Below are 72089 nucleotides of genomic sequence, written 5' to 3'. Positions count from 1 at the left end.
CGGGGCGACCCAGCAAGGGCGGTGCAATGACAGCACAGCATGTTGGGTAATGGAGTCCACTTGGATGAAGTAAAAAAAAAAAAAGGACTATCTATAAGGTTAGGGTGTGTTCTTGAAGGAATTGTTCACTTAAAAATAAATTCACCGTTTCGTCACCATTCACCGATTCAGCTTTCTTTGATACATCCATGAGAGTTAAAGTAAATCAAAATTGACCATTTAAAAATATTGCAGTATTTATTATAAATGATTTATCCATGTAAAACAATTTTTTTATTCATGTGCCCTCATAATCTTTCATCAAAATAACTTCGCCTCCTCTTGCAGTGACATCTGGGCTGTGTTTAACTTCACTTTTAGACTACTATATAGTAGGCAAAAAAGAGTATGTGACAAAAGAGGTATTTCCAAATTCACAGTAGGCCTACTCATAAAAGAGTAGACAAAAAGTACCCGGATGACCTACTACTTCCAGCGAGTTTCTGAAATGTGCATATGATGGACACTTTATGAGGCCACGTGAGTTTTATGGGATTAATGAACCATGATTGGCAGTGAAGCAATGCAACTGACTAGGTCACATGATAATGACAACATGGCGAATGTAGTGCATCCAGATTACATTCATACTACAAACATTCGTACTATATAGAACATACTTTTTCAGTGTCTGTGAAGAAATTACTTATTCAAAATAACAAGACAGTAGGCCTATGTGATTTAGCAGCCATACTTCCCTAAGCACTTCCCCTCATGAGAATCCCTGCCACCATTTTGAAGTGCGTTCGACTTTGTCAAGTGGGCGAGAGAATTTTATTTGGACAGACCCTCGACCCCTTGATTTTGACAGAGGGAGCGAGTCTACTTACTTGAGGCAGATCCGTAGACAACAATGCAACAGGATTGTGACGTCACAGCAGCAACTTGCAGTGCTCACACTTAGGGAAAATCCCTATGCATCCTAAGCATCCCTATACCCTACTCACTCCGAAGGGCAAAACATGACCATACACGATTAAATTACTTCCTTGAAGTGACCATTGCATGTTCCTTTGCTAATAGACCCGTGGAAGGGCCCTTCGAAGGGATTCAGTTGTTCATTTGGATTCATTTGGAACACCCCTACAAATGGCGTCCGCTCCCAAAGTGCCCTTCTAGGGTGCAAAAACGCCGTTTGGAATTCGCCCTTAATTTACCCAGTGATCAAGGGCTTAGGGTGTTCCATTTAAACACATTGCAAGGGTTCCGCCAGTAGTGGGCACTTGTGCAATGTAAGCAATGACGTACATCCGAGTGAATGAGACGGAGGGAAGTTAGCGAGGGAAGGGCATAAAAAAGTTAAGAAAGCCCAGCAGTGAAAACCAGTTCAGGAATGAAGCATTACTTTTATCAGGTCTTTTCAATAAATAAGTTGTTCCACGTAACAATGATTTGTTCATAAATCAGGCTGATTCAGTACTTCCATAGTAGGAACAGTAGTGTAGTATGACTCATTGATCTGGTCGAAGTGAACAGATCACTAGAGGGAAGAATTATTCCATATTCCAGTTTGTTTCCCACAAAAATCCATCACATGACTTCAAAAGGGTTGAAATGGAAGTTGACCACTTTTATAGTATTTTATGGTGCTTTTACAACAGTCCTCATTAATCGTAATTGCATGGAAAAGAGTGGCCATTTTAAAATTTTCCCATTTTTATTTCACAGAAGAAAAAGAGAGAGCATACACTCACTTATAACAACATGAGTGAGTAAATAAGGACAGAATCTTCCTTTTTTTTGAGTGAATGATCCCTTTAGAAATGTCAGTTGTGAGTGTGCTTCATCGTGATTCAAAGATATGCTGTTTGGATTGTACTATCAGCAAACCTGGTTCAACAGGTTCACATATAGGCCTACACTGTTGGGGGTGCAGATATCTGTGTTTACAGGACAAGAGAAGGAGGTGCTTCAGTACGAAAAGCAGAGGATTTATACAGCCACATACTTTTATTGATTAAATCTGACTATATTCATCGGTTGTGAATTTGTCTGAATCACATACAGTCACATAACCTAAGCAGTAAAGAATAAGCTCATAATAATGAATTTAAATATTGATAAAAAATGAATTCATTCAGATATCTCAGTTAGAAGATCAAATGTTCTTGTTTGCTGCTCACAGAATGTGAATTGTTACATGCAAAGAGATCAATTAAGATGTTGCAGCAGAAAACGGATGTGCTTCCCTATCAATTCCTTTTAACTATTTTGTAACAACAAGAATGTTGGGTATGCAAGTAGCCTTAAATTATTGACAGAAATATTGACAAAAACTAAAAACCTGTGGCTGTCCAGAATGTAAATAGTTCAGAAAGTCCACTTGTTCTGAATAATTGCACAACCTTAAAGGGATAGTTCACCCAAAAATGGTTGTTCCAAACCTGTATGAGTTTCTTTCTTCAGCTGAACATAAATGAGGATATTTTCAATAATGTTGGTAACCAGGCAGTTGACGGTAGCCATCGACTTCCATGGTATTTTTTTTCCTACTATGGAAGTCAATTGCTACTGTCAACTGTTTCATTACCAACATTTAAAAAAAATATCTTTGTGTTCAACAGAAGAAAGAAACTCATATGGTTTGGAACAACTTGAGGGTGAGTGATGTCATTAGGGTTAATATACTGAAACTACACTCTTCTTGAAACTACTTACCCCCACACACACTTGGAAAAGTATTACTTTTGTAAAAGCATTATTTTTTGGACAAGAATAACAGAAATACCATGTTTTTGGACATGTGTGAATGCATTATATATATATATGCATATGGTAATTATTCAATACCATGACAATGGGGTCCAAATCTAAGAGCACTATGGAAATTGGCTCTATTTTGCTTTTTGTCATTTAAATAAATAAAACATTATATTTGCAGCATAATTTGTGTGAAAAGTTAAATTAAAAATGATTTTGACAATTACTTTGTTCTGTCCCTATTTTGCTTTCATGACAGGGTTCAAGCAGAGATGAACTTGTGCAAAACTTTATGACCCTTGTCCAGCATGATCTGAGAATATGTGTTCATCAGTGGAACAAAGCATATCTTACCTTTTGTACAAATGAATTCGCAAATTTGCGTATTTGATTGTGACCTACAAATAGTGAATAATATTAAACATTTCTTAATCATTTTATTTCCAGCTTTAAATCAGATGTTGAGTCCCAGATTTTCAATGTGGTCTCATAGTTTTGCACAGCATGATATCAAAGTGCCATTGTACTGTCATGTTACACAATCACTGTACCATTATTCTGCCACATGGGAATGCATAACCATGGCATTTAAATAGTGAAGAATAGTGAAGGCTACAGCTGTTGGGTTAACCATCATGAATCAGAAGCTGTTCCAGCTGTCTAGCAATGCATGTGAGAGTCCACCCCCTTCTCAGTGGACTCCTTATCAACACTCACTCTTTGACTACACAGATTCTTGCACAATCAGCAGTTCTTTAAATATATAACACTCAAGTCACGGCAGAGACGATCTCTTCAACCACTGCGGGTTAATACACACCACGCCACAACTGTCAACATTCAACAATCCACCATGGCCAGTGCACAGCCGATCTTCTCACAGGGCGAAAACTGCAAGCAAGTATGGCATGGCGCTAGTGCTGACTACAATGCAGCCGACACACACCTGGAGATCATGGGAAAACCCGTCATGGAGCGCTGGGAAACTCCATACATGCACTCTCTTGCAACAGTTGCTGCATCTAAAGGTAATTTCCTATTAAATTCTTGATTCAGCTGAATCAACAACAGTATGCAGTCAATGCGTGGTATGTTTTTGTTTTCAATTAAAAATGACTTAATTGCAATATTATATTTAACATCACGCAGACGTCAATATGATCTGTCGAAAACTTTTGAAACAAGACTTGTTTTCAATAACTCAATGACAGAGAATTTTACTATGGCGAAGGGAATCAGATTCTTGAACGAATCCTTCAGTTGAGTCGAATCTTTTTAACAAACCGGTTTAGACGATTCGTTCGTGAATCGGTCTCTAAGCGGTTCGCAAGTCAAAAACTCACCAAATGATTAAACATTATTCGTCCCCAAAAGTCCGAATATGCACATAATATGGTATGCAGGAAGGAGTCACTACGACAATAAAGTGATTGTACCCGCAGTATTTATGAAACAGTTGAGAACAAATAATATGGTGGATGCAGTATTTTGGAAAATCATGCTACACACTACTAAAAAGCATGTATTTCTATTAGACTACACACACTTATCACATTTAGTACATGCTCGGAGTCTCTACATGTCCACTTGATGTTGTTTAACATCTTTCACATTTACCAACAATTAACGTTAACTGTTTGAGCAAAAAGCGACAAAATAAACAAATAACTTAACCAACTTAATCGTAGAACCATAAACACCCGTATTTGCCTACATTTGGCTATATTAGAACATTTTCGAGAATGTATAGCCTACCACGCAAAGATGACAACGTGATGACGCAAAGCACCGCTAAATAGGTTTGAAACGATCTGTTTGAAAGAACCGATTCCGAAAACGAGTCTTCCCCTCACTACTATGGCGAAGAATTAGCTCATGAATATTAATTTAGAAATGCTGACGTTGCTTCTTAATCTTCCTGGAGCCCCCGGTGGCGTTACTTAATTAATATTCATCACCTACTCTTTCATCACACTGCCAGAATAGAATTAGCTGCTAGTACGTGAACAACGTTCACGTTGTATTCGTGAGATAAGAGTGCGTTATCTGTGTGAATGTGACACGAACATGTGCTTGTGTCACGACGACATGTGCAAAACTTCCCCACGCAGAATATAGAGGTAAAATACTAGTAAAAAGTTGACCGTTTACTGAATTTGATTCATATTTTCTCGCTTAACTTAACCACGCCAGGAGACGGCGCGCGAATGTGCATGTCTTTGAATGGCTGCATTAAATTGCAGTGCATTGCATTTTGCCTGAATATATTCACTTACATGCATTAAGTTAGTCCAGGCTACTACGTTTCATGGCAATAATGTATGTTCATATTTATACAGAGCACGTGTCACATGGGATCACAAACTGAATTTCTAGAAATGCCATTCATTTGAGAAGGGCTGGTCACTAGTGTCCTCTACTTTGCTCATTACATGTCTATTTTTACTCTTCCCTGAAATATCACCTCCTGCAACTCCAGGGGCAAGACCTTTCCCAGGACCACCACTCTGTCATTAATATCTGGCATAGTAAGATTTGTGTGTAAATCTTGCTATGCTAGATCTGAATGAGAAATATATATGTAATAATATAATGAAATGATATATGTAATATACTGTATATGAACCAAGCATTAATCAAAATGAATGTTTATTGGCTTACATAAGTCAGGCTTACAGTAAATATTCCATGCCAAATATTAATTTTATAACATGATGCACAATATATGCACTTAATGGACAAAAGGCAGTTGTAGTGAAGAGCAATAAACTATTAATAAAAAATCATAAGCATTACCAACGTGTCTCCTCTTGCTTGGGAACGCAGGTGGAAGGGTGCTTGAGATCGGCTTTGGAATGGCCATAGCAGCCACTAAAGTGGAGTCCTTCCCCATTGAGGAGCATTGGATCATTGAGTGTAATGATGGCGTATTCCAGAGGCTACAGGAATGGGCCAAGAGTCAGCCACATAAAGTAAAGCGAAACACATCCATGTCTGATATTTGTATATTGTGTTGAGCTATTATTACGGAGCAGTTCATGACTTATTAAACTGGTTTTACTTGCATAGATTGTTCCTCTGAAAGGCCTGTGGGAAGAGGTTGTGCCGACCCTACCTGACAATCACTTTGATGGTAAAATTATTTTAATATTTACGATAATGTAAGCAAAATATCTTTTAAGGAATGTTAAAATTGGTTGTTAGTTCAAAGGCAGTAAAAAGTGTTGTTTACCTTCCCATGACTGCACATTAAAAATAAGAAAATATTAATTACCGTTCAAAAGTTTGGGTTTTCTTAAGAGAAAATAATACATTTAATTAATAAGGAGGCATTCAATTGATCAAATGTGGCAGTAAAGACATGTATAATATTACAAAAAAAAATCTATTTCAAATAAATGCTGTTATTTTGAACTTTCTGTTCATCAAAAAATAGTTTCCCCACAAAAATATTAAGCAACACAACTGTTTTCAACATTGTTAATACTACTACTACTAATAATAGATGTTTCTTAAGCACCAAATCAGCATATTATGATGATTTCTGAAGGATCATGTGACCCTGAAGACTGTCAAATGATCAGGAATAAATTACATTTTCAAATATATTAAAATAGAAACAAGTTATTTACTCTTAATATAGTTATTTGTTGTTTTTAATAAAAAAATAAAAAGATATACAGGCTTGGTGAGCATAAGACATTTCGGTAACACTTTACAATAAGGTTCATTAGTTAATGCATTAATTAACATGAACTAACAATGAGCAATACTGTATTTGTTAATCTTTGTTAATGTTAGTTCATAAAAAATACACCCGTTCATTGTTTGTTCATGTTAGTTCACATTGCATTAAAGGGATAGTTCACCCAAAAATGAAAATTCTGTCATCGTTTACTCACCCTCAAGTTGTTCCAAACCTGTATGAGTTTCTTTGTTCTGCTGAACACAAAGGAAGATATTTGGAAGAATGTTTGTAATCAACAGATCTCGGTCCCCATTGACTTCCATAGTAGGAAAAAAATATACTATGGTAGTCAATGGGGACCGAGATCTGTTTGGTTACAAACATTCTTCCAAATATCTTTCTTTGTGTTCAGCAGAACAAAGAAACTCATACAGGTTTGGAACAACTTGAGGGTGAGTAAACAATGATAGAATTTTCATTTTTGGGTGAACTATCCCTTTAACTAATGTTAACAAGATTTTAATAAAGTATTAGTAAATGTTGAAATTAACAAAGATGAATAAATGCTGTATAAGTACAGTTCATGCTAACTAATGAACCTTATTGTAAAGAGTTACCGACACTTCTTTCAAAAACAAAAAAATCTTACCAACCCCAAACTTTTGAACGGTATTGTAAATTTGATCTAATAATATACTGTATGTAATATATTAAATTACACAGAAAAATAAATACATACTTCGAACAAATGTGTAGGCTATTTATGAGTATTATGTTAAGTTGCAATTAAGAAAGTTCTGCATATATTTGCCTTCCAATCACAGGTATTCTTTATGACACATATCCCTTGTCAGAGGAGACGTGGCACACACATCAGTTCAACTTCATCAAGGTTTGTGGACAGTTAAATTGCGGTTTAATTTCGTGTTAACTGTCGGTGATCACACTCCATTATGTTGACTGAACCGTGTTCTCAGGGTCATGCTAACAGACTGCTGAAGCCCGGCGGCGTGCTCACATACTGTAATCTCACTTCCTGGGGTGAGCTGCTGAAAAATAAATATACTGACATCGACAAAATGTTCCAAGTGAGTACCTGAACTCTGAACTGAATTTTTTAGAACTGTAATTATATCCATCCCATTGTGCTCTGGTCTTATGATGCACTTTTCTTCAGGAGACACAAGTTCCCCACCTGCTGGAAGCAGGGTTCAAGAAGGAGAAGATCAGCACCACGTTGATGGACATCAGTCCTCCCAGTGAATGCAAATACTATTCCTTTAAGAAGATGATCACACCGACTATTGTTAAAGAATAAGAAAACAAACTGCATTTAAATCATTCTATTGTTAATTTTCTCTGAAAAACTTATTTAATTTATCTACAAGGGTGAATTGCATTCAAATCTCAAAATTACCAGAAAAAGGTTTTTATAAATGACCATGCATAGTTGTGCCATTCAAAAACTTTTTTTTCTTTTTTGATTGTACTGCTCGAAAATAAACACTACATCATTTACATATTGTTAGCTGTTGCACTTCGTATACTAGATTTAATAAGGCGCTGACTGTTGTGAATGTATTCACTGATAAAGCGACAGCAGAGCCTTCAGCTGCAGTCCTCTTGAACTTTTTTGCCGAAGTCAGCTGTTCAATTTGGATTTTGCAGAATCTTTATTTATCATTGGGGAATTCACTTTTTATTTAGGTATTGTACCCATGCCATGAAGGGGTCCAGGAGTTTGTGTTTTGTTCGAAAAAGGTCATGGCATTTGTCAAGATTACAACAGGAATTTAGGGGTTAAGCAGACTGAACCACGTTTTCACAGCACGACACACTTTAGACTAGGAATTAAGCAGTTATTAAAGGGATAGTTCACCCAAAAATGAAAATGCTGTCAACATGTACTCACCCTCAGTTCTTAAAGGGTAACTCTCGGCAAAATGCAACTCAGGGTCTTTTTTGTTAATCTACCCGTTGTGGCAAAAATTCATTAAACAATCATCAACTGCGTAAGAGACACTCTGAAATTCAAATGATCATTAAAAAAGTATTTTATTCTTGCAAGAAGGCCCAGTTGCCACACAGAAGTCATTAGTACAGTCTGTGGAACAAGTGCAACGAAGGGAGGGAGGGCAGAGGAGCCTTTATAGTACCTTCAAGGTCTTCTGCTCACAGGCCCTTATCTAAACAAGGGAAGGTTTCTCTGCTAGTGACCTAATCCTGCTGAGTTTATTCCTACAAACTCAGAAGTCCCAAATGGGACCACCTCTGATCCCAAGGGGTCAGAGGTTCCCTTTTCAGCTGTCTCCCCCTTTGTCTCACAGTGTTCACATTAATCATTATATTGAAAAATCAGGAGCACACCTAGAGTGTGAAAATTAAAATTCCCATTACATACCCGAGGCAAACTTTAGTTTAAAAGCATAATTAGAATGGAAACGCCACTTTTAAGTTTGACCGTATTTTCGTTTTCGGTCAAATTGTCTACCTGAATGGGAGTGCTATTTTTAAAACACTAAGAAGTACAACAACTTTGCTCAAAGTATCACCAGGGGCTCTACACATGAACTCCAGCATTGAGAACATTGTTTGTGTACACAGAGTTTACTAAAAAGAAAGATTTTGAACAACTCCGGCATTTTGTCAGTCAAACAAACAGGGAGGTCTCCGTAACAGGGAGAAGAGTAAAGATGGAAAGCTCCTAAAGCTCAGTTCCATATAAATTCACGGATAATTTGTTGTTTTGTCGTTAGTGAAAATCAATACTGACCTTGTATTTGAAAAAGGATCCTCATAAAAGAAACAATTCAGTCAAGTTCAATTGAGAGTCAGTTCATTCGCATTCGGAGATCCACTATTTTTGACTGACAAAATGCCGGCAGCTGGAAACAACAATAGTTGTTTAAAACCTTTACTTTTAGTAAACTCTGTGTACACAAACAATGTTCTCAATGTTGGAGTTCATGTGTAGAGCCCCTGGTGATACTTTGAGCAAAGTTTCATGTTGTGTCGAGCCTTCTTAGTGTTTTAAAAATAGCGATTTTGATGCTATCATAGAAGTGCCGCAATCACTCCCATTCAAAAGGCAATTTGACCGAAAACTAAAATACGGTCAATCTTAAAAGTGGCGATTCCATTCTAATTATGCTTTTAAACGAAAGTTTGCCTCGGGTAGATTAAAGGAGAACTTCGGTCAATTTTAACATTGAGCTCATTTTTGCTGTCAGTACAGAGAACGACGACAAAAATCGGTGTTTCCTACACCGTGTTATCCTCTTTTTAAAATTTGCACCCTGTTGACTTCAATGGGGCAAGTTTTAAACCTGCTTTTAGCCTCTTAACATCCTTGATGTGTCATTACAAGTGCACAGGTCATGTGAGTACCTGTATTTACATCCTGTTTTCGGTCGAAGTCCACAGTAATCGATTGTCGAGTTCATAGTACCTATGATCACGCGCGTGAACTCGACAATCGATTACTGTGGACTTCGACCGAAAACAGGATGTAAATACAGGTATGTGCGCTGGCTGAATAAACATCATTTTTCTGATGTTTTTCATCACCCGCGTTCACTCCGAAGGAATCACTCACATGACCTGTGCACTTGTAATGACACATCAAGGATGTTAAGAGACTAAAAGCAGGTTTAAAACTTGCCCCATTGAAGTCAACAGGGTGGAAATTTTAAAAAGAGGATAACACGGTGTAGGCAACACCGATTTTTGTCGTTGTTCTCTGTACTGACAGCACTCCAAATGTACAAAAAAATGAGCTCAATGTTAAAATTGACCGGAGTTCTCATTTAACAAAAAGACCCTAGGTTGCATTTTGGCGAGAGTTACCCTTAACCTGTATGACTTTCTCTCTTCTGCTGAAAACAAAAGAAGATATTTTGAAGAATATTGGTATTTAAACAGTTGCTGGTCCCCACTGACTTCCATAGTAGAAAAAAAACTTACTATGTAAGTCAATAGGGAACAGAAACTGCTTGGTAAACCACATTCTTCAAAGTATCTTCTTCTGTGATCAGCAGAATTTAAATGATTGGGTAAACTGTCCCTTTAAAAGTGATTTTCCTCTGTACTGTGTTTTGGGAAATTTTAACCCTGCAGTCCTGAAGAGCCTAAAGACCTGCTGAGAAGAAGATATGCCAGCAAATGTATTTCTCTGACAGTGTTATTATGGTTTACTAAAACAATTTGAAAAAAAAACAAACAGTAAAACTTTAAACTAATCAAACATTTTGAAATGTTGCTTTGGTAAATAACTGAAAAAGTACTTAATTTACTAACTGAAATTAAAAAAAATAATGAAAATGACAAAGGCACTTCAAATTTGAAAACAAATAAAAATGAAAATTGAAAATAAAAAAATAAGCAAATTCAAAATAGTCCCCAAAATAAAATTAAGATTTCTTGCATTCATACATATTAGCATTTTCTCTTTTTGATATGTGCGTTTTAATTTTGAGCGGTTTTGTAATTCTCAATTACATTTATACAATTATGATGGTGACACTTTACAATAAGGTTCCATTTGTTAACATCATTTATCTACATACAAACTAACAATGTAAAGTACTTCATTCTTTTACTATCATTTTTTAAAATGACAATGCAGAAAGGTTACACCTTATTAAGGTGTCCTTGTTACAGTATAATTATACAATTAAATACTGAGTAATGTTAATTAACAGCATTACTAGAGGGTTAGTTGCATGTAATTATTATAATTATATTATATCATAATTATTCCTAATTTACTGTTATTACTACAGTAAATATCTGTAATGTACTTGTGTAAAGTATTACCCCTAAAAAAACATTTACCCAAATGAGGAGTGTCCGAGCTTATTATAAAAAGTTTGACTGAATGATTATTTGTAGAGCAAGTCTTTTCAGAATAGACAACGATAACTACTGTACCACAATGACAAAATACAAAAAATACAATCTGCATCAAACAGAACTCAATGCACTCAGCGTTGAAGCAGAAAGTCTTTTATTGTAGCTACAAAGAGGAGGAGCTTCGCTCAAACCAGAGCAGCTCCTGAGAAATCAGCCTTCTGAGCAACAAACGACCAGTGTTAAATAAACATTTCAGAACAGACACACAAACACAATCACACCTCACTTGCGATACCAAATTCTCAGTTTCTTTTCTCGCTTGATCTTCTTCTGTAACTGCAGAGTCCCATAAAGCAGAGCCTCTGCTGTGGGAGGACAACCTGGTAGGACAGACAGGCACATTACTATATGATGACATCGTTTTATTATCAGAAAATTCTGATAAAGGCTATAGGTTGATCTTCTTTCAGAATTGTAAAGTGGTTATGTAGTGTGTAATGTATCTGTTTGTGCATGTACAAGATCTGTAAAGTTACAAGCTCGTAGTGTCCCACAAAGGGATTTAACAGAGAACACTGATCCAGACCTGCCTAAAACGCCTCGATCAAGTCTACATATTGCTTCCTCAAACGTCCACGGCACAATGTGCAATATTAGCATAATGCCTGCCCAAAGGCATATGCAAAGAGAGAAGACGTGGCTTCGATGCTGTGTGGATGCGAAAGCAAAACCCCTTTGTTTGGCCATTCAAACACGGATGAAATTAGGAATCAGTGGTTAAGATTTATTTATAACGCTGTTTTTACAGAGGAAAGCTTCCTGAATCTGGAACCTGAAGAACGCTGGCTATACACACCTAAATAATTAGAAATTCATTATGTTTTTAAACTGTATTTTAATGTTGTCACCTTATGACTTAAAAGTTGTTACAGTGAAGAAGACAAATTAAACCATTATAAGATCATATCTGAAAGGTGAGAGACTTACTAAATAAACATAACTCAAGTCGGGCTTGCAAAATTGGATCTGGTCAATCTGCTTGATTATCCACATTTTCAGCATCTGATGTTGGCTTGAACTGATACGGTATCACCAACAACGTTATTAACCGTGTTTACAATCGCTTTAGAAGCTTTGGAAGCTGAAGCTCACGATTATGGTAAGGGGTGTTACACGTTTGAGGTGTTTAGCCAATCACAATGCATTGAGTGAGCTGCCCAATCAGAGCAAACTATGCCAAAGCCATTGTAAGGCAAGCCTGCAACCTTTAGCCAAAACGGCTAATGCTAACTCTTTCAGCTTGTCGTTATGCAGGGAAGGAGACAAGAGTATGGAAGTAAAATAATAACAAATGTTTTTGAGACAAAAAAGCTTGTTGAATTGCACTACTTTGCATTAACCCTGCTTGCATTTTTATGGGCTGAAATTCAACACGGTTGTATATTTAAGCTGTGAATATTTCAATTCACAACACATTTCACACACGGTTTCATTATTAAAAATGCAATAATCCATTATTAATTCAAACCACTAATTTCTTGAACGAGAACATGTGGACAACTAGACATCACAACATGCAAACTCAGAGCGAGGGTTTAAACTTTTATTTTGAAATCACGATGAACAGTTAGCATATTTCGGAAAATGTTGACGTATTCTCCTGTGTTGGCATAGGTTTATAAATGATTTACATAACAAATATGACGAAATGGCGCACACTGAGTTCCCAGATGAGTGTTAAAAGCAACCCAAACTGAGAGCTGTAAATGATAACAGTTCATGTGGAGCAGAACGGAATCGCTTCGTATCCTTCGCGCGTGTAAATAAATATTATAAACTCACAGGGCATAGATTTCTTTAATTGAATCACAGCCTTTGTGAATTCACAATGTGCAATAGTATGGTTTTTAAATACCATATTCTGATAATGCGGTTCATGGATTCTTGTCCGTGGAATGTGCCACTACCGATATTTTGTTGGTTACTCGATACGGGTAAATTGCAATCGAGGATTTTTTTATTTATTTTTTACGAGTACTCACAATTTAATTGAGAAATTGTGTACAGTATGTGAAAAATTATGTTTTTTGAGCATTAAAGCATTTTAACCAATTCTATTACACCCAATAATAAACAAAATAATGAACTTTTAAAATAGCATCGTATGACTCCTTTAAATGAAACACACCTGGGACGTAGATGTCCACTGGAACGATGCGATCACAACCTCGGACCACAGAATAAGAGTAGTGATAGTAGCCACCACCGTTAGCACAGCTAACGCAAGAAAGAAACAAATCAGATTTAGTAAAAAAAAACTAACATAATATGATAAAACAGTCTTTTTGACTCATTTATGAAAGAACGGCTATATTACCTTCCCATGGAAATGACGTATCTGGGCTCTGGCATTTGATCATACACCTGTTACCAGCAAGACATTCAAAAATTACAGTAGCAGAACAGTCATTACACTTAAGCATTAAAAGAAAATTAAACCTAGCCAAAATATATTGAATATAGGCAATAGAAGTTTATTAAAATTGTTATGGTGCAAATACCTTCCGCAATGCAGGGGCCATTTTATTGGTAAGTGTCCCTGCAACGATCATGACATCAGCCTGTCTGGGACTGGCTCTGAACACGACACCAAACCGATCCATGTCATAACGCGGGGCGGCCATGTGCATCATCTCCACAGCACAACACGCCAGGCCAAAGGTCATGGGCCATAAGGAGCTCTAAAACACAAACAGAAATTTTATGTTAATTTAACTGCTTCAGAAAGGGAATCATTTGTCTACTTTAAAACTAAAGTAATTAAATAAATAAATAAAAAGTTGAAGTATGTCGTTTCTGCAACACTAGTGCCACCTAGCAGCGGAATTACACAAATAAAGCATATTTTCAAACAACCTTGCAAGAACTCCTTTCGTGCTGAGAATCACACACACAGCTCTGGGTGCTGGTAAAGACGTGGCTCAAAAGGTCAAAGTAGGTTACTTTCAATTAAAGGTCTAACATATTAGGAATACTTTTAAGATGTGCCATGAGTAAGCAATTGAGTCAGCTATAACTGTGTAGAGCATATCTCGCTTATATGAACCCATGCAACGTATCATAGCATGTTTTGACATGACGCACCGCAACTGTTTGAGGCTTTGACTGACTACGTCAAAGTAAACATTACAAACTCATTCATTTGTCTTTCTGAATGGGTGCATGATGATGCTGTATGGTATTGAAGTGTTCATTGTAGTGCGTAGCATCGCAATTCCCCCTTCCCTTTGGCGTGTTTATGACCCGTTTAATCTTTGAAGGTCTAAATTTAGTGAATTTTGGTCTTTTCCCTTATAATGCATCAGTCCCGACTCTCGACTAAAACCCCTCTGGCAGTGTCGATGATTTCCAGCCCACAAGCACTCAAAAACCCCCCCTAATCATTCACTGCCAAAAGAATGTGATATAATTCTATTGTCATGAAAACCAAGGTGTATAAGGTCCATTTACCTCCTTAAAACTAAATAATTATGACAAAATTAAATTATAAAAATGAATCAATTCTCCTGCAAGGAGAACAATATAACAGGAAAACTGATCGAAACATGGCAAATACAGTAAAAGGAAATGAGCAAGTGACAAAATGTTTCTACCCAAACAGGAACATTTTTGTAAATGTGTAGAGTTACGTACTCTGCGTGCCCAGTTGACCAGGTCATCCAGCTTGGTGATGACGTATTCCCCCTTACTGCTGACCGCTGAAGCTGGTTTTGGAGCCAGAGCTGTGCTTTTCTCTCTGAACGGGACCAGACTGGAAAGAAGGGTGTGCTCAGTTAATAATGACAACAACTAGGCTACTCAATGCAATAGTTATTTCATAATTGGCCAGGATGGGTGACATACAACTATAACAAAACCATTAATTTCACACCTTGAGGAGTTTTCATCCTTTTTGTCTGTCAGAGGAACCTTTTTATGAACAGCAAACGATGAAATGGCCCTACATCAACACAACATCAAGAAAAAAAAGCTATTACAACATTTGTATACAATTTGTAATATATATATATATATATATATATATATATAATAAATGCTATATAAAATAAATTCTATATTTATTTATAAAATAAATATATAACATTTATATTTTATATAAATGTATATATGTAAAATGATAAACATTATTATTATTGTTATTGCCATCCATAAAGATTGAGGTTTATCTGCAGAACACCTGTCAAACCCTCATTTTAATATTTACCTTCTTTCAAACCAAAGTTAGCAGGTAATGTAGAGCAATCATAAACACACATAAGATCTAATAGACAGTTTAAAAAATACAAATCAAAACTTACCTTAGATTAAAGGAGCCAAGGGCAGGAAGACGGGGAACTGAAATAAAAACACGTTACTTAAGTCACATTATTTGCTATTACATTCAGCACAGAAATTGATCTGGCTCAATATATATATATATATATATATATATATATATATATATATATATATATATAACATCTGTCAGTCTAGTAGAGTTGAATCTCAAGAAAACGGCATAAACAAACTTGCACATACCAGCAAAAAATTTAAATAAATAACAACACAAACAAACAAACAAATAAATAAAACAATACTGTGGCTAAAACACTGCTCACTATGTGGTTAAAGATTGTTTTAACGTCAAAAATATTTCAATAATTTAATACTTGAACATTATTTATAAGTATAAACTTTGTGACAGTGATTTCTGTTAATCACTGCATATCGCCTGACCAAAGGGCATTTTTTATTTTATTATTCTGAAAGTAATATAACATATCTTTCCTAACTTTGATCTGTAAATAATGTGAGTCTGTGTTTGGTAAAGTCTCTGATCAAGACATGTTGAGTAACAAGGTCACTCAGCGAGTAAAGTCCTTCATAGCACGACATAATTCATTTACCAACCGAATATGCACTGTAATTTAGTTACACCTAATGCACTAAATCTATATGATGCAGTAATAGCAATACTGCGTTATGCAGAGGCTTAAAGTCGTCTAGAACCCAGCTCGTTTACTCACCCATCAACGCCGCCATCTTTGCATAACATCCACTTCCGGTGGTTATCCGACTTCCGCCCTGTGTCAAACGAACTCTTATTTTAAACCAAATAAATAAATAAATAAATTATAGCACTGTACTATCACTGCACTATAGTGCCATATTATTCACATTTTTAAATGCTTTATGTAAATTATAAACAAAAATGTAATTAAATAATGTAGCCTGTAATAAAAAAAGTAATAAAAATAGGTCAACATTTTGGGCCAAAAATACTAACAAATAGCACTAAAAAGTGCAACAGGAATGGCTTGCTATTCGTTTATAAATCTGTAAGTAGGCTATATATGTCATTTTTTTTATTGTATTTGGGTCATTCCTGGTATTCTGCCTTTTGTTCATCATAAAATGTAGAAAATCAGTTCTTAAACTCAGTTCCTAAAATAAATGTTTGTGCAGTCATGATAGGGGTGAAAAAAATATTCTGGTCAAGTTTGAGTAAATAAATGTCACCATTTATTAAACAAAATAAATGAAATGGAAGATAAAAAATGTCCTCCCTGTTTGGGACAGATATAGTTTGTTCACTTTTTAAAGTACTACATTATTGATACTCCATAGATTTTCATTGTCACATTAGAATGTTTTTTTTTTTTTTTTTGGTGGTGATTTTAAGGAATTATTGCAAAAAACCCTGCTTAACAGGGTGGACAAAAATGAACAGGGTGGACAAGTCGTGGATGGATGACTTCCTATCTCTCAACCAGTTACAATTTTACTTTATTTTGAACTGGATTTAGATGGGAAACAATATGTAAAACATTGCCAACGAACTTTAAATGCACTACTTCTTCGATTTTAAACATATAAAATGACTTTAACGATCACTATGTAAACTCAGTATGCACTCTGTTAGGTCCTCTGATTTAACAGTGTGGACATTCTGACCTTAAATCAGCTACTGCACCATGTCTGAGCAAAAAGAAGCTAGCATAGGTTTATTAAATGAAGAATGGCATGGTATTTAAAACTGTCATTTTTTTAACTTTTTATATTTCCCTTAACAAGGTAGATGTACTAAGGTTGACCACATCAAACTTGAAAGACAAAACTGGTAAAAATAGACAGTTAAAATAATCGAGGATCTCATTCACTCGCCCAAGTTGTTTCCCCGCCAAAGTGATGACTGCATTATGATATTATGTCATTTAACTTTTCCTACTTTCATTTAAAGGGAAAGTAATAAAAAATTACAGGGTGGACAATAAATTGAGGGATAAGCTAAAAATCAATTTAATAAAAATATATACATTAGAGAGAATAATTTCCTAAACAATGTCAAACCTGAGGGTTTGGGAACATGTTGCCATTCGTTTACAGTATCAGTGTTTGTATGGTGATTTGGTTTGCACAGCAATCCTTTAGAACATGCATGAAAAGAGTCCAACATAAGATGGTCTAGTCATGTCAGTACTGTATGATGTTTTGGAGAAGAACCATCAGGACCTCATAAAGAACTACACGAGTACCAGAAATCACTGCTTTTTTTTGCTAACAGAACATCAGATGTGACGGTAGACGTGCAGAGATTGCCACCTCTGTTAACAACTGTGAGGTTGGGTGGCAAATCGGGCCAAAATAAGAGTTAATTGCACAACTTTGCTCATTTCAGTTTGCCAAGACCATGGTTAATGGACCAAATGTTCTGGCCCAAGAGGCGTTTTTATTTTTCATGGGTATTACCTTTGTAAGTTTGAGATGCTTAGTTCAGTTTTATGCCATATTACAGACCCAATAGCTAGCTAGAATTCATTGCTAATTTTAAGAAAGACAAGGAGTGTGAGATGTTGTTTACTTTGCAGGGTCGAAATGGATTTGGTTCAGTTTGTCTGCTGAAGGGGTGGATTTAAAATCTCCTCCACTTTTACGAATCATAGTTTTCTTAAATCTATTGCATCTATCCTGGTATTAATGTTACAGGCAGTGTCTGTATTCGGTATCTGAGAAGTGACTGAGGATCTGACACATCTCAGGAATGCAGTCCCAGTGTTTTATTCATTTAGCCTGACTTCCAGAGAGTAAATAATCACTTGCTTTGTGATAAATTCATTCGATCATGCAATCAAGAGTTTGATGATTTGTTCTTATTTGTTTGTTTTGCACATATGCATACATGCCATTTGTAACTCTTTAGGTTTTACAGCAACATTGGTAACTATATGTTAAAATGTTACAATTAATCATTAGTATAAGTTTATATAAGCTCAAGTTTTACAGATGTGCATTGCAGGGAAAGGACATCTCCCATGTTTTGTCTAATGGTTTTAGGAATTTAGGAATATATGTAAGCCATACCAAAGGAACAGTCCGTCAGAGATACTGTTTTTAAACAACCACATTTGCATAAAGAACCAAACACCATGTTTAGAAATGGCTAGAACGATCTGTACGGTGAACCTATCAGAACCTGTAGAAATGATATCAACTGATCTTCCATATACCTATAAATATTGGTTTTCTGTATCCTATTAGCCTGGGTTTTCCCACGCTGCCTTGCGCGCAGCGGGATTTTATTCACGCTGCTAGGCAGCCTGGACACCATGGACCAGATTTTCCCCTCAAAAAGGGAACCAATCACAGAACGGGGAGGGAGCAGCAAGACGATGACGACGTCTATGCGACACACCGAAGCAGTTTGTTTATATCTATGGATCCAACATGGCATCAGACGCGAAGTTACCTTTCGATGCAGCCTTAGTGTTCTAAGTAGTTTAGTCGCTGAACGCCATCGTGTACACATAAATCTCTGACCCATCGCCTTCTTCCTCGTCGAATTTCTGTCGCTCTACATACGTCATCTGGTATAATTGAAACGATTGGCTATGAGCTACGTACAGGCGCATTTGATAGACATTCCAACAAGCCCAATAAACGGCTCTGGGCATTCGTAAACCACGCCTCAAATCTCAATGAGACGAGGTCTGACGTTAGCCAGGCTAGTATCCTATAAGGCTGGATCAGTTTCTACGACTTTGGAAGTGTGGAGAACTCGTCAACTTCAAATTTGACCCCTGGTCTTCATTGCACATATTGGCCTCTCTTTTTGGAGTCAAACTGTGTTCCCCAACAGTTCCATGCCATCAAATGTGTCGTACCCGGTTTGGTCCGATTGCCTGACATGTCATCCCTACTTCAACCTCAAGTAGCCAGGTCAAGTCACCAGCAGCAAACCCAAGTTCTCACGGTAGAATAACAGCCAATGGGAGGCATAGATGTTGAGGCTGATAGCACTGTATAGTGGGTCACTATTTAAACTGGCATTGAGAGTTATAATGATTTTGGGCCCCAGTTGCAGGATATAAGCTGTACCACTGGATGGTGGAAATAAACACTGTTGGAAATAATGTCAGAGATCATTCTGAAAAACTTGTTAGTTTCCCCCCAAATAAAGCTCTAATTGCAACCCGAAGCAAAATCGACAAACAAACCATACCAGATTACAAACTAACGGGGGTTTTTTTCTTTTTTTTCAGCCATCTTTTCCAGCACAAAACTGATCAATTTACAGACCAAAAGTTTTTCAGGAAAAACTAATGTTTTTCTTTTTCTCTTTAATGGTTATTGAAAATTGGTGTCCTTAAAAAAAAAAAAACACTTCTGAGTACAACACAAGTGTGAAAACACTCTTCCAATGGCACAAACCTGTACAAATCTCAAGATTCATCAATAAATTAAAGGCAAAATTCTAGTCCTAATTTTCAAAATGGGTCAGAACACCAGCTGATCACCAGGGTGATTACAAGTAAGTGAGAAACTGTAAGACTATTCTCTATCAAATAAACTATTTCATTATACCAGAGTCATACTACAAATTTAGCCTTTGTTAGTTTGTAAACTGGTAATTTCACTGCATTTATTAGGATGGCTGTACATGTAATTACACTTGATGCAGGTTTTAGTCTTCAGAAAGCAGCCTGTGGAAGTGGTCAGTTCTCTTCTTTAAGACATTTCTGAAGTCATCCTGAAAACACAATAAAAAAAACAAAGTTAATCATTATTACATTTTTCTTTAAATTCAAATAAACCAAGCGTTTAGAACAAAATATAATATAAATTCATTTATTTTCAATTTTGTTCCAAAACCTGCTCCATCCTTCAATAACAGCCTAACTGTAAAGATTCACAAAATCCATGCTGAATTGTACCCGGTTGGATCCACCACTAGTTTCTAAGGATGCAGACCAGCAGCTGCTTCACACAGCCAGAAACAGCACAAGGTGTGACTTTCCCATATTTCACTCTACTGTTAGTTAGTGTTCAGGAACAATAGTATGAAGTCTGCTTCCTCTGCATCATTTTACCATGACTGGATGGGCCAAGTTTCTGGATATTAGGGGTATACTTTTTTTTTTTATACATGTGAACATCGCAATATTATGTTTGACGCTACTGTATCAATTCTCAAAAACACTACTATCGATGTTCTGTTTAAACTCGGCCGCTCGGTGGCACTGTTATTTCAGAACATAAACTGTGACGTGGAGAATCGCAAGGGTGCATCGCTAGCTTTAGCATTAGCAAACCCAGCTCACAAGAGGACAATATGTAGATCCCACTGTTTTAATTATAATATAGCTTTTGCTCAGGTTTTATGCATATGGTGGTGTTCTTTCTAACAATTTTTCTAAAATGATATCCTCTTCCTAAAAACAAACAAAAATATTGTATAATATTTAATATTTATATATTAAGATTAATAATTTATTTAATTTATATAATAATATATTGCATTTCTTAAAGTATCGCAACATATCGCATCATAACCCCTTGATTGTGATACGCATCCTATCGCCAGATTCTTGGTGATACACAGTCCAACTGGAAACTAGGGGTGTGTAACGGTTCTCGGTAAAAAAATATAAATCAAACCATGCTGTTCTCCACCCACGGTTCGGCACACACGGTGGTTCATCTTAAATCTGACGACGCATCTATTATGATTAATTGAAAATAACGTGTAGACACACGATGGATCGATGGATACACATTCTGGGTTCCCAGTACATCACAGCAGCGATGATCAAAAAAAAGAAAGGACAAAAAAAGGGGACAAAAGAGTCACTCTTTGTAAACATTGTTCATTGTGAGTGCCGCATACTCAAATATGACCAGTCATTTAAGCTACGCCGACATCACCTGAGTGTTGATAGTGCGCAAGCGCAGGTGAGACCTGACCAGCACCAGACCGGTGCTATCGGTTTAAACTACACTCATTTAAGCCTTGCCAATTTTAATTTATAGCCAGAAGACGCGAGTGAGAACTTGCATGCGCTGTGAGAAGATTGTGTGTGTGCACTCAAGTGCGCAAACCTGCGTCTCAGTCAGCACGAAAATATTGAGTCCTCTTTCAAGTCTTGTGCTTCAACAAATATAAATGCCTCATTCATTCATTCATTCATTCCACAGACAATCAGTATCAGTGTGTACTGGATCCGTGCATTATATCTTAAAGTGACAGCAAGCTAACATTCTGCTGTCAGTGTTTTTAATGTTAATCAAACAAAATACTAGGAAAACACTCACAGCTCTAACAATGGGTATTGAATACCTTTTGTAACTTTAATAAGGATTAATCTTTAATTTATACAGTCAAATATGCAATGTTATTTTACAATTTCTGAACCTGAAAAGCACTGTTTATTTTATTTGAATCTTTGCACTATTGTATTTATTTGTGCTGTTGCTTGTAGTTAGATTATTTGGTCTTATTTTATTTTATTTTTTATTTGACAGTAGTCCTTTATTCCCTGATCACAGCACATACCGAATCATACCGAAATGAACCTAAAAACCTAGATCCAAACCGAACCGTGAGAAATTTGAACCGTTGCACCCCCACTGGATACCAAATAGATGTTGCTGCTGTGTAAGGCTATGTTTCACGGAAAAGATCTGAAGAGAAAACACAAAAGTGGCGTTGCGTTATCACTTTTTATTCTGCGTTTAGACGAGCGTTATGGGGGGGAAATCTGCGTGCATATGGTGACGCAAAAGTGTGTGAAATTCGATGTAGTATGCACTCCAGGCGGCTAGGTGGCAATGTGAAGCACTGATTGGTGCCTTCACTGTCTAGCAGACTTTTGCGTTTTTACCGTTTAGACGGGAACGCGACGGTGGAGCGTTTTTAAGATTTCCACTCTGGAGGGTGGTTTCACTTTTTTGCGTTTTTAAGCCCCAAAACGCCGTCGCCGTCTAAACAAAAGGCACATCTGATAAAATATTTTTACGTTTTCACCCGCGACCGTTCTCGTGTAAACAGGGTCTAAATGTAGGTCAGGGTTTCTCAAACTCGGTCCTGGAGGGCTACTGTCCTGCACAGTTTAGCTCCAACCCTGATCAAACACACCTGAGCAAGCTAATCAATGTCTTCAGGATCACTAGAAACTCACAGCTAGGTGTGTTTGATCAGGGTTGGAGCTAAACTGTGCAGGACAGTGGCCCTCCAGGACCGAGTTTGAGAAACCCTGATGTAGGTGATCATACCATGAAATTCAGAGAACTTAAGATTCAATAAGTGGCCTTTTTGAACTGGGTAGGAAATCTGGAGTTGCAGTATGTTTTAGGCTATCTACTCTTAATGGAAACACTCACCGCATACACTAGTTTCTCCATGTATGGAATGAGCTTTTGTAGCTCACGGTCCTCTTGATCTCCAATCCAGCTCTTTATGGGAATCATATTCATCAGCTAGAAAAAACAAACACATCCAATAAGAACATGCCACTGATATACTGGTTAGGCCTAGATCTGCACTATTCTGGATAAATTGAGAATCACCTTTTTCTTTTTTCAAATAAAGATCACGATTCTCCCCCGTTTCTTAATAGACAACTAAATAAAATAACAATTTACTAGAGATTCTGACAAAATATTAACTGCTGCTGGCTATTTATAAATGGTTTAATTAATTAGAATGAATTACTTAAAAAAAACTGGTTACAATGAATGATTCAATGAATGATTCATAAAGAATTCACTTGTTTCATTACTGGATGAATCAGCATTTTTTGAACGAATCTCTTGAATAAGTGATTCAATGACAAATACATTTTTTAACAGTCGCTTGTCGCCGCCTATTGGCGTAACAATGTAATGATATAATCATCATTTGAAGCTCAAAGTTACTTTCAAAACGGGATCTGCTCTATTTTGATTGCTACCTTAGGCTGGTCACACACTTAAAATTTTTAGGCATAAAATCTTTAAGTGTGTGACCAGCCTAAGGTAGCAGATTTGCAACCCCAACGATCTGGGGAGTGTGGCCCGCTTCAAGGTTTCTGCTACCGACTTTTCCCAAAATTCTCAATTGTGTGGGGTCATTAGGATTATTTTACTGCTCCCGATCTCGTCAGAGCCCACACGATCCCGAATCCCGAACTCTTGGTCAAGCTGCCTCTGATGTGATACCCGAGATAGCCAATGAGAGCGAGCAAGCTTCACCAACCGGATGTTGCGTGCTTCTATAGCTGAAACTTGGCAGCCACAAACATGCTATGAAAGTGGAGTATTGAGAAAGATCATCACCCATATTCTTTTTTTTTCTGAGTTTTCTTTTAGTAATGATAGGCTTTTCAGTAGACTTGGCCATGTCTGTTTTCTAAAGGACCCAGCTATAAGGCCAAAATGTTTTCTGCTAATTATTGACCCAGAGAGTCCCGAGAATTACGCCGTAGTGGTTTTATCGAGGTTGAGCCAAAAACCTAGGACTAGTTCGCGAAAGTTGGTTTCTGAAATAATCTCCAATATTTAACGAACGATTCGAATGACAGTGGCGGTCTTAGAGGCAAAGTTGCTCAGAATGAGGAGTTCTACAATGTGGTATGAAGGTCATGGGTGTGTGAGAAAAATCGTGTGGTATACAATCCTTTATGCACATGGAAAGTGTGAAAGCACTCCCCCGGTGGCCAATTTCTTTCAAATTTCTCACAGGCCTCGAGGGCCATAAGTAAAGAGTCAAACAGGCCCAGCGAGTTTCGTTTCGATCAGCCTCCGTTAACCTTGTCTGACAACTGCTCAAAATTCATTGGCCGTTGCCGGACACGTTTTTCAAGATACGCAAAATGTTCTCAAAGGCAGTCTTGGCACCTTGGACGAAGACACTGCATGCCAATTTTCAAGTCATTCAGACTGAAGGTTGCGTAGTTATAGACGCTTTTAAGTTTGTTTGTTTGTTTTTTCATGTTATAGTGCCACCAAGTGGCAAGACGCCGCATGCTTTTTCACACGACCATAGAATGTGCTCTTATATATGTGTGCCGAGTTTGGTGAAAATATCTCGTTCCGTTCACGAGTTATAGACCTTTTAGTAAAAGTGGCTCCTCCCACTTTAAATGTTTTGGAGGCCATTAGAGACCATGAATCGAAATTGTAACTTATTTTTATAATGATTGACAATCAGACTGTTCTCAGTCAGAGAATCTTGCTGCACTGGTTTGGTTCCGATCGGGCCAAAAACCTAGAACTAGTTCGCAAAAGTAGGTTTTTCAAAAAAATCCCAAAAACCCCAAAATTTCCCCTAGGAAATTGTAACAATTACAATAGGGTTTCAGTGCTACGTGCTTGAACCCCTATACATCGGTTGAAACTGCCCTTATGTCTGTGGTCTCCGACAGTTTTAAAATCAGTTAAGATTTGAAAATTGTCTAGTGTGTCCCAGGTCTTAGACATCACTGTTTATATCCTAAACTAAAAGTACTTCTAGAAGTACCCAGTACTTCTGTGATAAATTGAATTATTTTAAGACAGAAATAGTGATACTGTGTGGTTGAAAATACTGTTTGTGAAGCTGTTTCATACCTAAACATGACAACTACTCTCTCTGGGTCAGTGGCAGTGTGAACAGATTTGAATGTTCCGGTATGATTTTGTCAAAGGTTAAATAGACATATAGCAGAATAGTTTAGTCATTTAGGAATAAGATCACGTGGGGGTTTGAATCAAGATCGCATTCTTTTAACAATTAATCGTGCAGCTCTAGTTAGACCTGATCTTTAACAAACACTTTCACAGAGAAAAGACTCCTGCACACTAGGTGGTGAAGGCAAACATACGTGGTATGGGAAGGTGTGGGGGGCGTTGTCCAGGATGACAGTCTTTGACAAGTCTCTCTCCAGAACAGTCAAGTCTTTAATGTAGTGTCCAAGCACACAGGCACAATCATCCTGATACAAACGATGTCTTAAAAATAAGAAAAACACAGATTTACATTCTCATGCTTCCTTCAAGGTAAAGTTTGTTATGAGTTATGAGACAGGTTTCCAGAGACTGCCTGGGAACCATCTCCAGGATGACTTTGGGCATATAGGATTCGAAGTGTAAAATGTCTCACCTAAAGAGCTTTTTATTAGGGTCCAATATATCTACGATCTTCTCTGCATATTCCTTTTTTGCAGAGGTGTAAACAAACATCTGGAACAGAAAAAGACAGAACAGATTTATTAATAGATTTTCTCACTGGTGACAATTAAAGCCAGCCACAACAACACAAATGTTTTGCACAAAAATTCAATCTGATTTATCTGTTCAGAGTAGACTAATGTGTAAAAAACAAACACATGGACTGAATGAAAATCACTTTCTGACAGTAGGTGGCGCTTATGGAAAAGCACCCAACAAGGTTCCAATGAAGTTTGGAAAAGTATGCAATTTGATTTGAGTAATTTTCAGGTCAGGACAAGCATGAAAAAATAAAATAAAAAACCCGACTATTGTCCCTATTCAGTTTTCTAAAATACAAAATTAAGAATTTTAAAAAATATATTTGTAAATACAAGCAAAGTGTTTTTATGGCAAAAGTTTAGTGATCGTTTAATGATTGTCGATCATGAGTGAATTCAAGGTGGACATTTCTGCCAAACTATTTGTATTTACCATAAATATAGCCTCTTTTGAACTACACTAAATTAATGTTTACTCAATTGTCACTCAAAACAGCAACAGATAAAGCCGCAAACAATCATCTAACTCAGACTGTACTTCGCTGATACCGTAAACCACGATTACAGTATTAGACCGATGTGTCAGAGGTGAATATATTTTTATATAATTATAATTTTTTTTATGCAACAAAAGCAGCTTTGGGCTTGTGACCAAATTGCATATCTTATTGGTTGGCCAGCTTTATTCACAAAGAGATAAGAACATCTTTCCCAAAAAAATAAAAATCTGTCACAGTAATGACATGCAAATGTCTGTACAGGGCTGAATAGAAGCATTAACAGCTGTTAATTTAAATTAAAATGTTTAATTGAACCAAATTCTAGCACTGGACATTCGTCTTGGTGTGAACAGTCCATCAGTGTTTAAAAAAAAAATCATCCCAGACACTCCATCAGTCTTCACAATATTTACCTCAAAATGTTTGGTCATGGCTTGTAGAAACTCTTTCACATATGGTCGGAGGATCACGTAGACCTGTGAAAGTATGTTTAGTTAATCACATCACACTTCAAGAACAGCAGAATTCCCAAACTTTTTCATGACAGTCAGAGGATGTTAACCATTATTCCAAGAAATGCATGTATTTTATATACACTTATCCACTGCATGGTACGACTTGGCTCGGCACTACTCTGCTCGCTTTACTTTGAAAATCGTGCAGTGTGAACTCTGCATAAAACTGAGCCAAAGTAGTCAGGTCAGGTCACTGTTCTTTTCACACTGCACGACTATCTGGGGTAGGATTATAATAATAATAATAATAATAAATTTTATTTGGAAAAGCGCCTTTCAAGGTACCCAAGGACACTGTACAGTTTGATAGGCAGAGACAAGGAAAATATAAAGACAGAAACATAAAGAACATACAGGGTTTAAAATGTTATCATGCATACACAAGACATAGGAATACACTGCGCACAAGGTGTAAAATGAGATCAATCAAGTCAAATTATGGGACTGCAGGAAAGCTAGGCTAAAAAGATGGGTTTTTAATTTAGTTTTAAAAGTGGATAAACCTGTGCATTGGCGCAACTCAAGTGGCAGAGCATTCCACAGTTTGGGGCCTACCACGCTGAACGCCCTGTCGCCCATGGTGCGGAGGCGAGATGTGGGGACGTATAAGAGGCATGTATCAGTAGAACGAAGGGTGCGTGAGGTCGTGTATGGGGTGAGGAGATCAGATAGGTAAGATGGGGCTAGATTATGTAGGGATTTATAGACAAGTAGAAGGTTTTTGTAGTGTATGCGATAGTGGACAGGAAGCCAGTGTAATTGCTGAAGGATAGGGGTAATGTGATCCCAGGGCCGTGTGCGGGTGAGTAGTCTTGCAGCCGAATTTTGAACATGCTGCAACCTATTGAGGGTTTTTTCCGGGATGCCGTAGAGTAAGGCATTGCAGTAGTCTAGCCTTGACGTTATAAATGCATGTATTAGTGTTTCTGCTGCAGATGAATTGAGGGAGGGGCGGAGTTTGGAGATGCTTTTGAGATGGAAGAAAGATGCTCTGGTGATATTTTTAATGTGTGACTCAAAAGAGAGGGTCGGATCAAATATTACTCCTAGATTTCGAATTTCAGAATTTGTTGTAGTGAAATAGTCAGGAATAGATACCTGCAGATTTTCAAGTTTCTTAAGAATGTTGGGTGTGGAGATAAGAATAGCCTCTGTCTTGTCTTGATTGAGTTTGAGAAAATTTTGAGTCATCCAGTTGTTTATGGCGTTTAAGCAATGAACCAGATTGGATAATGATAGTATATTGGCGGGTTTGGTGTGAATGTAAATCTGTGTGTCGTCAGCATAGCAATGAAAATTGAGACCATAGTGTTGTATTATCTGGCCAAGGGGAAGGATGTAGATTGTGAAGAGCAGGGGGCCGAGAACGGAACCCTGGGGGACACCATGTGACAGGGTTGAATTTGGAGATCTGTAATTCCCAATCGAAACAAACTGTTGTCTGTCAGTAAGGTATGATTTGAACCAAGACAGTGGAACACCAGTGATACCGAGTAACGCCTCCAATCGAGAAAGTAGGAGATTGTGGCAGATAGTGTCAAAGGCAGCTGTGAGGTCAAGGAGAATAAGAATACTGACATGGCCAGAGTCAGCAGCCAATAGTAGGTCATTGACTACCTTAACAAGGGCAGTCTCAGTACTGTGCATGGCCCTGAATCCTGACTGAAACTTCTCCCAAAGACCATGACAATTTAGGTACTCTTGGAGCTGTTTTGCAACCGAGCGTTCAAGGAGTTTTGCAAGGAAAGGTAGGTTAGAAATGGGCCGATAGTTCATATAATCCTCAGCGGCTGCTCCTGGCCTTTTCAAAACAGGGGTGATAGCTGCCTTTTTGAGAAGCACAGGAACAGAGCCCGAATAAAGGGAGGAGTTTATTATTTGTACCAGGAGGGGTGAGATGGCAGGAAGGCAGACCTTAATCAGTGCAGTTGGCATAGGGTCAAAGAGGCAGGTGGTAGGCCTAGACTTACTGACAAAGTCATGAACATCCCGTTCGTCAACAGGTGTAAAGGCAGAGAAGGACCTGTTTAGTGTAGCACAGGGGGAGGGGAAAAGGGGGGCGTCATCTTGGGGGGAGTGAGTTGTTTGAAGCTGTTGATATATCAAATTAATTTTACTGTTAAAGAAAACCAGAAATTCACAACAGAGTTCAGTGGATGGGGTAAGTGGAAAAGATTTATTCGGTTGGGTTAGTTTGTTAATAGTGGAAAAGAGGGCTCTCGGATTATGACGACCTTTGTCTATGATGGAGGTGTAATACAGGGTTTTAGCCCGGTTAAGAGACTCTTTGTAAGTAGTGACATGGTCAATGTAAGCCAGGTCATGAACCGTTAGGCCAGTCTTCCGACTAAGTCGCTCCAGCTGACGTCCAGCCGCCTTTAATTTACGAAGCTCCGGTGTAAACCATGGGGCAGACTGAGTAAAGGAGACATGGCGTGTCTTCAAGGGTGCAAGAAGATTGAGGGAGTCAGCAAGATGTGTATTGTATATCAGGACTAAGTCATCAGTACAGACATCCAATGACTCTGAGCTGAGTTTTGAATTTAGAGTGTCTAAGAGGGCAGCTGAGTTAATGTTCTTTGTGTTCCTATATGTGATGGAACGAGAGGGACGTTGGCGATGGAGAGGCTCAGGAACAGCAAGTTTGAACATAATGGCTCTATGGTCGGACACAAAAAGATCTTTGGGACATACGTGAGTTGGCATGATGCCAGCAGTGCAGACAAGATCTAATATATGGCTTTTTGAATGGGTAGGGAAGTCGACATGCTGAGTGAGATCGAAACAGTCCAGCAGGTTTAAAAAGTGTTCAGCAAAATTACAGTTTCCAGAATCAACATGTATATTGAAATCACCAAGCACCAGGATGGATGAGTACATAGGACTGACAGATGAGAGTAACTCTGAAAACTCGTTAATAAAAGCAGAAGACATTTTTGGAGGTCGATAAACAAGTAATAACAGGAGCGGTGCCCCACCAGTGAATTTCAGAGCAAGACATTCAAACGATAAATAATCCTGGACAGGCACTGATAGAACCCTATAGCATGAGCGGAAGATCACAGCAAGGCCACCACCCCGGCCAGTGAAACGTGGCTTAGCAACAAACTCATAACCAGAGGGGATAGCTTCATTCAATGTAATAAAATCATTTGGTATCTGCCAAGTTTCAGTCAAACAAAATAAATCAATACCAGCATCAGTAATGACATCATTAATAAAAGTTGCTTTCTTGTTCAGAGACCGCACATTAAGCAGACCAAACTGGGTATTTCTGAAAGTAGGGTAGTCTGAGGAGGCTTTTAACAGTTTTATGGCGTGTAGGTTCTCAACGTCGGCAGTTCGCCCCGCAGCAGGCCGCGTCTCTCTACGAGACAGACTCCATAGTGAATCGATGTTGTTAGTGTGGTTGTAGCGAGCAAACTTCCGACCAGAGCCCCTGTGTAAATATTTGGGACGACGCAGCAGACCGAGATGTTGGTGCGCGCGGAGAACATCTGGAATTTTGTAAACTTTGTTTCCAAGGCAATGGAGATAGGATGACGAGTATCTTAATGCCATATCGGATTCAAAGAGGTGCCTGTTCGAGTGATTAGGCTCTCTGTAGTATAAGCAGTCTGGCCCATAGACAAGAGACCAGAGCAGCGTCACGATTGTTACATGCATTAGGAGGGGGTATGATTTGAGCACCATCTGGCTCAGTCCAAACAAGCATAACGTTACCAAACACAACAGCAAACAGCCACACACTCAACCCAGCCTCTGTAAACTCAATACGTTAGCCAACAGGGCAACCACTTTTGCACTCAAGGGAACAGCAACGGAGGTAGCCAAGCCAAAGAGTAGCGACAACAGTTCAAATAGGCAAAACTCAAGCAAACTCGAACAAGCAAGCAGAGACTTACCAGCGAACAGTGTTAGTGGATCACTCCTGAGAGGGCTCGCATAAGCAAAACAGGGAAAGGGGAGGCACAGCAGCTGCCCGTCGGTTTGGCAAACACTTAGCTAGCAGTCTTGCTCGAGTCAGCAATCCAAGATGAATGATTTATAATAATTCCACATTTAGGTACTAATCAATATGCGTGACAGGGCCGGGTGACAGTAGCAAACGTTGATCCGGTAGCCAGTAATCCAGCATGAGATAAACCTCCAGGGAAACTGGGCTCAGTCCAGTGTCTGCCGTTTGAAGTAACTTGAAGTGTCACACAAAACACAAAGTGTAATCCAGTAGTTAAAACGTTATCCAGCACGAAATAGCCTCCAGGGAAATAGGGCTCAGTCCAGTGTCTGCATTTTGGATTGACGGAGCGCACAAAACACAAAACAAACGTACTGAGAAAAACAAAACAAGCAGAGAAAGCCGGCGAGTAGCGGCAGCCAAGCGCGCCAGCGTTCACTCGTGACCCGGAAGCGTGATAAATATGATTGTGAATCACCGACAGGTCCAGATATTTAGCATGCCAAATATCTCACGGGCTTGGCGACATGAACAAGCACCGATTTGCCTATGATTTCGACCATTTGTCTGCAATCTCGCAAAACCTGTCGGCGAGTGAAAACCGGGGCTAAAATCATGCAGTGTGAACTCGGCATTAGGGGTGTAACGGTACACAAAACTGAAGGTTCGGTACGTACCTCGGTTTTGACGTCACAGTTAGCAGAGGGGGGAAAAAACTAAACAGAAAATTGCTTCTTTTTTTTTTAACAGTGGTTTACTGAAAAAATTGTCTCAGACTTTAAATCAATTCTGTTATAATTAAAAGTTTTTTAAGGATAAAAAAAATGTATCTAAAATTATGCTAATGCTATAAACTATATAGGGAGCCCTTATATAGGGAGTAATTTGTACATTACTATAATATTAAAGGTTAACAACAGAGGCCAAACTATTAGCCTCAATTCAGTTATTTTTTAGATAATCAACACTCAAATAACACAGCGGGTTTGGTGTCTCGTGGCGCAAAGCCAATGGCTGGTAGTGACGATTCTCTCTGACCAATTAGTGATCAGTAGGTGGTGTAACAATATATCGTGTCACAATATATTCCAATTAAAAATGCTATCATATGTTATGTTATACAATAAACAATATGTATTGTGTACAGTTCACCCAAAATGAAAAATACTGTGCGTGAAAAAATTCAAGTTCAGTATTGTGATATGTATCAAATCGTGACATGAGGGTATCGTTACACCCCGGTCCCCTAGTGATCAGCAGTGTTTACACATCACATTTCAGTATCGGTATGGCTCGCATGAAACCTCAACCGAGGTACTAGGTACTGTACACAGTGGAAAAACAAACAAAAGTGAGCCGTACCATGCAGTGGAAAAGCGCCATGTGAGAAGCTTAAATTATTTACAATTTCATTTGAACAAACCCTTTCACACGTAAATTTAAAATATATTATGTCCTAGTACATGTGAGATTCCATGGGGATGCATCAAGCTCGTCATGTTACAACACAGCACAAAAAGCACTGTATGACAGATGTATTGGTTTTATTTAATTTGCCCTTTTTATTCAAAATATTCACAAACTTGTTAACTATACTGTGGAATATCTGATATTCCTATTCTCAAATACATGCAAATAAATGTATTTTGTTGTGAATTTCTGTGAATAAAGCAATTATCAGGGTTCGTACACCTTTTCCAAGGTCAAATTTAAGCACTTTTCAAGCACTTTCAAAGTCCATTTTAAAGCTTTTTCCAGCACCTTACACCACCGTAAATTACATACCAATACATAGTCAAAATGATTATTTAGTGTTATTATCACATTAAAAGAGATGATGCTATAAAGACCGCCAAAATTGTGCTTCGTAATCAGATATTTAAGCAAATCAGCATACGAAAATAATAGGCCTAATTAAAAGCGAACAAAGGAAGAAACGTTTATAATCCCCTTCGAAAATGGGTGAGATGTGAGTGAAGATTTGGGAAAAGAAACAGGAGATTCCAAGCAGGGATGAGTTGCGATTTTTGAATATTCGAGTAGTTTATTTATTTATAGAATATCGAATAGGTTGTGTGATTATTCTCCAAAATAAAATCTCCATGTTTTCGGTGCTGATGCGGTGACGCGTTAAAAACGGGCATCCAAACAAGCGCGGAAATCAAAATGAAAACTCCGCCTACTTTTGCTCAGACCAGCGTAGCGCTTATCGCTCTATATCTGAAGGGCTACATTTTATTTCTCCATTTAATAAACAAACTATTCAGTCAGATAGGTATTTGTTGTGAAAGAAATACAGTTACAATTTCAAGCATTATATCCCAAATTTAAGCACTTTTCAAACCTTGAAAACACAACATCAAAATTCAAGCATTTTCAAGGATTTCAAGCACCCGTACGAACCCTGAATTATGTTTGAAAGGATCATTGTTGCTATTTCTATCGACATCAGTGTATTTAACAAACCATAAATGTTTATTTAAATGTCTGAAATCTAAAATTAACATTTTGTGGATGAAAACACTGAACAGCTGTCGATATATGACTATATATATAAATAGTTATGATTCAAATTTGCGTTCACGCTTTGGTTTGGCCTGATCAAGAGATGGACATGGTCAGAGCCAGCCAAAGCATGAAAGCAATGTCATCATGTGACACACCGAACGTTCTAATCACTCCGTTGTGATTGTACATGTCATAGGGTTCATTAAAATTTCACCAACCTTGTACTTGTGATCTTGAAAGCGGGTACTGAAGGTGTATTCTGCGTCAGCAATCACATTGAGTGAACTGAACACGAGCGTTTCATCCTAGAATCGTACAAAAATAAAATCCAAAGAATCAAACCAGTCACTTGTAAACCTCAATCAAATCAGTGCACTAATCAGCTTTTCAACTTCATTTACCCATGGCTCTGTTTACACCTGGTATTCCGATGTGTCTTGGTCGATCGGATCACAAGTGGAAGATGCTAAATACAGGCGTAAATGGGGTATAAATGTTATGAGCTTGTCCACTTTCGTCCAATTCCAGAGGTAGTCGAAAAACGCATTTGACCGGATTGCTTTCATAGTGTAGTCGCTCATAGACCCTCCCCTCGAACAAATCAGGAAAGAAGTGGTTGAAAGTGGACGAAAGAGACGGAACTTAATACCAGGTGTAAACAGGGCCTAGTTGTTGAAGCCTCTCTCTCAACAAGGGAGTGCTAATGGTCCATCTGAATTCATTAATGGCCAGTTTGGAATTATTCAGTCAATGAACTGCATGCTAATTCAATCAGTTTTAACAAAAATGTTGAGTTGACCAAAGTAATGATTTTGAGCTGGCTAGAGGGAAGATAACTTACCAAATCGAGCACCAGGGTAGCAGCAGGGGTGCTCCTCGTCTTTGGTGGAATGTCCCGCACTGCTGAGACAGGCCTGGACTGTTGTGAACGGTTCGGAATGTTCTTAATAAATGTGAAGCTGATAGAAAAACAGTGACAACACTCAGATTAAACCACAGATGAATCACTTGAATCAGTCTGAATTGTACAAGCCACAAAAACTTGTTTGTAGAAGAGACTCACGGGCTAAACACTTCCTCATTCTCCTCATCCTCTGAAAGAGGGCTGGCAGCGCTGTAGCCAAACACACAGTGTTCAGGACTGAAGATGGGACTTGAGTTTGGATGCTCACCTATTAAAATAAAAAACTACTGTTACACAAAATCAAATAACAAGGTATCTGGAAAGTCATTGCTCGTTTAGTTAAAAAATACAGAGTACAGACAAAATGTTTCATAATAAAGGTCAGACAGATCCAAAGAGTTTTGTACCGTAGGGAAGAGCAGAAACTAACATTTAAACCATATGAAAAAATGATTCTTTGAGGTTACGTTTATTAAAGTCTTGTTTGCAATGTAGTCTGATGTCACCATTAAGAATTAGTACAGAAATGTAATAATCAAATGGAAAGAAAAATTGCATAGTCTTCCCTGTATTAATTAAATATAAATTATTCTTATCAAGCAAAAACAAAAGTTATTCAGCCAAGAGTTTTCTCTTTTGTTTGATTCACATTAATGACACAGAGCAGCAGGTGGGTTTATTACGCGGCTGTCACTTTAAGGCCAGATACACAGATCCATTATACTGATACACCCAAATGTTAGTTTCACTTGAGACATAACCGGCTGTTTTTACATGAATACTCCACACGATGGGGATTTTGGCACAATTGTGTATTCGACTTTAAGCACAATAAGACGTGAAATTGAACCTGAATTCACAATCGCATGCAGCTTTCTGTGCACACGCTTGCGCCGTGTGTCAGTCAGCGTGTGCACCGCATTGAGTTCTTTCTCACTGCTTATTGTGCTTAATAGCACTTTTTAACATCGAGCACGTCCCAAATTCGCGATCGCCTTCTGAGAGAGGCAGCTTTCTGTGCGTGCACTTTGGTAGTGTGCCAGTCACCGCACCGAGCTCCTTTTCAGGATATAATGCGCTTCTAACTGAACTGAACATATTCTCATAATGCATTTCATCACTCTGAAGTGTCATAATAGTGCTATATATATATATATATATATATATATATATATATATATATATATATATATATATATATATATATATATATACACCGCGATATACACAATATTTTAAAATCTCTAACGCTAGACATTTTACACCATTGTAACAATATATATTGTCATATCGCCCAGCCTTAATACTAACCATTAAAATTATAAAGCATTAGGGATGCGCCGATCTGATTCTCAGTATTGTCGGATCGGGTATTGATCAGACGGGACCATTCCAAATCCGATATTTTGCGTTTACTATTCTGTGTTATTGTTAAGCCTCACAAAAGGCACACAAACATTATGAAGCACCACCAACTTTTCGTGCACTATATTATAATGTTCTAAAGCCATTCCATAGTTTAATGTGGCATAGAGATGAATATTGAAGTTTACGTAAGTGCTTCCCTCTGCTGCGGCTGTCAGTCATTCTCCATTCAGCATTCAAACAGCGCGTCTCGTTTGGTTACGACAGGCAACATGATGAAACTCTCTCACAAGATGATTCAATGTTCATTATACTTGATCTGTAGATAAAGGTCTATGGTTTCGCATAAAAATGTATGCGGAGTTTATCGTCTCCCGGTTGTCTTTTAGATCACAACATTGGAGTAGAGAGCGCTATGAATTGTTCTTCACACACAGTAACTGAAATTTAAAACTGTTAAAAGTAAAGGCTCAATTAACGATTGCATTGATATAATATATTACACATCAATATAGCTTCCCCTTTTTGCTTTGAACTTTTCAATGCAAAGCGCTGCGACTCCAGGAACTTGGACCTTTGGGGTGGTACTCGGTGTGTTTCGACTGCAGGAACCAGGGTCTAAAAGAAGTTCCTAAAAGTCTCAAATAAAAATGTCTCCCTCAGAAAGTCCCTGCTTGCGAGGTACAGTAGTACTTTTTCAAAGTTCAGGAATCAGGAACTTTCGTTTCGGGGGTGGGAGTTGGGCGCTGAACATGCTGATTGGTTGAGTTCATGCCGCATTTTGATTGGTTGACTACACGCAGCATTTTATTACATCCACCATTTTAAAAAATCTGTTAGAGTTGTTTGCTATTCGAATCAACAACGGCGTTAAAAACAATACGACCGATGGAACGACGACGAGGTTCAGGCTTTATTAAGCTTAAATTCTGATGATGAAATCCAGGTCCAGGAAATCCATGTTTAGATTTAATACAATTATTGTGCACTCATGATTTTTCTAGAGTAACTTTTGCCACTGAATTTTCTACTAATCTAGTTTATAATAGTGTTTTGTCATAGATTATGATCATATCATTTTTGCATTTGTTGTTTTTATGATGATGTTCAACACACAGAGGTAAAGAAATTCTCCTTTTTTTTTTTAAATCTCTGCGCTGATATCGGATCGGTATCGGCCGATAATTTTTTTATCGGTGCATCCCTATAATCCATGGCTGTCAGAAATGTAAAATATAATATATCTTATAGTTACAAACTTATAGTTGTAAATGTAAAAGTTTAAATGCACTCACTGTCTCTTGGTGGTGTAAGAAAGTGAACTGCAGGAGAGTAGAGGCTCCGAGCAGCAGGATTCAATAAGGAATGCCTTTCCCGGAGGTGACGGACTGGAGTCTTGAAATCTGACTCTAAAAATACAGTGATGAGCATGATTTCTTAATACAATATCATCATTAATAGACTCTTAAATAACATTAATTTGTCAAACAAAATGGTGTACCTTTACTGTCAACAGTTGATAAAGCTTTTCTCCTCCTCCGTGGACGTTTGGCTGCTGTTGGGACGTCATCAGGATCCAGATTCGGGCAGTCTTGAAGAAGTTTTACTTCATCCTAAAGCAAGGATGAAAAAAACAGCCAGTTAATAAACCTATTAAGAAATGATACACATTTCATATGAATAAATGCAATTAAAAAAAACTTAAAATGTTTACCTTTGGACATAAAAATTACAGAAATTATTAATAATCAATATACTTTGTGTTTTAATAAACAATAATTACTACAAGATCCACGTGCTCCTTCGTCGATTATATACAGAGAAGCTGATTGGCCGAGATACAACTTCCCGTTCCAATTCAATAATACTGAAATCTTATTGGCTAGCCAACTGTTACACGGTGAGAACAGGCCCTGTCCATAAACACATCTGGGACAGCACTGAGAAACTTTTACAAGCAGCACACACATACCATCATTATTCATATGAACGATAGCCTGTTCTGTATTTAATGTTTTGATGAAACATTATTATATTAACGTTGTTTTAATTTCGGTCCGAATATCTCTTGCTTCAAATCAGTTAGCATCATGCTAACCAGGCAAGTGCAGATCACTCATAATGCGCAATCACATACTCAATCACACGTAAGTTTTGTTATCTTTCCATATCTAGTGTTCAATACAGCAGGACTGACCTGGTTCTTGACCAGCGGAGTCTGAGGGCTCGGGCTTTCCGGAGCGGCTCGACGGCGGCGGGACGGTGTCGGTGGGGTTTCATTTAAAACATTTCTCGAGCGAAGTCTCATTTTCCCTGCAGCCCTGATTAAATGATGTCGTCAACGGACCAAAACACTTTGAACTCGCAGGAATAATGTTGTAGTTCAAGAGTTGCATTAACCTGCTTCGTCTCGCTGTTTCCAGATTGACTGACCTCAGTTTAAACTGATGAAAAAAACACAATCGAGCTTTAGCCAATCAGACCTCAAGCTCGAAGGGATAGGCGGAGCTACAAAGAACAACGGCGCAACGTGATGCGGAAGTCACATTGACAAGGCAAACCTGTTTCATTGCAGACGTCGTTTTTGGCTGCACAGGTTTCTGGCAACTTCACCAAATACCTTTTAATGAGAAATAAATATTTTATTTAATGACATTTGCCTATGTAATACCTAAAGACCTTAATGTGACATTTTTCTTCTTGAATTTTACGGCTAATAATGTTTTTCATTCTTTTCATTGGTATACTGTTGGCCATATTTCCTTAAAGGGATAGTTCACCCAGACATGAACATTTTATCATCACTTACTCACCATGAAGTTGTTCCAAACCTATATGCATGCATCATGAACACAAAATAAGATATTTTGAAGAATATGGTTAACCAAAAAGTTGATGGACCCCTTTGACTTCCATTGTATGAAAAGAAAAAGAAAAAATACTATGGAAGTCAATGGGATCCATCAACTGTTTGGTTACCAACATTCTTCAAAATATATGCTAATATACCTGCAGAAGAAAGAACTTCATACAGGTTTGGAACAACTTGAGGGTGAGTAAATGACATATTTTTTAGGCGAACTATCCCTTTAAATTTGGCCTTATGTCTCACACTGGATGGAAGAGGATTAAAGGGATACTCCACTTTTTTCGGAAATATGCTCATTTTACATCTCCCCCAGAGTTAAACAGTTGAGTTTTACCGTTTTAGAATCCATTCAGCCGAACTCCGGGTCTGACGGTACCACTTTTAGCATAGCTTAGCACAGATCATTGATTCTGATGAGTCCAGTAGCATTTCTTTCAAAATGACCAAAGAGTTTCAATATTTTTCCTATTTAAAACTTGACTCTTCTGTAGTTAAACCGTGTACTAAGATCGACGGAAAATGAAAAGTTGCGATTTTCTAAGCCTATATGGCTAGGAACTACTCTCATTCCGGCGTAATAATCAAGGAACTGTGCGGCTGTACCATGAGTGCAGCAGGCGTAATGATATGACGCTGCGCCTGAAAATAGGTCTAATAGGTTAGACAAACTTAGTCCCGGTCACGTTGGAAGAAGTTACCGAGCTGGGGACTATTTTCAGGCGCTGCGTCATATCATTACGCCTGCTGCACTCATGGTACAGCCACATAGTTCCTTGATTATTACGCTGGAATGAGAGTAGTTCCTAGCCATATAGGCTTAGAAAATCGCAACTTTTCATTTTCCGTCGATCTTAGTACACGGTTTAACTACAGAAGAGTCAAGTTTTAAATAGGAAAAATATTGAAACTCTTTGGTCATTTTGAAAGAAATGCTACTGGACTCATCAGAATCAATGATCTGTGCTAAGCTATGCTAAAAGTGGTACCGTCAGACACGGAGTTCGGCTGAATGGATTCTAAAACGGTAAAACTCAACTGTTTAACTCTGGGGGAGTTGTAAAATGAGCTTATTTCCGAAAAAAGTGGAGTATCCCTTTAAATATCCCTTTAAATAAATCTTAATCAGGGTACCGCCATATTTAAGTTTTGACAGGAATGAAAATAAGAACAACACTCATTTACACATTCAATGTGTTTTGTTGAACAATACTTTGACAAAGTTTTGACAATTATGATATATATTTTTTTTTGTTGGACAAAATAAAATGTTCCCTGCAGAGCTCTCAAGTTTTGAAGGCAGACAAGAGTGACATCATTGCTTGTTTTTTAATAACAAAAAAAAGTTATATTTTTGGCAAATGTAAAGGCCCTTTCACAAATTCACTCATGTACAGTAGAAGCGCAGCTCAAACAAACCTTTCAGATGTGCTGCTGTTCTGGATTACTGAAGAATAGAACCAGGAGAAGAGAGATCAACACTCTTGGAATACTGTGCAAATGCATGTTCACATATTAACATGCATGTTAGTCTAGAAGTACAATAAGCATCATGTTCACACAGCGCACACAACTCCTCTGCACTTACTGATTTCTCTCAACACGGGGAGAGAAGAACTGTCCTGTCAGTCTAGACATGGGAAAACAAAGTAACTTGCGTTACTAATTCGAAAAAGTAACTCAGAAATGTTATTGTAAATTTAAAAGTAGTGTGTTACTTTACTAGTTACTTGGGGAAAAAAAGTAATCTGAAAACTCGCATTACTTGTAAAGCATTATCTCCAACACTTGATAGTTAAAATACTTTTTTATGTGCATTTTAATATAGCATGGTTTCATTTTGGTATATAAAAAAAAAATCATTCTGTACCTCCTCTAAAAGTTCTCTCTGAACAAGAAACACTTTTCACAAATTTGTGTTGACATGTTTCTATAATATGGAGGGGTTTCAAATGGAAAAGAATCAAGAACTGCACTAACATAACATCAGAATTACATTTTATTGTATTCAATGTTAACAACTGAAGATCTCAATTTTGAAAAATCAAACATTGAAAAATCTGATGCTTGACAATTATAAAATGTAAACGTTGAGAGTACATTTAGCAAACTCTGAAAAAACAAAACTCATCAACATGACTGTCTCTTTTAAACAGGGCAATAACATACTGAACACAACAGAAAACAGACACACCCAAACTGAAGCTCCAGAATTACTATTACATTATATATATAAAAAAAGCAAAAACTTAGGTAAATTTAACACCAAAAAAAAATAAAAAAAATCCATTTCGTCTGATAACGGCATTTTGTTTTAAATGTGTTGAGGTGTGTTTTTTGTCATTATCTTGGTTTTCAGCATTCAGACTGAGAGAGGTACAGTTGTTGTGAGACGATTTCCTAAAATAAAGGATATAGAGTATTTTGAATCCATAATATTCCAGCCATAACAGCACTTTTGTGACATTCGTCAGATCCCCTTTCCCCCAGTTACATATCGATACAGATTAAATAGGTAAGGATTGTCTTTGTCCTTCACCCCTAATAGAAGCAGTCAAGAGGTCGACACTACGCAATTCAAACGTTTTAAAAACGCACAAGTGGAAATACACAGAATGGTGCATCAGTGGTACGTTCAGCACCGTAACCAAAACCTGGTCTCTCCGAGGAGCAATTTCAGATTCAAACTAAGCAAGCCAAAACTCAAATGCACTCACATAAAAAAAGAAAGAAAAAAAAGGGATATTGAGATTTTTAAAAAGAAAAGAAAAAAATACATATAATATACTTGCAATTAATAAAAACCCTTGAGTCAGTGTGCAAAGGGAAACATTTACCATTACCATTATAAAAGGGTAAAATAAATGTTACATGCACTGACCACAGCACTAAGATGAACATTTCTGTATAACTAGAGGTAGAATTGTATTTCCTGAGAAGACGACAAATGCCTTTTCTTAACATAAATCCTAAATTTCACAGCTGTCTATGTATTGGAAAAGTGAATTACTTGATTTTTTAGTGTAATGTTAAGTTCTGAAAAGAGAAAAGCTTACAAAGAAATATCAAAGAATAAGGCATCCTGCATTAATAGCAAAGTTTTATTGTACAGCAATTTTGGTTGTCCTTGCAATAAAGTTGACTACATTAAGCATGCTATATCTACTTTTTAAAATGTGCATACATCAAAGTGAAAACACATCTGACATCCCTCTTATGGATACAAACTGCTTTAAACGGGTGTTATGTGTATCTGTCTTACTCTGCGTGGTAACAGTATTGTTTCCTAAGAAAGAAAGAAAGAAACCCAGCACCTCTGATCGAAATACACTGGGTAAAGGCCGTTCCAATAAAAAAAACTACTGTTACATGACGATGGTCACTTAAAAGTTGAGGGATTTGATTCTAAAAGGCAGACTGGCAGATGAAACAGGAAAAAGGTTCTCTTTAAAAATAAGCATCGAGGAAAAATGCCATGATCCCAATGTGGCATTTTTACAAGCAAGAAGGAGCTTTAAGGATATCATGGCTAATATTCTAAAATGAACAGAGTAAAAGTGGACATGTGTGCCCTGTTCTACTTCACAGCAGGTAAATCCATGTGAAAAGTGGCAAACTGGGAAGGCTTGCAAACGATTCTGAGCTGATAAATGAGTCTTTGAGGTAGAGATTTGGCAGTAATGACTTAAGTGTGTTATAATGAATTGTCCTGATATAAATAAAAAAAATAAAAAAAACCCTAATATGTACAGTTGTACAATACAGACAGAAACAGTAACAACCTTTTCTAGACCGTTTCCTGTATAGCAACTATGGTCCTTGTGAATAATAAAGGGTCGCTTCAAGAGTGAGCATTGAATTGAGAAAAAGAGGATGCGGTAACTTGACGGTTAAGGATCTCATCAGTGAAAGCGAAGGCCACAAGTTTGATCCCAAATAAAGGATCAAGGCATTTAACTAAGTTTCTCCAAAGAATCTGTACCTGCAAGCTGTTTTGGATAAAAAAATACAGCTTTAAGCTTCTGGAAACACCATTTTCCTAACGCCCAACTAACTTGAAATGCAAAATAAATGATTCAATTTCAGATGAAAGACTACCATATTTGTATCAATCAAAAGAAAGTTTCACCCCTAGATGCCCACCAAGTGAGTTTTTTGACCTTGCATACAGTGTAATGCTTGAAGAGCTTTACAATTCATAAATTGCAGCTACAAGTTGATAAGGACAGGAAAAAGACCTTCTTACTGTCCAGAACAGTTGATGACATGATAAAAAGCAACCAAAAAAAAAACAAAAAAAAAACACAGGAAACCAAATCCCTTTAGAAGAGAATATTCCATTCTGCTCAAAGACACTTTGCACTTTCAAAACATCCCATTGTACTTTTTTGTTAAAAGTACATAACCAGAAACTGTCCTGCGTGATGAAGCAAAGGCTGCATTGTTGGACCCCTCAGTGACACTCAACACTGCATTACATTAAGCTAAAAGACCTGATGAGGTGACACACTAAATCTCCAGTTAGTGTAGTAATCAAACACAGGATGAATTGTTTGTTTAAATCGTGAAACAAACGTATAATTATACTGTCATGCTTGGAGTCAAACTGTGATTATTTTCAGCCAAACCACTGATCTGAGTGAAAGCTCCACTAAGTTATACACAAACAAGTAAAACAACAACCTCTGAACTACTTCCAATTCTACTTTAGAGCAACTATGGGCCAAAAAAACGTTTGTGGGCTGTGGCAGTTTCCAGGTAACGTCGTTCGGTCCCTGCAACACCTCAGCCACCTTTGCGAGGCTCACGGAGAACGTAGCCTCCAGAGTTTGCCAGTATGAAGAGGCAAAAATAAAACAAACATGAACAATGAAAACGTTATGAATGCAATTATACACGTCTACAAATGCATGCCTACAATTTTTTCAAATGAGTTCATTAGCATGAATGTTCACTGACTGAAATTAAGATCATTAACACCATCACAGAGCAGACCTCTAAGATGGGAAATCAAATGGTTAAATACTTGCAATAAATGTAAAAAAACTAAAAATCCACATCATTACGCACTATGTATTGTGTTAGTAATGAAGTTTAGACGTTCGCCTGTCAACAGCGCATTCAAAGTGTGCTGAGGAAAAACCTTCACAAGGCACTGCAGATACATACACAGGGAAAATAAAATCTATAATAATATATTATTAGTTCAGAGCCTTAAGCTGTTTGCATCACACGTTATAACAATCCTACTATTGTTATGGTTTTGCTTATAGATGAAAAGCTTTCATCAGTCAAAGATTATAAAACCTTAAAAAGCAGAATCCTACTGCCTTGTTAACGCCCGACAGTGTGCTCACAGAAAGAGAAATAAATTATTCACAGGTTTTGCATATACATTATATATCATTATCTTTATAATAAACTCTGTTGTTATTTTAGATTTCTTTTGACTCCTGAACAAAGGAGAGTGTAAATAAAAGACCTGAGCTAGTGTACTTCAAGTTGAGAACGATTCAGTTATTCCTGACTAGGTTTTTGGCATATCTTCTGTAGTAACTGAGGTTTTGGTTTTGCATTGAGGGAGAGAGTCTGAGGTGCTAAGGCGATTGGTTGTTGGAGGAAGATGAGGTAGGCGTGTGGAGAACTGATTGAGGCCCGCTGTTGCCTGCGGAGGATTTGTTAGATGCACCCGATGAGGTCTGCGCCGCGGCCTGGGCGAAGAGAACACCTATTATGAGAAAACGGGAAGATTGGTCACAATCAAAACAAGGGAGAACTTGAACACACACACAAAATACATGTGGCGACAGGATCCTCACCAGTGTAGACGACTCCATTAAGCTCCAAAGACATGCTGATGCTGTTTAGGCCATTGGTAGTCAGGTTCATGGCAGAGTCTGGTCTGCTCTCTGATGGACAACAAACAGAGATTTCATCTGAATAAAAGCACATTCTTTTTTTCTCACACTCTCCTCAAAAAGTAGCATGAGGCATTACTTATTTATGCAACACAAACAGTCTAGTACGAGTTAAGTGCCAACATTTAATACGTTGGGTGGGGATTTATACAAATCACTAATCCAAAGTATGTGCAATAGTAATAATCCTCTGTGGCATTCAGACAGTATAATCTGAAAGCATACTGGCTACCAGCAGGGGACGCTACTTCTCAGCTATTTCCCAGTCAAGCAACTTAAAAAAAAACAATGCAAACAGATCACATGCAGCGGCAAGGGGAATTTGTTCAGTCTCTTATTCATCTTCCGATAAAATGTGCAAGGTGAAACCTCTAGTATTTAACACCTCTAACCAAAAAAAGGAAATCAATCTGTGTTGAGGCAGGGATTCCCCACAAAAGAAAAGCTATTTGACTTGTATTTTTGTCCTTGCGGTTTAAAATGGGTCAACACCTCCAGTTGTCTAATGAATCAGATCCTGCATGCCACCATCCTTTAGAGTAAATACACCAGTGCAACTTTCAACTCTGATAAGATCTAATCAAAGCACTTTTAAACATCCTCTTTTCTCATTCACAAGAACAGCATTTAGTAAGAACAGTACTAGAGTTACTACTGTGGGATAATGACAGTTCAGACTAATGACTCACACCACAGAAGGAGGCTGACATCTCCACCTGACAACTACTGATCTGCAAAGTGCACTTACCACATGCCAGTAATTTAGTCAGTGGTAATATTTTCACACCCTTTCCAACAAAATAGTTAGTACCAGTGAATGATGATGTAAGAGGGGCTTTGCAGTGCTGCACTAGAAAACACACCGAGTTCATTTCATAACCTCAGGAACCAGAAGTTGGATATTCCACACACAGGTTTCCCTGAAACATCAGACGTTTTATAAAAGGTGTTTTTTCTCAGGTTGGTGTTTATGGGAAAAGATAAACCCACAGTAAGAATGCAAATTGAGGCAACTCTATGTAGGCTAACTGTAACTGTAATGATTATGTTTCAACGTACAATGTATATGATCGTACTATATGTATGCGTGTATGTGTGCATATATATATATATATATATATATATATATATATATATATATATATATATATATATATATATATATATATATATATATATATATATATGGTAAATATGGTAAATGGCAGCTCATACTTACAGTTGAGCTTCTGTTTACCATATTTAATATGCTTTATATGTATATGTGCTGATCAATGTTTATTCTGTTCATCTTTTAGTGGAGGACCAGAAAAAAATATCTTAATCTGTATTGAAGATGAACGAAAGTCTTATGAGTTTGGAATGACATGAGTGTGAGTAAATGACAGAAATTTGATTTTTGGGTGAACTAGGCCTTTAAGACAGATTTGTCAAGCAACCCTCTGTCTAGTCCAGGGCTGGGCAACTCTAGCCCTCAAGAGCTACTTTCCTGCAGAGTTTACCTCCAAACCTAATCAAACACACCAGTACAAGCGAATCATGGTCTTTAGGATTACTATAAACAAAGTCACTATAAGGCAAGCCTTCAAGGTTAGCAAAGCTTAGCCGTCTTTTTGAATGGATGTCAATGGAGGAGAGGCTTCACTACACTGAATAAACTGCTTGTGTTGGAAAACAGCTTATTTAATGACAAAACAGCCTATCAGCTAATCTTCAACATGTTTGCCATTAAACTTTAGGAAAAACTTATTTTATTTTTTTAAACTGATTTTTAAATCTTATTTCTGTTTTTATAAGAGAAATCACAGACTTTTTTGTATGCAAACAGTGACTAACCGTCGCACCACTCTGAAAGAAATTCCATGACTTCAAGGCTGTAATGTGATTGGTTATCCAGAAACTTCAATCCAAGTTGACCGTTACGCTTTCTCCAATTGTAGAGCCACAGACCCTGTTATCTCCCAATAACGAGACCATCTCTGCTAGAAAGCTACAGGCATGTGAGTTTGATTGGGGTTGAAGCTAAACTCTGCAAGAAAATTGGATGTCAGCGGAGCCCAGCCCTGGACTAGTTGGTTTTAAAATTTGTCTGCACATCCTTACTGATATATTTGGTTCATCACTTGTCTGGAGCCCAGAATGTTAAAGTGTCAGTACCTTGATTGTTGATGCGAATGTTCATAGGGATTTGTGCCGTCATGGCCAGCAGGTTGTGCTGCAGAGCTCTCTGCAGTAGCCGCTGGTGTTCCTCCAGTGGTAGTGCAATCTTCTTCTCCGGGGGCTCGCCAGACTCCAGCTTGTCCCGCAGCTGCTCCAGTGCAGCAACCTGTGCGATGGTGGCCTGTGCAGCTGCAGCCTGGGCCGCAGCTACTGTCTGACTGGCCAGAGACACTGGCAGACGAACCCCGTCATCCTCTACAACAGAGAAAGAGATAGAAAGACAAAACACATTTGAAATAAAGCAAACCACATGGCAACATTAAAGAACACGTGTACACCAAGATGTCATTAACTCTTTCCCCACCAGCATTTTTGAAAAAAAGTTGCCAGTCAGCGGCAGCATTTTTTACATTTATTTTACATATGGATGTGCTTACAATCGCTTTCGCTTGTTACTGCTGCTTCTTTGCCCGTGTTTTGATCAGGAGATTCAGCACTCTTTGAGAAAAGGTTTCATAGTGCCCCCAACCGTATAACAGTGAAAACACAGGAAGACGGAAAATTCTGTCAATGGCACGAAAGCGTTTTCTCATAAATTACATACATTTTTGTCAATGGCGGGGAAAGAGTTAAAGAGATGTTATGATCCTCTGCATTATTTCTGCGTGTCTGTGAGCAAGGCTGACCTTTTTTAATTTTCTGTAAGGATAAGATGGAGGCTCCGTTGCTGGGCAGGGCGATGCCCATGGGTGGCATGGAGAGTTTGGGAGAGGAGAGCATGGTGGGTGTTCCATTGGGCGAGTAGGTGAAGAGTGAGCTGCCAAAACCTTGCCTGCGTCCCTCTCGCCGGTTACTGTCGATGGCCACCTGCAGCTCGTTGGGATTGCTGAGACCCCTCTTCTCACATTCGTAAGGATACAGATACTTCATATACCTGCAGAGGGGTGAGAAATAAAGAACACACAATGAGTTTGCTACTAATTAATGATCTAATTGTCCCTTTCAGATAAACCAACCTGCAGTCCTCTTACAGGGATGGGCTCCCTGGAGTCACCTGGTATTATGTAGTCTCAAGCCCAAAGTATAAACGGCATAGGTTAGTTGTCACAATGAGCGAGAACGGTTGACATGGAGCAGCTAAATCTCAAACCTCCGGGAATCACCCATTTTAAAAACCGCTGAACAGGAGTGTCTGCTGGCAAAAACAGAACGCAACAGAGCTCGTAATAAAACAACATCGGCTTGGCTTTTCAGAGATGGAGAGAATTAAGGGATTTGAAATGTTGTAAAAGCGACGCAGTGATGGTGTTTTTATTACTCAACAGGTGAGTAAGGTATTTTATTGAACAGATGAATTGCCATATGTAGCTCTCAAACAGAATTTATTGTTAAGCATTATCTATTGTTAAGGGTCATATTCATCCGCACAGTCACGAAGAGCTGAAGCACAACCAAAACAATGTTGTTCTGCAAAATGCCTTCAGTTTTGGGGCCAAAAGTTACATAGTGTACCTTTCAAAATTAAACTTTAGTCAGACCACAGCAATAATTTGTACAGTAGAATTTGTTGTGCTTTGGAAATCAGGCTGACTTGCTGAAGAACATACTCTAGTTATACCCATTAATAGACACAATACTTCCTTGAAAATAAATTCCAGCACAGCGCTACAAAAGCCCATGAAATGACCATTCACAATAGATAATGCTTTACAATGAACTCTGTTTGAGAGCTACATTTGGCAATTTATCTGTTCAATAAAATACCTTACTCACCAGTTGAGTAATAACATGGCATCTCTGCATTGCTTTTACAACATTTCAAATCCCGCAGTTCTCCGAAAAGCCAAGCCAATGTTTATTCTGGTTTTATTACGAGCTCTGTCGCGTTCTCTTTATGCCAGCAGACAACTAACCTATGCCACTACCACTCCATACACGCATCAAAGTAGCCGGAGACACTTTTCTCTATTTACGTACATGACAAGACACGAACGGGCGTGTGACGCATGTATGCAATTTCCCACGAAACAATCCAGACAGGTTTAAAATATAAACACTTATGACAGGCTTACCATAGTGAATCAGGGTAAGACAAGAACATGTTTTGGAAGAACGATTGATGTATTGACTCATAGTTAATTTTGAAAAAAAAAAAAAAAGTTACAGTGTACCTTTAAATAGTGACCACATAAATGCCAGGCCTGTACATGTGTAAGTAAACATCATTTCTCCTGCAGTGGAGGTGTCAGCGAGTACGTACTGTGTTCTGAGAGTGAAGGCAGCGCTAGTGATGGAGGTCGGCAAGTTCAGGCCCTTCGTGATCTCCCTCCACAACTTTTTATTTATGACCTCCACCAGCCCCCCCTTCTCTGTCACCAGTTGGTACAGCATGTAGAGGTCCAGCACCTGCTTGGCCATGATGGGAATCCTGTTCACTGGGGTCCCTGCACAAAAACAAACAGCTGCGTTGAGCGTCACAGCAGTTTGAAAATATACACTATAAAAAGGAAAGACACTCCCATATGAGTCTTTATTTGGGAAAATGTCAGCGTTTTTCCTAGGCAGCAGGTTGTCGTACGCACACATTTGTGCTATAAAAAAACATGGCTGATAAAATTCTCACAGGTCATTAATGTATTAATCAGGAGAGGGTTTAACAGGTGTTGGAGAACATTTTCCAAAGCCAGTGGAGCGGGTTTATGTAAATGTATATGGGAACACATGCTTCAACAGTTCCAAGGCCGGATCATGACATGGACATGTGTTAGCACTCCCACGTTTATAATCACACATGTGAATGTGGGAGCCACAGCCCAAGTTCAGCATGATACAAACAGAGGAAACTGCAGTGCTTTGATATAAATACAGATAAACATCACCGTGGAGATGTGAAAGATGAGCTGGGTGCTGATATGAGTGCACAAGGGGCATACTTTGGACAGGTCTGAGTGATAAAGGTTAATAAACTCTATAAGATGTCAAATGGAGATAGTTCTGAGCAGGAAAAGGGTGATTTTCTTCATACATACCTCTCTTCTGCATAAAGCTGAACAGATCGTCCAGGAACTCCTTCCTCTTTGGGTCACTGTCCAGTTCATAGAGCTGCATAAGGAAAAACAGACAAAAAAAAGTTAAAAGCACTGTGTATGAAAATGTTGACTTGACTTCTCTTGACTTCCTGATCAGGAATTTCATTATTTAAGCAGTAAAGCACAAGAGGCCATGCTATATTTTGAAGTCATGGCTAAACAGTACAGTTAGCTAGCAATAGGCTTTATGCCGGACGTACATGAGCAAACAGGAAACCAGGTCTCACTGCCTCCGCTTTACGGAGGAAAATGTTGACTGCGGTGTGAACTGATACCGATATCTATGGACTTAAGGTAATCAGTTAACCTAGCTTGCTCTTTTTATTGCTGCCGTTTTATTCTATTTAAATATCTAAATGTTAGTAAGAAGAAAACTAAAACACTTTTAGATATCATGCATGCAATGGACATCGGTTAAGCTCATCTTCCAACTATGAAGTTATCTTGAGTAAAACGGCTCAATATTTAACGAAGCACATGAAGACCTGAACCGGAAGCCTTGCGACCTGTTTTACAGAATATGGAAGTTTGTTGTGCATGCATAACCCCCATTAAGTGCTTGAAACATATTTATTAACGTCAAGTGCACTATTGCTTCTAACACACACTACAAAAAAAAAAAAAAAAAAAGGACATCTATCCATCCATTACAGCCGTAACCATGGCCATGTTTGGAACAGCATGCTACCATACTAATTGCCAACTATACTTTCCAAAACGAGCAGTAAACAAAGCACATTGTGCAGAACAGTATACACAACAATGCAATACGCAAGACCTTACTTTTCCACTGCAGTGAATGAGCCACAAGTAATACCTGTGTCATGATGACTAGTTTTCAATTCAGTATTTGATCAATTACATTTTCTTATGATTTTATTTTTGATCTCAATATACAGACAGTATATGTGGTGAAGTATGTTGTCTGTATGCAGTGATCCTATACACTATTTTGAACAATTATTGTTCATTTTATGATTCATTAATGGACACATTAAAATGTAATGTAAAATGGTATTTTAATCAGATCTTTGGTTTTAATTAAAGCAATATTATTAAGAAATGTGTGAATGCCTGAAGTACCTTTATGATAGCAGAAGCCACATCATGTGCCTAAAAAGGTCACGCTACAGTGATGGTAGCTGAGCAACGGGCAGCATTAAATTGCTCATTCTTTCCCTCTCCTTCCCTTCTCGCTTTCTTTCCCCGTTCCTGAGCTCTCATTATAGCAGCACAGAGAGCTCTGTCTTCTATCAGTGGACTATGGGGGGGATTTGAGTGTAAAGGTAATGCTGGGGGCCAGCAGAGGGTTAATTACAGGATATATGTGTTTTTGAGGAGTGCCACACAATAAATCTCTCAAAAGGCTTGCCTCTTCTCTATTTTCAGTTGGGTACTCAGAACGCACCCTTATCTTTTTCTTACCCATAATTTTACTATCCGTGTCCCTTTTACCTGCCAGTCTGTATACAAAACCAGCCGCCCAGCACTCCATACCATTCTAGGTTTTTATAAGAATAGCTCAATGTAATGCTTAAAGGGATAGTTGACTCAAAAATGAAAATTCTGTCATTAATTACTCACCCTCATGTCGTTCCAAACCCATAAGACTTTCGTTCATCTTCGGAACACAAATGAAAATCTTTTTGATGAAATCCGAGAGCTTTTTTTCCCTCCATTGACAGCCTAAGCAACTACCACTTTGACGCTTCAAAAAGTTCATAAAGAGAACGTAAAACTAATTTAGTTTAGTAAAAGACTCGATCACTTTATATGATGAACAGATTTAATTTTGGCTTTTATTCACATATAAACATTGATCAGCGAACATAAACAGAAGCTCAACCAAACCTGCTTGGCGAGCAAGAACAAACCTCATTGGTTCTTGCAGAAGCTCAAATGTGCTGCGTAACATGAGAATGAACTTGCTTGAGCTTCCATTTACCACAACTGATGAGTGAGTCGACGAATGTTTGTGGAAAAAAAGCCTAAATTCAATCTGTTCATCATATAAAGCGATAGTATCTCTTCAGAAAATTAAGACTAAACCGCTCAATTCATATGGATTAGTTTTACGATCTCTTTATGAACTTTAAGCGTCAAAGTGGTAGTTGCTTAGGCTGTCAATGGAGAGACAGAAAGCTCTCAGATCATTAAAAAGATCTTAATTTGTGTTCCAAAGATGAACGAAAGCCTTTGGATCGACATGAGGGCGAGTAATAAATGGTAGAATTTTCAATTTTGGGTGAACTATACCTTTGAAGAATCCAAAGAAATTTAACAGTTTTGTCTCAAAAGACTCAAAGGCCTTAAGAACTCACAAAACTGTAACTGCTCTTGATTCATTTCAAGTTTTGACAAAATAAAATGACTTATGATTCATCATGACACGATTATCACAAAATGTGATTCACAGAGTGAATGAGCCAGTCCAATTTAAGCCAACAATGTGTCTTTCATATTGATTCTTAAAAAAAAAAAAAACCTGGCTCACAAGACTCCTTAGTTTGTGAATCAGTATAGCAATGGAGAAAATACTATTAGAGTACTCAGAGTATGCGACATTCATGTCTTGTCATAAATAATAATTACAAGATGAATTCACAGCTATAATCTCTTATGTCTGAGGACATTATGTGTAAAAATGTAATGATTTTTCTTTTAGCAAAGTATTGAAACAAAGAAAGCACATCATAAATTGCATGGCTATTATGAAGTGACATCAAATGTAAAATGTGAGATTAATTGTTGAAGCCATTGACATTTTGTTTTTTATATGATGTCACAGTCAATTGGGGACATCTAAGATTCCACTTTCCATCTTGTGATATATATATATATATATATATATATATATATATATATATATATATATATATATATATATATATATATATATATATATATATATATAATTTTTTTGAATTGTGACTCAAATCAATAGTATTGTGGCCACTCATTCAAGCTTCCTTAAAAAAGTAAGCAGGTAAATCAGCAGGTAAACAGGAACCAATCATTAATATTTTAACTCTTGCTCTGAGATCTCCCCCTCAGTGGACTTCAGCTCTCACCAATGGATAGAGCTATAGATCCTTTTGCCCCAAATTCTGCTGATACACCCTAAGCCCCCACCCTTACACCATGGAAACACATCTGTTTATCTGTTTTAAGCGGGTGGAAGCAGAGACATCTGACTGTACCTCAAATACAGGGTGGAGGAATGTACCTCAAATTCAGGGTGGAGGAATGTACCATAAAAGAGTCGGTTGGCTATGAATTTTAGGCTCTAAATGTTACATCAAACTTGGTGGTAAACTAGAAGTAATGACTGACATCAGAGCTATGCAAAGATAAACATCCAACATAACGAAGAACCTAACCGACAGAACACAAACAAGCATTTGCGTCCTTATTTGAATTCAGGAATGCACCTAACAATCACGTTAAAAGTAACAAAGATGTAAGGTGTGAAATGCTTCTGTGGGTCAGTTTAACTTCTCAAAAGGTATTCAGAAGTGAGCGAGTGAATGAATGCTGAATTGGATACCTTGGATTGACATTGAGAAGGTCTGACATTGTATTTCGATGACACGTGAGCTGTTGGCCTCGAAACAACGCAGCAACATTTCACACCTGCCAATCACCTCAAGAGGCAGGCAAAACGACAATGGGGAGGATGGGCCGGAAATAAGTGAGGCCCGAGTGGGGGGAGGGTAATGATGAAAGCACAAAAGAACAGTATCGATTTCATGAAGATGCCTGTTCTCAGACGCCTCGATCTTACTTCATTTGAGTGATGGGGTTGCATCGAGGGCAAAGGAGACTGTGGTTTCTGTATTACTGAGAGAAACTAGAGGGTCACAACGTCCCTCGTTAAACCACACCTAACCAGAAACACCTGCAGGGAACGAGAAATTGATTTCAGAAACCTGAAACTGAATTCTGGCTAAATTATTCAAATCTTTTTTAATTTAACCCGTACTGAAATCTGTGTGGGCTGAAAGTCAGTTCAAAGTTTCGAATACACTCAATAAAAACACTGAAAAAAAAAAAAAAAACTTTATCAACCACTACCTAAATTTAACTTTAATACACCACAATGAAGCATTTTATTTAACAATCATATGTTTGTTTTATGATGATTTAATAATGAAGACATTCAAAATCTGAATGCTTGAAAAATCTTAATGATAGAAGCAACATTATCAACTATTAACTAAATGAAACTGTTTAATACACCACATTGTATTTTCACAAGCTTTTTATTGAACCCAGGAGTCATCATTAAAAGGAATTCTAATGTCTGAAGTCACAGAAATAGAAAAAAAGTTGCATAGAATGACCTACACAGATGACACAATTAACTTAAATTTAAGACGCCTGCTCAGACAGAAATAAAGAGAGCAAAAGGGATGAAACTATCTGCTCTGAACCAATTAGGTATTGTAACAGCTCCAGTAATTCATCCTGTTACCTTCCTGTCTCGCAGTTTACCAGTTTACATGGCCTGTTCATCCCCATCAATTAGAAAGTGGCTCAACATTTGACTTCTGATCCCAGATTTGTCCAACTACCCTCATTCACCAACCGTACGTACAAAAACATTTGTAAATAAAATCTGCGTGGGCGAACGGTTTCACAGAGATCATGATTCATAAATAAATGTACACATTTTTCTACATTTAGAACCACCTAAAACCACATGTACTGAAAAAAAAAACCCAATTCATTGTGGAATTAAAGTTTATCAAATGTAAGAAAATTTCCTTTAAGGCCAAGAGACATTTCAGATTGATTAACAAAAAGCGTTAGAGAGAAGTGTGATGCAATGGAAAAAAGTGCTAGCCTAAGCTTTTCGGCCATCTTTGTTTACATTCCAGCGTCTAGAACCCTCAGTCTGACATCAGCTCAGAAGCAGCAGCAATGCCTGGACAATATCCAGCTATGAACTACTCTCCATAACAACAATTCGTGTGCTCGTTTTCCTGCTCGGACATGAGTAAGTGGTCTGTGCAGTTAAAGCCGTTTGAATAGTAGAATACCTATGGGAGATGTCTGTCTGAAACGAATATGAACACATGATGTCAAGTCTACATTAATCAGATGATTTATTCACTGTCTAGATTCCTTTCATGACTTCTTTTCCGAGACAGGAATAATTAAAAGGCTGACTGATATTAGGTCAGCGGTGAAAGCAAATCTGGGAATTAAGCAAATGAGGCACTGATAGGTTTACATCAGGAACTGTGAGAAGTTCATTTGTTTAACCAAAGAGTGGAACCTGGAGATATACATAACGGTTTGAACTACAAAAAGTGATACCAAACATATTTTAAGCAAGCATACTGCAATTCTACAACTATATATAAAAAAATATTTTAAAAAAGCACCGATACCCAACATAATTAGCAAGAGTTTACGGCAATTCAACAACTGGTCAAGCGACAAAAGCCAAACGATAATACAGAACATAATTAGCAAGAGTTTTTGAAAACTTGACAGTCAATCAAGTGATGAAAACATTGAAAATTCCAAATGTAATAAGCAACACTACAATTTAACAACAGTTTGACAGATAAAAACACCAAAACCAATTAGCAAGTGTGTAAGTGAACGACAACAACAAATTGACAATACCAAGAGTAATTAGCAAGAATGCATGTACATTTTAAAAAAAAATCCATGAAATTTGCGAAAGCTAGAGGGATATATTGAGGAAACAATGGATCAAACCAGTGACTAAAACCACATAAAAAGATGTATAAAGATTCCAAGCTCCACACAGCTTTGTGCCTTTAATGGTCACCCCCCTTCAGTTTGCAGTGAGCAAATCAATGTTTAATGTTAAAACCACTAAATGGCAACTGCCTGTGGAGGGTGTGATGAATTTTTAAAGAGCTCTTTTCTTTACCGTTCATCTGGTCTCCATTTGCCCTGCTGTTCACGTTTATAGCGGACATCAAAGTATACTTCTCCTTTTCTCAGGAAGTTTGTGCGAGAGGAAGTGTAACATTTTATAGAGCTACAAAATACGAAATATGTTACCCTCATATATGATATCATGGTAGTCTCTTACTATAGAATAACAATGCATCCAGTTGGTTTATGGCAACGTAAACTAAAAGTAAATCCTCAAATACAGTTGTGTGGGAAAGCCAGTTATCGCCTAAAACCACAGAAAACAAAATTAACCAGATCCAGTAGTATAGTATTATGAATTAAATGTATCATCATTTACTTGCCCTTATGTCATTCCAAACTTGTGACACTTACCTCTGTTGAACATAAAATAAGATATCTTGAGAAATATCAGTGTTTTTTTTGTCAATGGTATCGAAAACATTCTTCAAAAGGTTTGGAATGACATAAGGGTGAGTAAATGAAATTTATTTATGGGTGAAAATTACATTCTGATCTCTTCAGTATGACTGATACCAACATGCAGTTATACATATCATGTGAATCACACATTTGAAATTAGTTCATGCAACTACGTTACTAAAGTAACTATATTACGCATTTCGCTTGCATTGAAATTTAAATATATTTAGAATAAAATAATTAATGTAGTAAGTGAGCTCAGTTATCAGGAAGAGCCACCTTTTTTTGTTGTTGCATAAAACCACCTAGACAGTGGGTACATATAGATATACACTCCTATATGACTTCAGCTCAGAGGACGATTTAGTTAAAAAGAAAAGTCTCTTGGAGGTTCAGATGAAACCGTGAGCACCTGGCAGCACCAAGAGGAAAATTTGCATAGGCACAAAAATCAGCCGCAACAAACTTTTAAAATCCAGCATGTGACTACATCTTATTTACAAGAGGATGAATTTAACCTTACAATATATATATATATATATATAAAAAAAGGCAAATCACAACAATCCCAATGAATTTAAACCACAATCTTGGCCGGCAGCAAACAGCAGCAATAAAGCCATCATCAGTGTGTAAATGATTAAGACATGTCATTTTTGATACCAGCGAATAAATCTGTTTTTTTATTCAAGTCACTTAATGGCAGGCACAGATAGTTATGCTAGAGACTTTGGCAGCATGCCTTAAAACACGATTAATTAATATCTGTATCAAACATAATCGGAAACACAGAAGCTTTGTATTTATTTTGTCCGTGTCCCAGCTGGTTCAGGAGAGGGACCAGCTGTCAGCCTTTGACATGCTCGGTGCAATGCCAGAGGACAGGTTTACTTGTAGCTCCATGTGAGGTTTTACTTGAGAAATGGTTTTTATTTGTTAAAGTGTGCCAGAGTTCAGTTTGGAAAGGTTCCAGCTGTGACGGCCGATAAAGACATTGGCGGATTTTTTTTTTTTTTTTTCTGACAGGGTCCAGATTATCACTTTCCCTCAGGCGCATTCCTCACTGCCCCCACCCACCTGCCCAAAATAAACCACAGGCCTTAACCCTTTCCAGACATACTGTAGCACATGCTCAAACACTACAGTTTCCAAACACACTAGTGTAAGGCAACAACAGGCAAGTATGTATTGAACCATTTGCGTGTTGTTGTAACTGGGTGTATCATCCAGTTTCAGCATTCTCATATTCAGAATGGGGGCGGGGGTGTAAAGTATACATTATACAACCATTCAAATGCCACCCAATCATTGTGTAACATCTCAACGTACAGAGAGTCCTGCTCGTCTTGATTATGCAACTGCCCACAATATTCACTGCCCACGTTTTCTGGCAACGACTTGATATGAAGATCAAGCTTCGAACTGAATGCTAATACCCCGATAGCATTTCTGTCGCCCGCCAACCAACAGTTGTAAACACCTGCAAACGCTTCACTCAGCACATCACATGGCCAGCATACACAAATCACATGACCTTGTTCTCAAGAAGGGTACAAAATGTCCAAATCAAACATGAGCATAAAAAAAAAACCCTGCACTGCTCCTTAACCGGAAATCTGTGTTTAAAAATTCCCTTAAGAAGGGTAGAAACAGTCACAGCACTTTTGGAGCAAATGGTGAGTGTATAAAACAGTCATTATGGGAAAGCATTATTGCTACGGCATGGTACATATTCACAATAGAGCTACTGCATGACTCCTTTCAGTTCCATAAATCAGGCATAAAACCATGAACGTATATGGCAGCTGTTTAATACACATCACCAGAAAGGAAATCACAATAAATAATAATCAAATTAAACTTAGTGACAAATCCAAATCCATTTTTTTTTTTTTTTCACACTTTACTTTATTAGATAGTATAGAGGAGAGTGGATAGGAGGCAAAGTGGGCCAGGATCAAAAGGGATTGGCTATGACTTAAAGGGATAGTTCACCCAAAAGTGAAAATTCTGTCATTGATTACTCACCCTCATGTCAACGCTGTTGTGTGAATGCGCGTCTGAGGTGAATTATTTTGTAAATGAAGTGGTAAATTATGGTGGGGGAACAAAACACTCGCATTGCTTCATAAAACTGAGGTTAAACTAGACACATGGATTTTTAATGATGTCTTTACTACCTTTCTGGGGCTTGAAAGTGGTAGTTGCGTAGGCTGTCAATGGAGGGACAGAGATCTCTTAGATTTCATTAAAAAGATCTTCATTTGTGTCTCCAAGATGAACGAATGTCTTGCGGGTTGGGAATGACATGAATGTAGTACTTAATTAATGACACAATTTTTTTTTTTTTTTTTTAAACGAACCCTTTAATTGAGACAATGTTTCAATACAAGACAATATCTCCAATCTGATCGCAAATATACCAGGGATGGCTTAGCATGATTTAAAAACAACATTAAATGGTTTCAAGAGCATTTTTAATATGGCTTGCAGTGTGTAACATGTGGCTGACTAATAGGAGTCATTGTCATTGACAGCTGCTCCGGATGAAGGCTCTTTATTGGCTTAAATCACGGAGTAACAGAACTTTTCTTGTTTGTAGGAACTCATTTAAAGGGCGAGTCCTTCAACGTTCAAAGTTCATTTTGACAAACCACAAATATGATGTGTGAGATTCTGCATGATCCAGCGTTTGCCTTTATGTTCCGAGATAAACAGTAATTAGCCTATGTCTTGAACCTACTTCATTTTTTTAGGTCACAATTTGACATCATAAGCCACAGCCTGCACTTACGGGCTAAACCACAGCTAATCTATGTGACAGATAATGTGTGTGACTTTTTGATACATGGTTCAGGTTTAACAAAAGCATGTAATAAAATAACTTTCAACAAAGTGGCTTTTTGAGAGAATGAATATCAGTAGCTACAGTCTTGTAATGAACACATCTAGTTTGTGATTAGTTGTGTAAAAAGCACACAAACATGATTAAAAATGCAAGTATTTTGGTGCGTGAAGGTCAAATTTACTCAATGTCTCTGGCTGTATATTGCTTAGTTCAGGAGTTCTGATTTCATAACTTAAGATCACAAAATCTCACACTCAGCATAAAACTTTGCAGCTTCAGTGAGGTCTTCTGGATAAATTAGTCACGCTATTTCCTCAAGGACTGTACCCCGTCGTTGCTAGCAAATATTTATTTGATAAACTGTTTTACTTTAACAAACTTCCCTGAAGAAGACTATAACATTGGCATTTCAAAGCATGTTTTTAACATGATAGGTTTCCATTCCAGATAAATGTTTGCACATTACGACAGCGAACGCAACAAATACTATTATTTACACTACATTTATCCTACACACCTGCAACCGTCCAGGTGTGCGAGGAGTGTTTATTTAGCTAACATCTAACATCATTGTGGCAAGACCTGTTTCAGGTCAAATATACCCACAGTACCCACCTGTCTGAACTGCTCTTCATAGGTCCAGTCTGCGTGGTCCTGCCCATGGAGTGGCCCATGGGATGAATGAGCGGAGTGAGTCAATACTCGCGGTTCGGTTTCAGAAGCAGGCCGAGCCTTTAGCAGCTGGGAGTGAGGGTGTAAATGGCGATGGGGTAAGAGGAGGATGCCTCTGCCTGGAGTGACAGCCTCACGGCCCGACGGCAGCCCTTCGTCACCAAGATCGTCGTCATAGTCTTCCTCCATCTCACCCTCAAAGTCATCTTCATCCCATTTCTGTTTTCTGAAACACATTAGATGGTGAAATGTTAAAGAGGCAACACATGAGAGACGGTTATAAATTCAGGCAACTCATTAATTTAATGAAACATTGCTATGGGTTCAATGTTCTCCAAATGCACTACATTAAAATTTCTGTGAGAAAATAATTTACAGAGAGCTACACATTAAATATATAGTAGGTGCAAAGTAGATTTGTACATTGTCTGAAGATATGAGGGATGTTTGGGGGGGGGGGGTGAATAGATAAAACACATAGTTTGGATCGAGTTTGTAAATGCAACATTTCACATGTAGTTAGAAATCGGACTAAAACCACGTTTTAGAATTCAGAATAGATTTAAAGTATTTTATTTCCCTCGACCCGACAAACACTATTGGTCAAATGTTTGGAATAATTAAAGTTTTTATGTTTTTGAAAGACGTCTCTTATGCTCACCAAGGCTCTAGATCCACTATTTGATAAAAAATACAGTAAAACAGTAAAACAAAAAAAATTATAACAATTTAATTTAAACATTAGGTTTTTTATTCTAATATATTTTCACATGCAAGTTATTCCTGTGATGCAAAGCTGCATTTTCAGCATCATTACTTTTACTTACATTTCCTTCAGAAATCATTCTTGATTCTTTTTTTCTTCTTTATTAAAAAAAATCCTACTTACCCCAAACTTCTGAATAGTAGTGTATCAGTTTCCACAAAATATGAAGCAGCACAAATGTTTTCAGCATTAATAAAATCAAGAAATGTTGCTTGGGCATCAAATCAGCATATTAGAATGATTTCTGAAGGATCATGTGACACTGAAGACTGGAGTAATGATGCTGAAAATTCAGCTTTGCGTCACATTAATAAATTACATTAAAATAGTTCTTTCAAATTGTAATAATTCACAATATTAATGTTTTTACTACATTTGGATTAAATAAATACAGCCTTGAGCATAAAATACTTATTTAAACTACATTCAAAAAAATTACATTATTATTAAACTTTTGATTGGTAGTGTATGTAATGTAAACAACCAGCTCAAGCAGCAGCCAAAAACTCACTTGCATTCATTTGCATGTGACTGCCCACTTACATCTGCTCTTCCTCCTCAGACCCCATCATATCTTTGTATTGCTCCTCCACTTCCTCTTCCTCCTCCTCTTCATCATCTACATCTCCTCCACTGCTGTGTTCAGACATGGGGCTGTCGGCCATCTGAAGTCCAGCTGCTACTGCGCGCATCGCTGCTAGCGCCGCCATCTGCGCCTGCTCTGTGTCAGAGGCAGAGATTGCTTTAAGCTCCTCCCCCATGGGGGCTGGGCTGCGTGATTGCCCCGCCTGCTCCATCAGCAGTTTGGCTCTCTGCTGTCTGTGCAGGTTCTCCATCACCGCCTGCAGCTTCATTGCCTGAGAAACAGGACAAGCTGGGATTCTGGCCCCTTCACTTCCCCCCACACCCGAAAACAGACGGGACCACTTTTTATAACTTGATCCAGAGGCAGGGCTTCAGAAAACAGGAAGTGTTGGTCTTCTACTCGACAGACACCTGCAGACAGCTGAGGGGAAGATGATCCCCCACACACAGGGGCCTACCTGAGAGAGGAAATAACAGAAAAATTATATATTTAAAAAACCTTTTTTAGACTTTTGACCATTTTTGATATATAACAATATTTATGTCTTTGCTCTGGGAAAAACAACACGGCACATTTTTATTTATTTAGTCATTTGATAAGTGGAACAATGCACAATGCAGAATATTCAAAGACTCCTGAAGCCACACATCAGCTAGTCTTTATACACTAGAATTTTTTATATCCATTCAAGTAGTAAGAAGTAATGACACAACGTAAATTTCAGACTGTTCCTTGCAGAGTTAAAAATATAGGCTTTGAGTTACTTTTATAAAAGGTTAATCGTCTATTTTGAATCCTCAGTCCTCATTCACTGGAGATTAAAAAAATAAACAACTTCTGTGTTCCACTGAAGAAGAAAAGTAATATTTAAACAATATGAGAATGTGTAAATGATTCCTGTAGTGTAAGAATAAAAACACAGTAAAATTACACATTCTCCTCACTGTTTTTTTTTTTTACAAATTAAGACTATAACTGCAGTAATATCACTAACATTTATTAATACTAATTAAGAGCAATATTTAAAACTTAAAACTCATTTTAGTGAATATTTTTAAGTGATTACAAAAAACAAAACAAATAGTTGAATCAGAATTTTGAACTAATACAATGACCATGGAGCATTTGAAGTGGAAATCAAATAAACTTACCAAGTCTAACAGTGTAACAAGTGTAAATCAGAAATACCGTCTTCAGACTTTTACTAACAGGACATGACACAAGGAGGGACTATGAAACACACAGCCTATTCACAATCATTTTCGGTCTAATTTATCTGGTCCTATAAGGAAATAATCTTTCTCCTCACATTTGCATTTCACTATTTGTCATCAATCATAACCACACCTTAGTCGATTCACTGCACTTCATAAAAAAAAAAATCATCATGACAGTGTCAACATGCCATGTGATGCTTCGTTGATTATACTGGCAGTGTTCGAGTTTTGTCACGTTACGGCGCTCTCTGTGTAAAAGGGGAGTATGACATCAACTTAGTCCCTTGATGCTGGATGTTAAATTTAAAATGTGTCTAAAATTTTGTTTTCTCCATTCATTTTATATACCCTCAAACATTGTTTCTTAAAACATCTCAAATCCCTTTTCTTTTGTCTTTTGTCATATTGCGGGTCACGCAAGCAGGTTTGAGCTTCCGCAGGAACCAATGAGGTTTGTTCTTGTACGTCACACAAGTACGATTGAGCTTCCGTTGACCATTGTTCATATGTGAATAAAAGCCTAAGTTAATTCGGCCCATCATATAAAGTGTCTCTGCATTTAGTTAAACCACTTAATTGATTAAAAAAAAAAAAAAAAAAAAAAAAAAAAAAAAACACATTTATGCACTTTTGAACTTGTCCCAATGGAGGGACAGAAATGGCTGGTCTTGAAGGTTTCATTCAAATTTCTCCATTTGTGTTTTGAAGATGAATGAAAGTCTAACGGAGTTTGGAACAACTCGAGGGTGAGTGATTGATGACAGTTTTTATATTTGGGTGAACTATTCCCTTTAACTTAATTTAATGATTAAGAAAAACTGAATCAGGCACAGGCACCCTTAAAAAACTGAGTAAAGGGGAGAGAATTCAGACGGACAGGATTTTGAAGGACTCTGGGAGTGTATGGGTTAACCCACAGAAATGGATGTTGGGCGCTGGCGATTGTGAAGTCTGAGCAAACACAGTGGAGATAAAGGCAGCACTAAGGGTCTAATTCCACTGATAATGAGTGTCAAGTTGGCCAACATCCAGATTCACCACAGGGGTCTGAAATCCATGCATTTACACCATACATTCAACATGATATCATATTCTAGTCAGCTAGGAGTAAGAAATAGATAAGTCATGATGAAGATGGACAGAGAATAATGATTAATGTTTTTTCTTTTAGGCATGTAACAGAGTAAAACGTTCTTCAAACAGATACAGATAAATGAGTTTAAAAGGTTGAAACTTTAATATCTCTAATACCTGCATAGACTAACTGAGTCTGTTCTATACGTGCATTGCAAAGTAATGGAAACGAAACCGAGATGTTCTGGTCTGGTGACATTCTTTACTCTAGCATTGAGATCTCAGGATTATTAGAAACATCAGATCAGTTTTGTGAACTGCCACTTGTCAAGCTACAAGTTTCTCATAATGTGAAACGGATTCCATTTCCTTTCTAAACAAAATGTAATACATTTTCCTCTGAAATGAATTTCCTTGTCACTTAACCAATAACCAAATAACTGTTTACCATTTTAACAAACTAACCATCTAGGTTTAATATGAATATGTATCAATTTGGTTTTTAAGAAACAGAACACAGAAACCAACACCAACACTAGTACGTAATTTCACATCACCAGTGTCAACATTTAAAATTTCTCATGTGTACTGAGAACGAGGCACCTGTTGATCACACAAATCAATCTGGTTATGACTGATCAGTTGTCGCACTGCATTAAATGAAGAAAAGCACAGACAAATCTCTGTGCTTTCTAAATGCCTATAGTGGAATCTTAAAGGGGATTTTTTTTTGTGCATCATAGATCGTTAAACGATTCCCAATGGGTCAAGCTCAATACTCAAGTAGATAGGACATTTATTTACACAGATGAAAATCTTAAGATTGTTTTATGATTTATCTCTTCTCACTTTTTAAATGTGTCTTGCCTAGATCAACATATAAGCTCAGGTGACAATAGCTCATTTTGGCTGATAACCTGTACCAGTTCCAAAATCTACAAACACCATTGTCAAAGGAGAATAAACATTTTCTGCAGTGGTTGATCGATAAGGTTCTCTTTTAAATTACTGATGATGCAAACAAAATTAGACTGCAGGGTGACCAATATAATGCCAAAATATATGGCACTATTATATAAACTGACATGGACACATCTATGCTGTAACAAGTGAACATATTTACACCATATAAAGTTGGAAACTTAATTCACTGCAACATAAAACAGGAACTGACTGTAGATTGGCTTGACATATGGGAGAGTAAACATTTCAGTTAATCAACCATGTGGATGTGACTACCTAAAAATACAAAATAGTACCTATTTTTTTAAATTAATGAGCAAATTAGTATTTAAACCCCAACAACCTACTTATCTTAAACCCTAAAATGTTCTAAATATTTAGCCTACATACAATTATGGGGTTTCATAAAGGGAAAGATGTAATTAAAGTGTGTTTTCTTTTCTTTTTTAGCTGGTGTTGGGCAATGGAAAAACCCTTTACATAAAATTACAGCTAGAGATCCTGGGCTTGAACCTCAAGCATTGGTTTGATGTCTCTTGAAATGGTATTTTCAATGTTTCAGGGAAGGCGAGCCAATCGTGTAACCTCGTTACCATCTCTTCAGCGGTTCCCATGGCGATGGCGTGTGTAAGGGCTGTGGGCAAATCTGAGGGCGAAAGCGTGGGCCTCCATATACATGAGATTTCCTTCCTCAGAACAGTAAGAGAACAGAAGTGCACATGATTTCACATTCTTGGCCCTGTATTCTTGAGGATATTGTGCCATTGAGAAGACTTGACACACAACAGAAAAACGAAGAGGAGAACTTTTTTCCTTAGTAGTACTCTAGTAGCACTAGTACTCCTAAAAATTATTGGTTAAAAAACCATAAGCAAATAGGAGTGAATATAAAAGCAATGGGCTAAAGTGATGGGATCCAAAAGCAATAAATTGTCATGATGTTTAATAGTGAACGCGCATATTGTCTAAAAACAACGTCTTCAACACCTTTTTCTCTTCAAGAACAGGATGTAACATAACATACCTTAAATGTACAGCCTCAAAGGCGCCGATATGATGCAAGAAACCCAATTTGACAACATAGTAAATACAAAGACTCAACACAGCTAGAGGAAGTCTGGATAACACATATATAGCAAATGCACTCTGCTGATGTAGAAAACATAGAGAAGGGTGTTCCTGAGAGCATTGCCTCAAGCAAGGCAACACTTGAATAAAAGTTTTTCATGCTGCTAAGCAGGGGCAATTCAGGTATGATTTAAAAATATAATATATTGTTTGTATACTAGGGTAGGCAAGCCATGAGCAATACTGTTCACTACCTATCAAGTCCATCCCTGAATACGGAATTAAATTCTAATCATTTTAAATATAAGTGATATTCATTAAGAATATAGACAAACTTTTTATTACTGTAATTGTATAGATTGGCAATATGTTTTTATATTTTTTTCAACGTAATATTTATATTATATTTTTTATATATATTTATATACGTTACATTTATCTTTTTTATTCATGGAGATAAATGAGCTATAATTTAGTGGAGGATTTCTGGTGGAAAACAATAACACTTAACATGGAAATTACATAAAATTACCACTATAACCAGTAGATGGCTGCAGAGGACCACTCATTAGCTCATTTGTCATTTCCACTCCCTTTTATAGTTCTTTTTGTGTGTTTTGCTTTTGGATTTATTATAAAATTAATATTATGACAAATCTTAGCCATTTTATTCCATAGAATGAAGTATAACTAGAGTAGGAAAAGTCACAACGTCCATTTAAATCAAAGGAATTTCATAATAATAATAAAAAAGTAATATAATAAATAAGTCATAAGCCCGCATCATATTATGTAAACTGCATTTATGACAAAGAACTACACAGATATCATAATCTATCAGTAAATGCACACACGTTGTCCTCTGCTTTTGACTCTGGCGTTGCAGAACATGATGAATAATGCAGACTAAAATACGGGGAAGAGCCGAAGTCTGCCGCCATTTTCATACGAGTTTTATCGGGGACTGAGGCGATCACGAATTGTATATTAAGGACTGAATCTAAAAATTGTTCAAATTGTTTAACATTGTGATCATAACCATAGCGACGGACAGGACAAAAAAAAAAAAGTAAAAATAGGTCAGTGGATTTGTGTGTTTCTTTGTTTTTTTTAAACTTTATTACAACTTTTAATTTGATCTTTTGAATGCAATGTTTACTTAATTGAACAACATTTGAAGGATACAAGCTAATGTTCTAATGCATTGTTTACTTAATACATAAGTGAACTGTGTAATTTTATTTTCAAATAGTTTAATTAAAATAAAAGTGTTACAATAGTTTTTGCTATGGTACCGAAGTTGGTAGAGAACCATGAAATTGTACTGGTATTTGTACTACAGACTACTGAAATTTTGGTATTGTGTGACAAAACTAGCTACCACATTGGAATGAATGCGTTCCATTTTTTTTTTTTTTTTGATAGTGGACCGATATAATAGGAAAAATATGCAAAAGAATATTACGAAAATGAGGCTATAGGCTTTTAGGAACAATAATGAGGAATAAATAATATTACAATATTGTATTACAGTTTATGTCAATTTGAGTATGTAGGAGCTCCAAGTGTAAAAACATATAAATGTATAACATTTAATTAGAAGAGATGGTACAGACACACATTTCTCCAAAGGATTTTTCTGTTATAATGCACTATTTTATAGATAAATTCAAAAAGGTCATTTATTTAAAACAATTACATTTTTAAATGTTATTATATATATATATATAAAAGTTATAATGCTATTTATAAGATAATTCTTTTTTTTTTTTAAACAATATTAGATTAAAATAAAAACACAAATCTATCATTAAAGTGTATCTCATTATCATTCTTTTGCTAGCCGTGACTGAAATCACCGTACAACAACCCTGCTCGGGTCTAAAGCTGCATTTTGGTAAATTGTCATCTTTGCATTCCAGAATCTTCATGTGAATGCGGTCGCTGTTCTTTTACTCTTTATGACCCCCCATCAATAACAGAGCTCAGAGAGAAAGACAGCTTTGCAGACAATAGCACAAAACTGTCAATATTCAACTTTTACTAGCAAACATGCATTTGCATGTGCATGATTTAGTATTCAGGAGGAAGTGGGGGTAGGTTAGAACTGCCAATTTTCCTTCAGTATTAGCCTGTAAAGTTTCTGCCTGCAAAGACCTGATGGAAATAAACTGGCAGAACGAGTCAGTTGGTAGTTTCATAAGGACTATGTTGTGAGTAGGGTATGCGTTTTGCTTTGTATTATAACCTAAAAAATCCAGTCTTTTCAGTTAATGACAAAGGAGTAAGCATGATTAATGCTGTAATTCAGCAAATCAAGCCAGTTGATTTTGTTTGTGTGCAACTATGATGGCAAACTGCCAGCCTTAATACAGCAGAATTGTTTGTTAACCAAATTTGACAATGGCCAAAAACGCTGCAGACCACAGGGTCGAACGATGCAGTTTCTGTTACAGATACAGAACGTCTCTCCAAACATTGCTCCCGAGTTTCTCCGCAGAAAGAAAACCGAAGATCAGCTGGCTGGGATTCCCTTATGGCACACTCCCAAACAGTGAAATCATCACTTTTTTGGCAGGTGCTTGAGGTGAACAGCAGTGCACCACAGAAACGTTTTAATAAGTGGCTTTTGGCAAAGGCACAGTTTGAACCCAAGCCAAGCCACTCAACTGAGTCCACACAACCTCCTCCCAACACTCAGAATGGTTTTCAAAAGCAATGAACTCTGTCTTTTTATAGGAACATCATCTAATAGATTTAAGGCGGTGTGTGTCTATGAATGCAGCACACAAAGTTCCAAAAAGGGGGATTTGTAGCACACAAAGTATGTGACGCATATAATGCCAACTTGTTTTCTTACCTCACTCTTTGTTTGTATAGCATTTTTGTTTCAAGGGTGCTTTCTGTTTCACTTGTGTTGCCCAACAGCCCTGTGCTAAAATGGCACACCGAGACACGCATATGGATTAATCTAAAAACAGAGCAGTTCCTTCCTTGAGCTGCGACACTAGATATCTGATCCCTCTCAACACTACCTAGTAACACGCTAAGCTGAAACCAGTTTGGCCAGCTCAGAGCAGAGTTTGCCAACCTGAAAACCTGCATATAAGATGGCTGATATGGTTGCTTCATTGTGATCACAAGTGTGACAGGATGCAGGGCCTCATTCCTGTGTGTACCTCATCTTATCAGTTCAAACCCCACACCCAATTATTTCACATACAAACAACCAAATGACTTACTTAACAGGACTTACAAAACATCACATATGCAGGTAACCAACACCCCGAGATACATAGAATATGTAGGCTATGCAGTGCACACAATAGTGACTGATAAGATTTATTATTTGTTGTACTTGGATATAAACGTAACGCTGAAGAAAGGTGTGATAAGGAATTAGAACTAAATATAGAATTGTCTCATGAAATTTCCAACATGCCGTGCGAAACGGCGCCAAACGACTAACAAGTTCCTCTCCTGGTGGCGTCCCTACTGTTTGTTTTACTGTCATCTTTATAAAATATACCCTTATGTGTGTCATGCAAATATGCAGACAAATAGACTCTAGTCTTTACGCTACTACAACTGTCTCTAATGTAGCCACAGGATTGCAATGTAGAATCACGTCGTCTGGCTGGCTGGCACAGCAAAAACGGAACCACATTATTAGAAATGCACGAGACATGCATCTTCATTGTGAAACTCACTTCCTGTGAACAAGTTTGAGACAATAACATCTCTATAGCCCCAGCTAGTATACCACTGAACACATCTTACACATCTAAAACTAATCCACTCTCTCAAACCAATACATGAGATTTTTAATAGTGCCTAAAAGCACCCGCCAGCATACTAACAGTATTAGTTATTCCAATATATATATATATATATATAACATGTATAACAGTGTATGAGATAAAAACACACCCTTTTAAAATATTGAAAAGTTTTCCAATTTGTCCAAAGATTGAAATGCAATGCCACAAACAACATACAACCACTGTAACATGCACTTTCACTTCTGTTGCACTTTTGAGTGCCCAAATATTGGCAAAAATCCAACACACACTTCTCATTTATCAGTCCAGCATCAAATTCTCTGTGGTTTCATTGGAGTCAACTAGTGTACTGATGTACAAGGAACAATTTTTTTTCATCCAAGATTAATAATAGAAATTTATATAAAATGTAAACATTGTGCACTGGAGTTGGTCATTTTTACAAATGACTATTGATTTCGATCAAATATATTCCCTCTAAATCACCTATATCAAGATTAGTATAAGTGGATAACGAATTAAATATCTTTTTCAGCTGCTGTTGCAAATATAAAAATATATATATTTTTTTAATCGGACTGTGCACAAGTGCGTGTAGAGTTTCAGTACAGTGTGTGATGAAGCCATGTGTAGTCTACACACGCAAATGGGCTTTTCTGTTTATGTGGAACAGAAATCTAATTAAGGCTGAAGAAATCTGCTCTGTGCAGATTTAAAGAGCTTATTAGAAATGGACAGAAAGAAATCAAATCAGTCTTAACCCACATTTCCAACAAGGTTATTTAAAAAGGTTTTGTTTACTCTTGGGAGTAATAGATATTTAGGGATCTAGAACTTTGAGAGGTGTTTATGCAATAAACGAACAAAAACAATGAGAGACCTAAATCCATTATTGCGTACTGAGATAATGCACAATTCAGATACAAGTCATATCTCAAACATATTATAAAAAGTGAACATATATAGCCTAAGTAGGTTATATATGATCCAATATACATTATATTTCATAAATAAGTGAGAGATAAACAGCAACTGGTTCAATATTCTTCACATATATTACAGACACTTTTTCTTATATAAATTATTTACTATCAGTTCTATTGATAAATGGCTAAAGTTGATGGATCTCTAAAAACAGCCAACTATTTTACTACTGTGTGCTCTAGCATTTCCTTTTGTCATTTATTGTTATTGCATAATTATTCAACCTTAAAGACACATAATTCTGAAGTGAGCAAAGAGTAACATTTTATATTTAACATTTAGACATAACCTTAAAAAACACATTTATAATGTAAAATAACTTTAGAATGGAATAGAAGGGGATTAATACTAATCATTGTTATTACTTATTATAACAACAAATAATTCGCAATGAATATTATGTTTTCTAATTACCAGTCTGATGATTTTGTTTATTATTGTGTCAACATTAAAGCAGAAATACAAATAAAGAATAATATTTTCAATTATCAGGCACTTACAAATTAACAATAGACAATTAATGTTTGTCTTGTATAATATTGTTCAGAGCATATGAACCCATTCTGTTTATAAAACTATATGTTTTCCCTTTAAAAGGCACATTTTAATAAAAAATAAATAAAATAAAAATCAATATACTAACTTACTTCCACATCCACAAGATCACAGATAATCGACTCGGATAAAAAATAAAAAATAAATTAATTAAAACCATTACTTTCCTCATCAAAACTGCATCCAAGAAGTTATAAATAGTAAATAAATAAATACAAATCCGGGGATTTACACTCATTTGCACGTATAAATCTCGTGTCTTGTCTGGTGGCACTTACTGTGTTTGTTTCGTGTGTTTAGGATGGCAGTAACATACACTATAACCAACTCTACTCTCATTACTATCAAACAAACACATCATCCGATGAGCTTTAAACAACAAAAGACAGAAAATAAAACTCATTAAACGTCATTAAGTGTGAGTATATGCCAGATAGGTACTGTATTTCCCATATAGCCAACACAAACAGGAAAATGTGGATGTGTGATGAGAGGAAAAAAAGACACTTCACTTACCAGTTTAACTTCCGTTTAGTTTTTTTCTTGGGAAGCGGAAGGAACATTCCTGATTTGCCCGTAAAAACAACACGCTCGCGACGCTCTCTTTGTCAATATTTAATCACAGTCACGAACACACGAGAGCGTATATAATCAATATGGACTGTGCTCTTTCTAAATCACCTCTCTCTTCCTCGTTTGATTTCGATATAGAGGTTAATTTGGCAGTAACATCATATGTGCGTCTAATCTGAGGCGGTGCCCCGCGGTCGGAGAGTCAAACCATTGGTTGACAAACAGCAATCAGATGCAAATTCCAAACCTCTGAATCAATGGGGCTGCCTTCCCCCACTCTATAGGAAACATCTACAAATGACTCAACACTAAATGACCTTTGCGCCAAAGATTTGTTTGGGCCTGGTGATATATTTGTGTTGATGTCCGATACTCACTTAGAAAAGCAGAGCCTTTAAACCCCCGTCCGTCTTCCTCTGTGTGAGGTGTATATATGTGTATAAATATACGCTATATGGCGCTATCTAAACATTTGGCGACGTTCCCTGGCAGGGGCCCTTCCCTTTTATCGCAGGCACCAATAATGTCTATCTGCTGCTGGAGTTCTAATGCAAACATATAGACTACGCTGTATCCGCGACAATCCTTGATAAATAACCTACACGGTTGCCAAAACCAAAATACTATTATGAACGAATGAAAAGCATACGCATTAAGTATTCATAAACACTCAATATTTCTTATGTGTAATAATCAGCTTAAAAATGCACCAAAGACTCAAGTCAGATAAAATACACATGTATATTCAATTTAGGGTAGGCCTATTATCTGAAATGATCTGATCAAGTGATAGAAATGTCATGTGTATCAAGTAAGCTTCAGGCCATTTCTGAGAACTGATACATGCACGTCTCAGATTAAAGTGCAGAAACTTTTGCACTGCACAGTATATTGTTTCCATCTACTGGACAGAACGAGTATCGCATTTTCTGGACATTGGAGTCGATTCAATAAAGTGGCCTCCAGAAATATTTGGACACTTAACCAACCTAGACATATGTGTTGTAAATTGCATTACAAGATATCAAACCGTGGCATGCAGGCACATTTTTTTTTTTTATCAAATAAAAACATTT

General features: G+C 37.3%; 4 protein-coding genes across 4 annotated transcripts; 1 reads left to right on the top strand and 3 right to left on the bottom strand.

Annotated features, from left to right (window-relative positions):
* Positions 1–3353: 3353 nt before the first annotated feature.
* Positions 3354–7945, top strand: gamt (guanidinoacetate N-methyltransferase). The gene is made up of 6 exons (XM_084395656.1): positions 3354–3767; positions 5566–5711; positions 5809–5872; positions 7252–7319; positions 7405–7515; positions 7605–7945. Exons 1-6 carry the CDS (start codon positions 3593–3595, stop codon positions 7743–7745), a joined length of 705 nt encoding a protein of 234 aa, XP_084251782.1. The 5' UTR covers positions 3354–3592; the 3' UTR covers positions 7746–7945.
* A 3470-nt stretch (positions 7946–11415) lies between these two features.
* Positions 11416–16407, bottom strand: ndufs7 (NADH:ubiquinone oxidoreductase core subunit S7). Its single transcript, XM_084395548.1, has 8 exons — positions 16345–16407; positions 15637–15673; positions 15210–15278; positions 14972–15089; positions 13840–14019; positions 13656–13702; positions 13467–13555; positions 11416–11658 (listed from the first exon to the last, which is right to left on the bottom strand). Exons 1-8 carry the CDS (start codon positions 16358–16360, stop codon positions 11561–11563), a joined length of 654 nt encoding a protein of 217 aa, XP_084251674.1. The 5' UTR covers positions 16361–16407; the 3' UTR covers positions 11416–11560.
* A 3511-nt stretch (positions 16408–19918) lies between these two features.
* ctdspl3 (CTD (carboxy-terminal domain, RNA polymerase II, polypeptide A) small phosphatase like 3) lies at positions 19919–38035 on the bottom strand. The gene is made up of 11 exons (XM_084395414.1): positions 37769–38035; positions 37073–37184; positions 36867–36980; positions 34366–34474; positions 34144–34261; positions 33521–33607; positions 26735–26797; positions 25713–25792; positions 25435–25561; positions 22976–23071; positions 19919–20345 (listed from the first exon to the last, which is right to left on the bottom strand). The coding sequence occupies exons 1-11, from the start codon at positions 37877–37879 to the stop codon at positions 20280–20282; spliced, it is 1083 nt and encodes a 360-aa protein (XP_084251540.1). The 5' UTR covers positions 37880–38035; the 3' UTR covers positions 19919–20279.
* Positions 38036–43831: 5796 nt separating this feature from the next.
* On the bottom strand, positions 43832–71150 carry arid3a (AT-rich interactive domain 3A). Its single transcript, XM_084394661.1, has 9 exons — positions 70957–71150; positions 60755–61254; positions 59389–59671; positions 49545–49617; positions 48776–48959; positions 47202–47449; positions 46513–46770; positions 44257–44346; positions 43832–44165 (listed from the first exon to the last, which is right to left on the bottom strand). Exons 2-9 carry the CDS (start codon positions 61063–61065, stop codon positions 44035–44037), a joined length of 1578 nt encoding a protein of 525 aa, XP_084250787.1. The 5' UTR covers positions 61066–61254; positions 70957–71150; the 3' UTR covers positions 43832–44034.
* Between the last annotated feature and the right edge of the window lie 939 nt (positions 71151–72089).

This window comes from Rutilus rutilus, assembly GCF_951802725.1.
Source record: "Rutilus rutilus genome assembly, chromosome: 22".
NCBI lineage: Eukaryota > Metazoa > Chordata > Actinopteri > Cypriniformes > Leuciscidae > Rutilus > Rutilus rutilus.
This window is presented reverse-complemented; position numbering and strand designations above follow the sequence as displayed.

Excerpts from the sequence above, each read along its gene's own strand:
- gamt (XM_084395656.1), top strand. The coding sequence starts at position 3,593 with ATGGCCAGTGCACAGCCGATCTTCTCACAGGGCGAAAACTGCAAGCAA. Across the intron at positions 5,712-5,808 it reads CCAAGAGTCAGCCACATAAA|ATTGTTCCTCTGAAAGGCCT; the intron begins GTAAAGCGAAAC and ends TTACTTGCATAG. Across the intron at positions 7,516-7,604 it reads ACATCGACAAAATGTTCCAA|GAGACACAAGTTCCCCACCT; the intron begins GTGAGTACCTGA and ends ACTTTTCTTCAG.
- ndufs7 (XM_084395548.1), bottom strand. Across the intron at positions 13,703-13,839 it reads TGGCCCCTGCATTGCGGAAG|GTGTATGATCAAATGCCAGA; the intron begins GTATTTGCACCA and ends TGCTGGTAACAG. Across the intron at positions 13,556-13,655 it reads TACGTCATTTCCATGGGAAG|CTGTGCTAACGGTGGTGGCT; the intron begins GTAATATAGCCG and ends TTCTTGCGTTAG.
- ctdspl3 (XM_084395414.1), bottom strand. The coding sequence starts at position 37,879 with ATGAGACTTCGCTCGAGAAATGTTTTAAATGAAACCCCACCGACACCG. Across the intron at positions 26,798-33,520 it reads TTCAAGATCACAAGTACAAG|GTCTACGTGATCCTCCGACC; the intron begins GTTGGTGAAATT and ends ATACTTTCACAG. Across the intron at positions 25,793-26,734 it reads CCATGACCAAACATTTTGAG|ATGTTTGTTTACACCTCTGC; the intron begins GTAAATATTGTG and ends TTTCTGTTCCAG.
- arid3a (XM_084394661.1), bottom strand. The coding sequence starts at position 61,065 with ATGAAGCTGCAGGCGGTGATGGAGAACCTGCACAGACAGCAGAGAGCC. Across the intron at positions 48,960-49,544 it reads CAGCTTTATGCAGAAGAGAG|GGACCCCAGTGAACAGGATT; the intron begins GTATGTATGAAG and ends GTTTTTGTGCAG. Across the intron at positions 44,347-46,512 it reads CATTCGCATCAACAATCAAG|AGAGCAGACCAGACTCTGCC; the intron begins GTACTGACACTT and ends GTTGTCCATCAG.